This window comes from Apteryx mantelli, chromosome 3, assembly GCF_036417845.1.
Source record: "Apteryx mantelli isolate bAptMan1 chromosome 3, bAptMan1.hap1, whole genome shotgun sequence".
Lineage (NCBI taxonomy): Eukaryota > Metazoa > Chordata > Aves > Apterygiformes > Apterygidae > Apteryx > Apteryx mantelli.
The window spans coordinates 108,445,790-108,517,878 of NC_089980.1; positions in this window are offsets into that span (position 1 = coordinate 108,445,790).

Genomic DNA, 72,089 nt, shown 5'->3' on the forward strand with positions numbered 1-72,089 from the left:
CCCTGCTGCCCTGCATCTCTGAAAGTAAGTCTGACATAGATTATAGCAATATCTGTAACCACATGTGTTCTTTTAACTCAAAAGCAACTCAGGCACTACAGTTCTTTCCAGACAGCCTGTGGTCTCTAAATAAATAAGTATTTTCTAGTTTTCTTTACAGGTCAGAAAAAAGACTCGAGCTTCTCAAGATTCCTCAGTATTCCCCATGTTTTTTGTAGCTGATAGACAATTTTATACTACCAGCAGCACAAGATTAGCAGCTGCCAGATTTATAGTTACTTTAGTTAACACTATATTTTACAGCATATCAATTTTTGTAATTTCTTTAAATATGCCTTTTCCCTCAAGTGTCAGTGTGTTTTAGTGTTAGTACCATCTAGTGTTTTGGTAAAGATGGCATCCAGCTTTGGAAAGTACTGATTTAGACATTATTTATAAAACAAGATACAGTGTTGATATTTCTGCAGTCACCTGCCCAGCCTTAGTTTGAGGACACAGATATGAAAATGATTAACTCACACTAAATAAAGGTGCCAATTTACAATGTTTCAGCTACTCCACAGTAATTACCAATGTGCCTCTGTAAATAGGAAAAATTATAGAGGTTTGTTGATTGCTTTCACTGAAAGGATGAACAAACTTTTTTTACAATGAGTCAATGTTATGAGTCTTTCTTACCCTACAGCAATTTGTTTATACAGTCCATGCCTTCTGTATATGTTTTGCTCACACGTCCCAATAATTACAGTGTACCCACAACACTTTGTCTATTTTTAGAAGGACAGAGAGGGGGAGAATTGCCATTTCCTGGAATTAGTATTCTCCATGGAGAATTCTCTGTAGCATACAGAGACACTAGGTCTGTGACATTGGTTTAATCAAGCTTTAATTTTTTTGTATAAAACACAACACTTCTAGAGGGAGACAATGATAGCAAAACTACTTACGGAATAGCAGCTGCCTGGAAGCTGGGCCACTTTCTGGAAGCACACAAAATTGATGCTCAAATCCTTGACCACAAGCAGAAGGAACAAGAATTCTGAAGCTGGTCTTTTAACCCCAGGTGAGTTTTGTAAACACTTCACTGTTTCTTTTTGACCATAAATTCTTAGACTTAAGAGCCCAGTACTGTCAAGACTTGACTCACATTCATGTTAAAAATTTTATGTTTTGTTTAAAATGGAAAAAATATATTTTGTCAGAAAATGATCAGTGAACCTAACAGACAGACTGGAGACTGGGGAAAGTGAGATTGATGTGTGAAGCAGACATTTGGGCTTTCAGAAGAGCAAAAGAAGTAGGAGAGGGAGAGGCTGCTCAAGAAGTGTTGAGTATCATGCATATTGTAAAGTAAAAACCATTGTCCTATCGCTCGCTGTCTTTGACCGCAGCATGCTTTACTTACAGATGAAGGAACAATAGATAGATGATGTTGAAGATAGTCTGCAGACTGAAATATAGTAATCTTCAGTCTTTCCATTTATATATGAATGGGCGATTTTCAAACTAAAATCTGTTATATTTTGTGATTAATTATTCATGTATTAATTTGTACAGCCTTATTTTATGTTCAAAACTATCTATATGTCTTTGTTACTATCATCATTATTTGGTGACATCTGCTGTGTACCCCTGACTATCTGTCTCTACTAATGAACAAGCCATTGAAGATATTAGTTTTATACTATGAGAAAATATTTACTATCTCCATTGTGGAAGAACTAATGGAATAGAAGAATTAACATTCTATGAACAAACTGAAAGGAATAAAGAGAAAGGAAGAGATGCAGTAAAATAGAATTCTTTTTTTTCCCCCAAAATGCACTTTTAGTAATAGAAATAATTATGTGTAATTTTTTGTTCACTTAAATGAAGGCTTATATTATAGCCCGTATTAAGTCTTCTGAAATTCATCCTTATGTTTGGGCAACTGATAATGACTTTGTCATTAAACTGTGAATTCAGTTACTGGCTGTAGGCTGGGTTTTTTTTGATATTTTTGTTTCTTCAGTTTAAGAAACAGTACAAACAAATCACCATTTGCCTTGGTTCAAACTGCATGTTTAACTATATATATATTAATTCAAAGAATATCATATTATCCTACATATACATTACTTTTTTAGAGAGTCCACAATTTTCTTACTTTGTAACAATAAATAGTTAGCAAGAGCAATAATTAACTAGCAACACAGTAATGAAGTAGTAAATATATTTCACTCAGCTAGAATGCACAAATTTAACTTTTTTTAGCTGATTCTTATTAAATATAATCAGAAATAAGTACTAAAATTCACTAGCACAAGTTCTTTCCTATTGGTAGAAAAGACCCTTTTTCCTGTGATGATTTAGAATTGTATTTGCCTTTTTAAAATCTGGTCCTGGCATTCCAGTTTTATCTCTGTTCTAAGCAATAGATGTCACGTCCTAAAATAATATAGCAATATGAAGAAACTTGGATTCATCCGCTAAATGTAACTTCTTTTCCATAAATCTCAACCCTAACCCCATTGCTGTCATGCTATTTAAACAGCAGGGTAGAAGAATAGGTAGAGAATGAACTGGAGCTAGGCCACCATTTACTGCAGAAAAGCTATTATAATCTAACTCCTCTAGTAACTATATTCTGCCTTCATCTAAAGCTAGACCTTGGATGTACCCATTACATTAAGGTTCGTGACCTTTGAATTTCAAAATGTCTCAGGTAAAGTTATTTGATTCAAGATGAAACACTTCTTGTTGCAGTTCGAATCTTAAGGGAAAACAAGAAAATCCACATGTAAAATGGAGCAGAAAAAGAAAAAATGAAGAAAACCTATTTTCTTTTTTGTTTCTACAACTTATCTGCCACCTCACTTGATACTGAAAGATGTAATAAATATCATTATAAGCTGTTTTGAGATTAGACAGACTTGTAAACATTTAGGATATTTAAGGCCTTGTTTTTCTGCCTTTTAATAGTAGGATCACAGCTCTACTAAAGTAGAGAAAAAAACCTAAGAGAGGGGCTATGTATTTTAAGATAAGACACCAGCAAAATGTTGCTATGTGAATGTCATAGAGTTTAAAAAAATACTACATACAAGGTAAATTGGGAACCAGAAAAATCAAAGTCAGGGGCAATACATTTAAAAGTGATTAAAAAGTAATGATTTTATTTGACATATAATTGACCAGTCAAATTCATTGCCACAAGATAATAATGACATCAAGATGAATACAGATACATATAGGAATCCAATATGGAATGTAAGAAAATTCATAGTTGTGCAGTAGAGGATAAAATAATTTAAAATTAGTATGAACCCATAAGCTCTAAGATATAAATTAACCACAAACCGACAGCAGTTAGAAATAATTTTTTCCCCTGGACAGGTTATTCCTTGTGTGTTTCAGAATTTGGTGCATCTGTTTCTGATTAATCTAGTTGGGCCATCACCAGAGGCAGTATATTAGGTTAGATGGCCAATGCAGTATGGCAATTCTGTGCCTTTCTGTGCCCTTGTCTTTCAAAGATAGTTTTTTTAGTTATCTTCTAGTATACTGTTCTTGAGATTTAAAATGGTTACGATTTTAAAGTATTTGTATGATCTTTGTTTCCAGGAAAGCTCATCACAACAAGGCTTTAAAAATTATTCTTAGAAACGTTCTGTCAATATAAGATGTTTCTCAGCACAGTGTACAGGGCATTTATAGTTTTGCTTATATATTTCCAAGTGTATTTCTACTGCTACTTTTTTAAAAAACAGATAAGAAATTAGGAGGAAAAAAAAAGTCTGTGTCTCTGCTGGAGCAGAAAACTGTAACAAGAAATTTGAAGCTCCTGTGTCTGCTAGTCCTATGTGCAGAAGTTGGCAGTAATGAAGGCTGCTCCACATAGAACCTAACTTTTTAAGTTGTCAAGATAGTCCTTGACAAATCTGAATTTTCCCAACTGTTTACTGCACATAAGGGTCTTGAAGCATTACAGAGCATACAGCTATCTTTCTGTATTTGCTCATACTGCAGATAATGATGGTACAAGAAGACTGAAACCCTGGGAGCAGATGCTTCATGTCACACTTGGAAATACCAACCACTAGGACTCCCCTTAACTATTGTTTTTCAAGCTGCATAATTTTGTGGTTGAGGTAGCAACAAAATGCTAATATTTAACTTTTTAATTAGACTATAGAGATAAATACAATCTGTTGCACTACCAAAAATCTGGATTTTGACTGTTAAATGAAATTGCATGTTATTCTCCATTTAGTGTCATCAACTTAATCCTCCTATAAAGAAAACACATTCTTTAAACACACAAAAAGAAAGTGAGAATTAATGTTTTTCTGATCAGTTTTGCTCTGTCCCCTTCCTCGCCTTCAACCCCCTAGCGTGACTATTACCGGACTACAGAAAGATAACTTTGCTTTGAATTTTCAGAAGCAGAGTAGCTTACTTGCTCAAATGCTACCCTTCCACCTTTTGAATTTGATAGGCTATATACTGCGTAAGTCTCTAATTAAGTTTGATGATATCTGTTCAATGCTTAGCAGATAATTTGCATCATAGATACAACACATCTAACAGTTTGGCTCAGTTTGCTTCTTTTGATCAGGAAAGGCTCAGAGCTGAGATTTCATAAAGAGAGAATTATGTCTTACTCCTCAAGAGGGGGCTCTTATGTTTAGGAAGGGGTCATGGCAAGAATGATTCAAGCTGCTTCTGGTTTGATTGGGTGGGAATTAGTAACTTAGTGCTACTACTGTTGTAGTGTTTTGTAGAAATGTGTGGATCAGGCTGACTGAGACGTACCTCAAAACCTTTAAGTAAAGCTCTGTTTAATGACATTCAGGATATTTTAAGACCTGCTACTTTTTCAAAGTAATTAAATGTAAATTCAGGACAGCAGAACATTAAACTGAGGTATCTCCAAAGTCTTCTGCCAGAAATTCACACTCTATTGAACAAGCTTTCTTTCACATATCAATCCATTTACATATATTTAAAGGGGCTGTAGTCAAAGGGGGGAAACAGTCATGCAAAGCTATGACTTATCAACAGCAGTGATATTGTTTTCTTGTTTTTGAATCTCCCACTTCAAAACACGAAAATCAAATAGTTCTCCTGCACAAGTCCCCATATGCCCTTCATTCTGACCTGTGCTGGTGGTAGTAGTCAGATATTCAGTTTTATTTTTGGAAAGATGCCTTGTGGCACTCAGTGAAGTAGTAAAAAGACCTCCCACTCCCACTCCTGCACTCCCACCTTACAGAGAAGTTCAGTAAACCGGCTGGAAGATAGCTGGGATACACACTTGCTGCTGAAGTGAAGTTCCTCACAAAGTGACCCAGTATTTTTCAGTTGAGAAGAAGATTCTTTTGAGAGAATAGCAAATTAATTAACCTGAACAGAACCAAGACTGGAGGTAATTTTTAACCCTTTATAAAGTTACAAGTAGAAAGTTAATTTATCATCATTGTACTGAGTTATCAGTGTAACTCATTTATACTGATTTTTTTTTTCAAATTAAACAAAGCTTAATAAAAATGTATGTGGGTTTCTTGACTTCATGTTACAGCAGCAGCTAGTTTAGTGATATCCTTTATGAGTCAAGGGTATCAGTCTGTTGCTCAGACTGTGGGGCATTTAATATATCATCATTTGAAAAGAGCTTTGTCAGAATTCAGTGCAGAGCTCCATAGGCTTTTATGAACTATGTAACTTTGGCTTCTAAGGAAATTCAGGCATAGTTTTCTCTAGGAGGAGTCATTTTAAATCTTACCTGGTCCATTTGGTGGAACCACATAACTGAAGACAGGGATGGATAACATACACATGCAATCAAGGAGGTTAGTATAGAACTAAATTTTGAGCCATATTCAAGTGTTTGAATGTGTGAAGCATTTGGATCTTTTGGAAATAGGGTCTCCACAACTATATAAGAAAGCTTGGGAGTAGTATTACTTTTGCTCTTAAGTTCCATTTTTTCAAAGTCTGTCTGAAGAAACTGTACATGAAATAGAATAGATTGAATCAATAGCGTGTGTCTAGGTTTATTTATTCGGTGCTTCGGTACCCTAAAGTAAATGAAGTATTCCAGTGTCCAAGTTGCCACAAGATCCTATACTTGAGGGAAAGAAAAACTCTAGAAAATGTGCCAGAGATATATGATGCTACCTTTTGAGTATGAATGCTTTATTTCATTAAAAATATGAATAAAATAGTAACTACAAAGCTAAAAAATTCAGAAGTCTTTTTTTTTTCTTTTTTCCTTTTTTTTTAACTAAGAAAGTATTATTAAATGGCATTTTTTTTTTGAGGAGTATTTTTTTTTTCTTTTTTTTCTAATGACTGTCTTGGAATTGTATGCTACTCTTAGACAGTTTGTGAATAATTCAGTCTTCTTTTGATCAGACCATCATCCTTTCTGAGGAAATCCTGATATGCAGATTACTTTGAAATATAGAGATGTATCTCTTCTTATCTCAAAGGATCACATTTTTCTGTTATAGAGTTCATGAAACAGTGCATTAATAAATCTATATGTTAATGCATCAGGACCCATACTACAGAATTTATAACAGCAGCACCTAGATTTTTAGATTGATTTTTCACCCTTGCTTTGCTCAAATATTCTAATCAATATAATTTTGAGTGGCATATGTTTCTTGTTATGAATGCCAAAATATGCAAGTTATATGACTGTATGAATAAATACCATGTTTATATTTTTGTATTTGTTTAGCTGTCAAAGAAAAGAGAAAGACAGAGCTGGTAATAGCTGGGTGGAAGAGGCAGGCTGGGGAGAAGAAGGTAGAAAATGAAATAAAATCCTCAGAGACTCTTTAAAGATTTACCACTATTTCTACAGCTATGCAGAAAGGAAGTTTATGTAGGAAAGCCTGCTCTGCAGCTCCACATATCCATAGGTAGCATAACATAAAATGCCCACTAGTAGAATTTGCCCATGGGAATAAGATGAAAATTCACTAACATTAAAACAACTCAGGAAGTTTGCTAAGTTTTTTGTTTCTTTTTTTTAACTGAGTTTGTTGTATGTAATTTTGAAAACTACTGGAATGCTAACAATTAGACAACTTTGAAATACCTATTGTAATGTACCAGATTCATCCCTTAGGTACTACTAAAGCTAGGATTTCATGAGGAATGATTTGGCTAAATGTGTCCAGAAAGACAGGATTTATTTTAGACAACTGCACTGCAGAGAAACATCCAGTGCAGAATAGAGACAGAAAAAAAAACCACAAAAAAGTTTCAGATCAAGAAGATAATCTTACTTCCCCAAAGAAAATGGGATCTTTAAGTTCTTGGCTGCTGCAAATACCCAGGGGTTGATATATGGCAGTGCTTACTTCCACAGATTTGCCTGTACTCTGTGAGCAGGTGAAAATGGAATTGTTAAGAGGTGAGATGACAGTTCTGTATCTATAACACATTCATCTTGAAGTACGGTAATATATTATATTTCTTATCATTTTTTTCTACTAGCAACTCTAGACATATTTAGGCTTCTGAGTACCTCTGTCTAAATGGCCATAAAATAGGATGTGTTAGAAGGGAAATTTGAGAAAGCACAAAAACCTGATGAAGCATGGCTGTCACAAATGAGGCAGATGAATATTTTGAGTAGGTATGTATCACATCCACACAGTGGACAGATATAAGGTGATGCATAACACATGCATTATTTAATTGATATACATTATAAAATATACAGTTATAGGGCTTCCCAGACTCTGAATATTGTCTTACAAAGGAGATATATGCTGCCTGGAGGATGATTTCCTCCTATGAATTTTCTGCTCTGCAAGAAAAAGGAATAAAGTCATTTTTTATGACCACTTATAAAGGATTTGGTCCCTACTTCTGAAATTGGCAGCAGCTCTTATGGGTCATTTGGATAGGCTGAGGAGTGTAAGAACAGCAGGGCTAGATATATTCTTTATCTTCTGTTTTTTCCTCTGGACTCTATTCTCTGTAGATTTGGACCATTTTTCTAGATTTAGATATCAAAGACATAGAACAACCCAAAGAGGCAAGGGGAGAGAGATGAAGCCTAGATCCCTCAGAGGAATTAATTCCAGTTCTCAGTGGAAGAGTGGGAGGAGATTTCTTCATTTTCCATTAAAATCCGCTTGGCCATGTTCCATGGAGGTCATTCAGGTCCACAATGGGAATGTCTGGGTTGTTTGGGTATTCACATAATTTATTGCAAATGGAGTATGTTAAGGGTCATGTTCCATGATATTTATGGAAAAATAACAAACAGCAAAGCACAACATAGAGCCCTGTGAAAATCTTCTCCTCCTGTGTTCCTGACATACAAAAAAAATAAGCCTAAAGTAAAGGCTAAGCAGAGATAATTTTTAAAAATCTCTTAGATATTTTGATTCATTTACCAATATATTTATAATATTAGTGAAAATTATTCATCTCAGTTCTGCCCATCCACTCATTTCATCTTCATTTTATTCCTTTTGGCAAAAAAAAAAAATCTATCTCCAAAGTTGTAAGTGCTTCGGTACTAATGCTTTCATAATAACAATAACCCTATAAGAGCACAAACATGCTGATACTCATCTCATTTTCATTCCTTGATGATTTTAGGAATTTTGTGTTTTCATAAGGGACATGTAAATGTATTTATTACTTCAAAAAATCCCAATAGACCAATAAGAATCTTTCTAATAGAGTAAATTTCAGCTAAAGCTATGCCATATGTTTTCTATGCAGAACAGATTTTTTTCCTCTCCAAGTTTTGAAATTAAGCAGACTACCAAATTGATTTTTTCTTTTGGTTTCTGTGCAGTCATTCTAGAGCGCTACTCAAAATATTACAGAGAAAGCATTACAAGACTGAAGATACAGATTTAAATGTATGAATTTTCCGTGAAAAAGATACACTCCGCAACATGCTTTAAAATTTTTCCTTATAGAAGTTTGAATAATATATATATAGTATACATGAAACTCTACCATATAAAATATATGCATTAATTATTCAATGGGTTGCTAAACTGAAGTCTTAAAATAAATTCTCTTGATTATTAAGTTAACCATTCTCTCAATGATTATATTTACTCCTCTTTATGTCCCCTTTCAGTTTTCCCTTTTTGACATTTGAATGTATGCTCTTTGGAGCAGGAAGAGATTTTTTTTCTATTGTTTTTATAATAGCACTGGTCCTTGACAAGGGCATCAGATATTAGATTGTTGTAAATAACAGCAATATCATAGACACAACATTAACAAAAATAATATTAACGTAAGATTCTGGGTTACGATAAAATAAAGAATGGTGAATAAGAGATGACTCAACAATTGATGACTACCTCTATGCTAATAAGCCACATTATTTTGTGCACAAGATACTGCCAGGCAGAATAATATGTGACTTGTGACAAAAATCCCTAAAGCTATAATCATCGAGTTAGTCTATTCTTTATAGCATACAGCTCCTTTGGCTGACAATATTTTTTCTTTGGAAGTGAAAATTTTAGGCAAATCATCTGATGAAGATGGCACAGCTATTGTCATTTTGGCTGTGTCCCTAGGTATTCTGCACAGTGAAGAGCTTTGGAGGAAAGAAGAAATTGAACAACAAAAACGTATCCAAATAATTTTGTCCTGCCATTTTGTTGCTCACCTGCACAACATCAGGGAGGAAGATTGACAATTTCTTCTCAGAGATGCTGCAGAGGTCAGAGCCCAAAACTCAGAAGGAAAAAATGGCTAGAGGTTATGCTCAAATGGGCAGATGATGAAGACTCCCAGGATGGTGGATCCTGGAAGCTTAGGACTTCTGGCAACAGGAAGAAATGTCTTTCTTCCCCTACAGATGTGCACTTGCAGAATAAGCATAAAGCCTTGGCAGCACATGACTGAACAAGGTCCCTCAGAGGAGACATCGAGGCCAGATGAGACTGATCCATGCATCAAAACAAAGAGAAAGCAGTGGATGACCATGACTGGAGACTGTGGGGGATGGAGGCACCCATCTGCTGACCAGACATGCTGTTTTGTGAGGTTTATTGCTTTCCAGAGGCTTACATCCAAAATGTTGCAAAGAGAGTGCGGATGCTTATCCAGCCCTTGGACTGTTATCCCTGCCTGCCCATACACATGGGAACCCATGATATTGCCAGAGGAGACCTTGAATTTATCAAGAGTGACTACAAGGGGATGGGGGCCCTGAGGATGTTATTCTCAATGCTGCTAGTGGCGGAAGAGGCTCAGGTAGGGGTGGACGTATACACATGGCTGCACCTGGATCCCCAGTGGGTGTTACATGCAGAACTTCGGCCTTTGTGAGCACAGGCCCATCTCTGGGGAACTGCTTGGAAGAGGCAGGGTCCATAAGGCAAAGTAGGGCAAGAGTATCCTTCCCATCAGACTCACTAAACTCATAAGGAGAGCTCTAAGACAGGTTTATCAGGGCATAGTGACCAAAGCCCACTGAGAAGCGGAGATATGGGTGTGGAGCAAGGATGTGCTGGGAGGACAACATAATAGGGGAGGCTCTCACACTTTCTCCCTGAGAAGCAGTATGAATAGGGGCCCACTCACATACCTGTACATGAATGCACACAGCATGGAAACCAAACAGTTGGAGAGCTACAAACTCATTCAGGTCACAGAAACATGGTGGGATAGCTCACATAAGTAGTGTGCTTTCATGAATGAATACAGGCTCTTTAGGAAGGACAAACATGGGAGGCAAGGAGGAGAGGTTGTGCTCTTTGTAAAGGAGCAGCTTAGATCTACAGAGCTCTGCTGCAGAACGGATGATGCACTAGTCAGGAGCTTATGGGTTAGGATCAGAGGGGAGACAAGAAAGACTGGCACTGTGGTGGTCATTTACTACAGACTGCCCAGTCAAGAAGAAGCGGATGAAACCTTTCTTAAACAACTAGAAGCATCATGATAACAGGCCTTGGTAGTCATGGGAGGTTTTAACCACTCTGACATCTGCTGGAAGGGCAACATGGTGGGGCAAAAGCAATCCAGGAGAATTTTGAAGAACACCAAGAACAATTTCATAATACAAGTGGTCAACAAATTAAGTAAAGGGGAAGTGCTCTGATGAACCTGCTCTTCACAAAAAATGAAGAATTAATTGGTCAGCAATGTGAAAACAGATGGCAGTGTTGGCTGTAGTGAGCCCAAGATGGTATAGTTTAAGATCCCGAGAGAACAGAGCAAGAGAAATAGCAGAATTACAACCTTGGGTTTCAGGAGAGCAGATTTCTCCTTCTTCAAGAAAGTATGAGGGAGGTTTCCATAGGAGACTTCTCCGAAGTGCAAAGTGGCCCTTCAGAAAACCAAATTGCTTGGATTTCAGGGATGATATCTTCAAGCGTCTATTTGGGTGTGGAAGAGGTAGAGCAAGCATGGGCAGAAAGCTGGCTTAGCTGAGCAAGATAATGCTCACAGAGCTCAGACATAAAAGGGAATTGCAGAGAATGTAGGAAGAGGGACAAACTACCCAGAAGGAATATAGAAACATTGCCCAGGTGTACAGTGACGATATTAGGAAAGCCAAAGCTCACCTGAAGTTGAAATTGGCAATAGATGTGAAGGGTAACAAGAAGGGCTCCTACAGGAACATGGGCAGCAAAAAGGGTGCTAAGGAAAACAGGCCTGCAGGAGACCTAGTGGACACAAAAAAGGCTGAGGTACTCAATGTCATCTCTGTTTCAGTCTTTACTGCTCTCAGGCCTTACAGGTCCCTGACTTAGTGACAGAATCTGGAGAAGCAATGTATTATCCATAGTTAAGAAAGATTGAACTAGCAGTCATTTAAGAAAATTGGACTTACAGAAGTCTGTGGAACCAGATTGGATGTATCCAAGTGAGGGAGCGAGTTCAATGCTGGCATTGTATTGCTACTTTCTTTTGTCCTGCAAAGGTCATGGTGATCAGAGGAGACTCCTGAGAACTGGAAAAAGACAAATATCCTTGCCATCTTCAAGAACACCAAAAAGGAGGATTGTGGGAATGGCAGGCCAATGAGCAAATCCTCCTGGAAACCATGACCAAGTACATGAAGGTCAATGTCAGGGCTCTGAGGGCACTGCTATGCCTAATGGCCCTGGCTGGCCTCACCTGGGGCTTCCTCTTCCACCCCTGGCCCAGGAGCTCCATTTCAGCCGAGGCACCCAGTCTCTGCCTGAACTACACTGTACACGTTACCAGCCCTCTCTCTGAACCTGTCTCCAGTCTCATCTCCAGAAGGGTCTTCTGCTGTCCTGACTGGACTATGTGGATGGATTCCAGACATGACTTGTTACTGCACCTTGTCTGATAATCACGGGACTGTAGACAGAACCAGTTACTATCACCAACCCATAGTCAAGACGGAGTCTCTAAATTGCATTATTCAAATAACATGGTGTGACTAATTTTGTTATAAACTACTGTAATGTTAAATAGTTTTTAAAACACAGCGACCCAAAACTACAACCAAGAAGTACATTATTAATTACTAAGACTGTTTTGTCTTGTAGTATGTTGTGGTCTAAAACCTTGGAGACATAGTTCAGCAGACAGCTGACTAGCTGGCAAATGAGCCTTCAGTTAGAGAGGCTGCAATGCTTCTAGGACCTCTATTGCAGAAGACAAATGTAAATTTGGATGATTGATGAACTTGCAGAACACTTTTAAAGCTGTTATTTTGCAGATCCTGGAAACTGCCTTCTAAAGCGTATATTTTCCAATGATTTGAAACAATCAAGTCTCACTAAAAAAAAAAACTAGCTTAGTAACTGCAAGATCTTGATAAGTCTTATTTACTGTGACACTGCTTTCTGCTGAATTTGAGATTAGTTATGCTCTCCAACTCAATGGACTACAGTCCTAGAGTACAGTCGTGTATTCTAGGCCAGAGCATTTTCTCTGGCCTAGAGAATGGCCAGACAGTTTGTTAGAATGATAAATATCACATTGATTTTGTGGATATATCAATTTTAAATGAGCATACATGTGCTTTACCTAAAATCACTTTAAATCCCAGTGTAGCAAGAACATTTGAAGTATGAATAAGTTTTTATAATCCTTACTAAAGAAAGTTCCATCCTCATTTGTAAAGACAAGTTAATAAAGAAAATGACATTGATGTTCTAAAGTTTCTGAGCCTCCTGCAAAACTCTGAACAATTTTATTCCCCGCAGACTTCAGTGGGATCGCAACATGTGGATTCTGCAGGACCTTACAGAACCAGACAACTTGTAAACTCTGTAAAGTGATTAATTTTAATGGCTAAATTTTATGAAAGCACTTCAGCTGAAGTTATATATAAGCTGAATTTGAAGCCCAGATCAGTTGTAATTCTTTATCTGGCTATTAATAGTAATATAAGCTGCATGCAGATTCAGGATTAAAGATGTTAAGACTGCTAATTGATAACCAAATGTATCTTATATACATTTTGAGGTCATGACATCCAGAAACAATACCTGAGAATGAAGAAGAAAATGGAATGGAGCGAGTGCTGCTTTCTATTCAGTTTAGTGAACCTAATGTAGATGAAATGTCTCAGTCTTGTTATAATAGTAAGATTAAAGCCACGTGGTACAATCAAGTACTCTGTGTCGTGGCTCATTTAGCATATAACATGTATATGAAGAAAGTAGAAAATAAGATGAGAAAAATATGTTAGGTAACAAACTATACAGCTTAGTAGATACTTTGAATAGTCAAGGACAGAAAAGAATTTTGAAAAGGCTTGTAAGACACACATTAAAGGCTAATTTTCAAAGAGCTTACACCATTAATAGGGGCTTTTGTTTCCACAGTTGCAAAGCACAATTGTTGCTTAAGGTCATCTCCCATTTTCAGAGGAAGTTATAGACTGCGAACCTTGTGTACTCTGGGATGCTCAACACATGTGTTCTTCACTGTGCTTGTCTTTGCACTTGTAAGCAACTTAGGTCAGCAAGGTCCTTCATTTTTCATTTGTATAACACAGAATATTTTGAGGTTCATAGAGAATAATAAACAGGATTAACACATTAAAGTGCATCCAGAAAGCTATATTTGGCACTTTGTACCTCACAGATGAGGTTGCTTGAATGAGGAATGTCAGGCAAATAAAAATGTGGAAGAAAGTGCTTTTTGCTGTGTGCCCCATTCCAGCAAACATTTTTGCATAAGGTTAATTTTATCCAGGAAGGAAGTCAAGCCAGGTCTAGAGGACATGCTGACCACTGAACCTAGTGAGACTAACTATGTATGTCACAGTTTTAAACATCAAAACATTAGTTGATATGGGACTTATAGTGCTATTGGTAGCTACTATGCATTGGGTCAGGATACCTAAAAATCAAACCATGTGTGGCCAAGCTTATGAACATATTCATGTAAGCATGCATTATCAAGAAGTCATGTAATTCTTTTAGTACAGATTCATATGAGTGAAACAATGGGTTAACTTCACTGATGACTGAAATTATTTATGTGTGGTTAAAATTTAAATATTCATAATATTGCTGAGTCTAATTTGAACTATTAAAAGAACATGTCAGATTTAAATGGCTATTGCTCAACAGATTGCTTTCCTGACTGCAATTTTGCAGGAGCAGATCTCTAGTTCTCTTAATATTCTAGGTTTATCATATTTATCTCAAACTGTAGAGTGCCTGGTTTCCTGCAAAAATTGTTCTTCATCTGTTCATAATATTTCATACTATCCATACATTGCATCAGATTTCATTTGGTCTCCAGCAGTTCTAAATCACTTTGTTTATTCACACAAGTAAACAAAGCTTGCCTGCTACACGCTAATGCCTTCCTAGTAAATATGTGCAAAGAAACATCTGCAAATTTTTAGCACATTTGTTGAAAACGCTGTTTATCCTGTTAAGGTTAAGCAAAAAGCAAAAGTATGCTCTACTTCCTTAGTTCCAGAACAACTTCTCCATTGCTCAAAAGGCTGACTGGCATATATAGCTCACTTCAATGAGAAGTAGCTTCACTGCAACAGCACTTCGCTTACAGTTTACATACAGGGCTCCACCTTCCTTCTTTGGCTTCTTTCTTTTGCTTCTTTCATTTTCTCATAATTTGTTTGTGAAGAGATGTTCCAGGAGAGACAGAGCAAATCAAGCCAAAAGACAGGACAGATCTGAGGTGCATGGCAGGAACATGTTCTTTCTTACTGACCTGACTCCAAGAGAAAGACAAAGATACAAAATATAAGTACTTATGAGGATCTCAGATCCTTTTTTAAAATACTTTCTCTAAGTGTGATTTTTTTTTCAGTGACCAATATCTTAAGCCAAATTTTAACCAGCATTCAGAGGGGCACTAAACTGACATTATTAAGGCAGTATTCCCAGAACAAAACTTATTTGACACTAGGAAAGGGTGTTTTTTTCATTTTTGTATTCTGAATAAAATCCAACACAATTTCTTTTCACTGGATATAAATTTATTTGAATATTCCAACTGAAACTTGCTATGAATATTTAGAGATTATGTTCTCTAACCATTCAATATATTTAAAAGCTAACTGTAAGTTTTTAAGGGCAAGGATGGTCATTTACTATATGCTTGTATAGTGAACACCATTTCAATAAAAAGAGTAACCAGTGATAGTAAATATAACAGAACAAACTCATGGAGAGTATACATAAGACACATTACAATTTTTCAATCTAATTTTACTCCTCAGATCTGGAAAAATCCAGTTGTAAAATAATTAACTCTGAAATGAAAAAGAGAAATGAAAAGAGTAGACTGGAAATGATTATGCACGCCTAGGTAATATGAATACTCCTATCATAATCTTTGCAAGGTGCTTTAGGAGACTACAGCGAAAAGTCCTGATACCCTAATTCTGTAGGATATTTAAGTACATGCCTAAATTTAAGCACCTGAATGATGGCATTTTCTCAAATGGGATTACCTGTGAAACACAGTGTTGGACATGCTTTTAAACACTTTGCCTTGGGCTTTAAGTATGTACTTTAGGTATGCACACAGATATATTTTGGGAGGGGTTAGAATTTTAATATTTTATAAATGTTTACAGTGTTCCCTGTGTATGGGTGCAAATATCATATAGCAACATGTCTGTTAAACAGTTTTGTGGTTATAAAATATCTCCTCTGAAAAATAATGACCAAGGTTATAAGTGAACTCTACAAAGAGGTAATAATTGTACAGTATTACACAGCTTTGTCTATTGCAATCACATAAGTTCAGACTGCAATTACATAATTACAAGCTGTCAGAATATGATTGAAGGTATTCAGCTGGTAATTATGTAATTTGGCATAATTATAGTTGTAAAATGAGTTCACAGCAAGATTATTTTTCTCCAGTTTTGAAAAATAAAAATAAAAATAAAGTTTTGTAATTAAGATATGGAAATAAGCATTTGATCCTTCTACTATACCAGTGCCTGACTGTAAATCAAACAAAATTTTTATCTTGTGTGCATTTGCAACATATGAAGGGTTAATGTCTGAGGTGCTAGGCAAGTAAGACAAATGCAATGATTATTTAATAATTCAAGACAATTTTTTACCAAAATATGAACCTAGAATGTGCCTGACAAATCCATTTTTATTACTCATCAAAATGGGCTAGGCTATAATTTCCTGATGTAGAATTTAAATGAAACCCAGAGATGGGTAAATCTGAGAAGTCAAAGCACTTAACTGTTATGCTGCATTTTTTTTGTTCTTGATTAGACTTTTGCTGAAAACAGTAGCACCATATGCAGAGGGCAGAATTTCAAACATCTAAAACCAACTGCAGGAAAGGGAAACTGCAATACAACTTTTCCTGCAGTTTTTGTATCCGAACATGGCTGGAAAACACAAGAAGGGAAGTAGACCGAAGAATGAGTATACGGAAAACTAACTGCAAAGGTGGATGACATAAATAGCACTATTACTATTTGCTGGTGCCAAAATACGTTTAAGAACTCTACAGTACAGACAAACAAATTAACAAGCCCAAAATCCGAGTTTGTTTCCTCGTAAGCCTCATGATCTCAACTATCTTAAACAGTGAGGAAAATAACAAAACAATACACAGTTCTAGTTGAGTTCTGATGGCTAGAAATTTTAGAAAGATTTGGTTCAGGAGGGCATAGGAATATTGACATTTTTAGAAATATAAATCTTGGTTGCTTGTGAAGAACTGTGTTAGGCTAACACTGCAAAAATACAGTACAGAAAGACAGTCTTTCTTGCTTCAGTGAGTAAGTTTTAAACTTAGTAGTTTAAAATACAACTGTTTACCCACATTTACTGTTCTCTTTAGAAACATAGTCCCAGGTGGTGGTGCCATACAGAAGTAGATAAGATTACACCGAGCAGAAGAATAATATGGCATAGAAGTATCTCTCTCAACAATATTCCTGTAGATTGATTCATTCTGTCACAAGGAGGATTGCCAAACCTTTCTTCATTTCATTCACAATGTCCCATACTAGCACAATAAACAGGACCATGACAGGGCTCCAAGCACGGGCACATGATTATCCATATCACTAAACTACTAGGCCAGTAGCAGGGGTGATTTTGCTCAGGCAGGTAGCATTTTCCTAAATAATGCCTCAGCAGAGTTTGAAATTATTAAAGGTCTGGGACAATGTCCCATTGACACAATTTAGGTTGCTTTGGGGAAGAAAAGTGCCATATAAATGTGAGCTGTGCCGTGTCGATTGCCCTCAGGGACAGAAGACAGGCCTTAATCCTGGTTCTTTAACTAATAGAGATGAAATCTTTGATTTGCATGGAATTCAGGAGGAAACAGGGAGTGGTAAGTGGGATATATGGCAGCATAACTGCTCTTAGTACCGTTTTATTTATAATCGCACAAGCATGCTAGAAACACTAAAGAACTCAGAGGGGACCTGCCAAGAAGGGACTGGTTTGAACAGTCTAGTAATAAGGCTGCTCCAGAAAGCAGGGTAAGCCAGTACTTCTTCTGCACTCTAGAAAGAAAGAAGTAGCTTCCTACTCCTTTTCAGCTTAATTGCCAATATGTAAAACCGAGAAAAGAGCACTAGCCTGCCCTGTAGTACTGTTTTGAGGATACAAGCATTAAAGAACTGAAGCTGGCCATGTCAGTTGTTGCTAATGTGTTATATGAGCTCTGAGGAAAGATTCCAGCATCCTTATACTGTTAATCTTATTCACATTGCAGTGTAGTATGGCAATTAATCCTAATTACTTGTGTCCTGTGACCTAGGGCTAAAAAATCCTGATCGCCCAGTGCATGTCATTGTACATGGAATAAACAAGTGAAATGATAAGTAAACTGTATATTTCTCACAAAGTTTCCTACTACATTTTTCCTACTTTACAGTTTCCCAATTTTGGGGATAATGCTTTAACTTACATAAAAATACCCTGTGAGACGGAACAGAATCAACCTTCCAGAAAAGGAAGTCACCAGTATTCCGCAAAAAACAGGTTTTTTGTGTGTGTATCATATATTGCCTTTTTTTACTTGGAAGAAAATATGTCTCTCTGTATGATGTGAGAGTGATCAGAGAAACCTGGGAGTTTGCTCATACATCTCTCCATAATATCCTCTACAAATTTTCATATAAGCAGCAATTAAATGTCCTAATAGCATAGTACTCTGAGATTAAATGAGCTGTTCCGTAATAGCCATTCAGTTTTTGCAATAAATTATCCCCCAAAATTGAAAACTAATCAGTTTTGCTATTATACTTTTGTTTGATTTTTTTTTCTTCTCCAGAGTGCCAAAGTAATTATAGATATAAAGGATGATTGCATATGCCAACAATTTTTCTTCACATTTTAAAATGTATATAATGTATGCTTTCATCTCAGTCATAGAGCATACAGGAGCTAATTTTCTTTCACTAAAGCTAGTGGTAAAACATCTATTAACTTAAATGAAAGTAGGATCAGATCCACATCATGAGTTTATATGTTATATGAGTTTCATATTTTCTTTTATTAGTTATCCATTTTCTGACTATCCTGATAATCAGGTTGTTAATAATAGAGAAGAATATCTTCCTGAAGTTTCCTTTCGTATTTTTCCCCAGAGTTTGCTTCCCCTTGCAGGAACCTAGAACACAGCTGTCAAAAACTCAAGGTAAAACACAGTTCATAAGAATCCTGTATTTGTATTCTAGATCTGTATCTTACCTCCTAATTTCTTCCCAAAACAGTTCTGAGAGTGAATGTCCTCTGCATAGAGAAAGAGATAGGGGACAAAACTACTCCAGCTTGAGGTACCCCTTCTGATTTGTTACGCTGATTCAAAGTTGATCTGCATCTCATTACACTCACTGTAGGTGTTAATAATCCCCATTATTTGTGATTTGGAGACATTAGGCGAATTAATAGATACATATTATATAGTGACTTAAATTAGCAGGAAAAAGATAATTACTAAGCTGCAGACACTTTACTTCAGTGTTCTACAGTGACCATCCCTGATAGATATGCAGCAACAGGGCATTTAGTTCTTTTCCCCATGCTTTCTGGGGAGAGATGGACCCAGAAGGCAACAAATGATCTATTTATTCTAGACTCAGATGTGCTGCCGGTAGACATATCTGTTCCAGGGACTTTGGCTTTTTTTTTTCTTGCCAAGTGACACTCCCACCCACCCTTTTCTATGTCCTTTACCTATGTTTTTGGAGATGTAGTTTGGCTGGATAGAGAAAAGCCACAGATATGTTGAATACACATCTTTTCAGCAGGTATCCCTTTATGAACTGACATCTCTCCATGCCTCTTCCCCATGTGTAGCAGACAGGAATATAATTCTGGCTGAGAACAACTATTTCTGATCCAGTGTTTTCTATATACATGGTAAGATCTTTCTTTTTTTTTGGAATATTGTCACAAGTTTTAGTAAAGTGAAAAAAAAAAGACATTTTATTTATTACCTGCTGAATATTTATCTAAATCTTTCTGAGATGCTAGAATGTCATGTTTCTAATGTTCTCTCTAGTATCTGGAAGAAGAGTAAACATGTTCATATATTGGTATATAAAACCTGTAGAAGGTGGTATGTGTTTCCTTTGCACGTTAAAAATTTCCCAGCAGACAGTGGGTCTATGGAAAAAACATATATATCAAGACCTAGGCCAAATAACTATATTTTCACTTGAATTATATAATAATTATTACTGTATTACGTACATTTCAAAGGCATACATAATTAAAATATCCATGAGGGGCTGGCAATGCCCTTCATGTGAATAACATCTTCTTAAAACAACCCATAATTTCTTTTCAAGCAACCCATAATTTCATATCTTATGTAGTTTCTTTAAATAATTAACAGCAGAATTTTTCATAAGCTGATATTTTTAAATTAACATAGAAAATATTTAAATGTATATGAATGACGAGCAGAAAACTGAAAGCCAACAACTCCAAATGAGATTGTTTGGTTGCTGGAAGATGTTTTTAAAAATAGATTCAAAATGCTAATGTCTTCATGAAGGAAACTGTTGTAGGTCAAAACAAAATGGAAATGAGGTAATGCATTTCTTTTTTTTAAATAGAAATCATAAAAAATTCTGTGAATGGCGAAGCTGTCATCACCTTTAGGAAGCTTCATTATCAGTTCTTTTTTGCTATAGAAAGAGTTGTGACTTCTGACTTCCACCTCTGTTGCTTCTTTCAAGGGGGAAGGGCACAATTACGCAGTGTATAATTAATGAAGTTAAATTGAGCAGAACTATTTATTTTACAAATATTGGTTTTATAAAGTGCCAATTAGTAGAGACTAAATAAGACAAAGACAGTTTGATTTGAAATTGCTATCTGTAAAGTATGCTTATTTATAATCAAATTTGATGGTGGCTGTAAATGTTAATTTTGCTAATTCAGCTTGAATAAAGGATAGTAATCAACTCCTTATTAATTTACTAAGGATTAGCAAGAGGAGTGTTGAGCATACTTGAAAGGGATTTTCATGTGAAAGCAAGAATACAAATCAAAAGAAACCAGATATTCACATTTAATTCTAGTTTCAGATTATACTCCCTTACAGACTAGAAATCATCTGAATGATATAAGAGAATTTTTCTGCTTTTTTAAAATCAATGAGACTGAATGAATTTTTTTTAACTCCTTTTGAAAATCATTCCTAGAGATAGCTGTCAAAAGCCAAAATCTGGTGTAAGTGTATGGATGTGATTCTAGATGCATCTAAAGGAATGTGACTGTAGAATGTGATTCTCGATTAACTGTATGAACACTTTTCATGACAAGACAATAATAATATGATTGATAATATTGGGTTTAGCATTGTTGATATTTATTGTTGATTATGATTGATATTTTCACAACATCTAGATGTTTCACCTAAGGAAACAGCCATGCATCAAGACCCATCTTACATATATAAGAAAATGTCTATAAGAAAGCCATACTGATCTTTAGATTCAGAGATGAGTTAGTTTGTTTAATCTACGTTTAGAATTGCTATATCCTCATTGATGTGTTAAAGTTCATTGGAAGTCCTCCGGAACACCAGAAATGGGTAGACTTTGTTCTAGTCATGACAAGAAAAAGAGCTTGGTCCTTCCTTAGGCTCTAACTTTTTCTGTTCTTTCAGATAAACAGGTAACAGATCTCTTGACACTGAGGAGGGATGCTAGTGTTGGTGACTGGAGGAAAAGCGGATTGCAACATCGTATATTGGTTCCCACAAACCAAAGGGAAATGTTTACAAGTTCTGCCTTCTGAGTATGTTACTCAGCAGTTTGAGGAAAAGACAAGATCCCTGTCAGAGACCAGCGGAAGAGTGTCATAAACCAAGAACTAAACTTCCTAAATTGAGATGTAGACAGAATTTACAATCAGTCCTGAAACACAAGAAATTCCACTCAAATACACAAAAAAAACCCAACACTTTTTTACTGTGAGGGTGGTTGAACGTTAGAAAAAGTTGCCAGAGAGGCTGTGGAGTCTCCATCTTTGGAGATACTCAGATCCCAGCTGGACACAGCCCTCGGCAACCTGCTTTAACTGACCCTGCTTGGGCAGGATGGTTGGACCAGATGATCTCCAGAGGTGCCTTCAAACCCCAGCTATTCTGTAATTCTGTGATTGAATCCAAGCCATCAATGTACAAAGCCTTCCTTAGAGGGACCTAGGGACCTTAAATGTTGCTAATCTGATTAGCCCAATAGTTTCCCTAGTTCCTGACATTAGCTATTGTGCTTACAAAAAAGTACCATTTAGAAACCACAGACTGCCCTCAGTTCTGTTATACTACAGAGTTTGTATGTCTCATTATCAAAATCTCCTCCAAATTTTGCCTGATCCAGGCCAAAAACATGGAGTTGATTAAAAAATTCGGCTGGTAGGAGTGTCTACTTTCATCATAATAGGCTAATGATTAGTGAGATACTTAGGGAAGAGAAGATTCATAGTTTTTCATAAAACTACAACTTGAATCCATAACTCTCAGGTGAAGGATGATCATATAGATGCCTGACAATAGAGAATTTTAGAAGAGAACACCTACAACCTTTCCAGTCAAAACAGGTCTTTGGGGTAGCCAAGAAATGCAAACCACATGGCCATAAGGGTAGGAAACAAACTAGACCTTGACTCCATGACCTAATTAGGCAAGAGGGAAAAGACATAACTTTGTTTCAGGCCTTGCTCTCTGAAAATTTAGACATTTAATTTATAAGAAAGACAAGGAGATGAACACAATACTTCTTCCCAGGCTAACATCCTATGCACTAGGCAAAAATGTATCCCACCAATCCCTCTTTCTTCCTCACCTTTTACTATTAATTTTTACTAAAAGATGACATGAGGTTTTTTGCTCATGTATTATGAGCTGTTTTGCAATGAGATGACATCATAAAGCAAGAATGTGCTATCTGAAAGATAATCGCACAACATTCTGTATTACATACATTTAAATCCTTTACTTCAACTACCTTACCAGTACTGGTGAACCATTACACAAAGAAGCGGAAACTTACAAATGGGCTCATAATTTTCACTAGCTTTTGTAGAAAAACATACTTCTAAGTACATGGCTACTCAGTTTTTTGCACATAGACCCAAGTGCTTTAAAAATCTGAATCTGGGATGCTTGTGAAGAACTGTATTAGGCTAATGCTGCACAAATACATTAAAGAAAGGTGGTCTTTTTGCCTCAGTAAGTTTATGCCTATTTCCCATTGCAGGGTCAGCTCTCATAGAAAGCTATGTACAAATGGTGCTATATCTAAGCTAATAAGTACATGCTTCAGAGATTTATTAGCTCAGGCTTCATGTTTCAGTTGCATGGCTATAGAACTTTTGGGCTGATTCTAGATCACATGAGACTGACTCAGTATCCAGACAAACTGGATCTGCATCAAGAAAATACCATAAGCAAGTGGTCTTCTGCCATTGTCATCATGTGTCCTATTCTTCCAATCTTTAAAGGAATGGAAGAGGCATCAGCCCAAGTTTCTTTAATAAAAGTCTGTATGTTATGTTTTGCAATAGTATTGTCCCATATCTATTAAGGCCTTTACTGTCCCTACTGTGGCAGACATATGACCTTGATATGAAGTTTAAAAAATTAAGAAATAATTTCCATGCTAACATTTAATATAATTCTGAATACAGTTATTTGAGGTGATCTTTGTAAGCAAAATACTGCAAAATAAATTATTTAGCTTTACATTCAGGTTGCGATAGGATAGACCCAATTATTTATTATTTTTTTGTCTAATATTTCAATATGCCAAAAGAAAAAGGAAATTGGAATCAATGTAATAAAACTAATAGTAATGCTTTCTAAACATTAACAGCTGATAACTGACATTGGGGAAAATATTTATATACAGCCATTAGCAGAAAAAATGAATCACTTCAGCTGGACACTGTTACCTAAAATGGTTGTTGGTGTATGAGCAGTGAATATATGGTTTTGTTGTATTTTGCAAAAAAAATACAGGGAAACTTTATGAAGTACCACAGACATTACATGAGAATGAAAAATAAACAGTCATTTACTGAAGAAAACAAAATAATGTATCTATTTTATCTGCAAGCCTCTAAATTACATTTGGATTCAGTGGAATCCATTTTTAACCAAACTTTTTTTCAGTTGCTTCTTTGAATACTAAAATCAAAGGGCGGATAATTTTCATGGATTAGTAAGATTAGCCTGGTTTACAGCTCTCTTTCTTTGGCTCTGCTTTGGGAACTCACTATTTGCAATTTACAGAGGAAGGAAGATTTGAATCTTCCTTATTTTTTTGGTTCCTTACTATTTCCCAATTTAATCACATATTCTCCTAAAAATATATTTTTAGAAAGTATTCTCTTGTAAATAACGTATAACACCTCCGGTGTATTCCAAATGTAATCATCAATAAGTCTCACTCTCTCATGTGTCTGAATAACCAGGCTGGCCATTCAGAACCTTAGGAAGAGTCTGTAGGCAGACTTTTGCACTATGTTAGCCTTATTTCCTCATGGATATCTTTTCTTTCCTAATTCCATACCCAGAAGATAATACTGGAAAATTTTTGCTTCTTTCCTCTTTGCAGATGTTCACCCATCCAATTAGCAAAGTCTATGAAATTTCAAGATTTATTTTGTGAATATAAGCCTGTATAAAGCCTATCTAAAAGCTAGGTATCTAATCCAAACTGGTTGTCTCTACCTAGTCAGTGGAGAAACACAAGTTCCATTGGAGAAGGAGATCCATATTACTTATATGAATGTGAGAAAATCCCCCATATTAATACAGTAATGCTCTATTAGGTATGAAAGTTACATTATATTAGTCATGTAGTTTTTAGCATGATATAAAGGGTTTTATTCAGCCATCTGAACATAAGTGTGTAGTGCCTTCTGAGATACCCTAGGGTATGCAAGACATCTGCACGTGGCTGGCAGATATGACGCAGGAAGTACAGAAGACTGTGTTCTTCCGGTGGCAGCTAGAAATCAAGTAAGATATCCTACAGCATCTTAAATGGCACTACACATGTTCAGTTCACTGATTTGATGATGATAAAGAAGAGTTTAACAACGAAAAAGGAGAAAAACTTCATACATGTAGACAGGTTGCTCATAAAACACCTTAATAGCAACAGTGTTATTTTTAGGTTTCACCACAGGAGGAAGTCTAAGAAGAGAATGAAAGAGCAGAAGTATAGATAAAGATAAAAGAATTTCTAGCATGCATAAAGATGCTATAAGACAATATTCCAAAGCATGTCACATCCTGCAAATTGTTTCACAGATACTTGCAAATACGAATACTTTTACAGATGGAAATAAAGTTATGCTTCTTGTTAGACAGCCTAGGTTTAAAAAGGACATTTCATGACCATGCAATAATCATTTCTCTAACTGTATCCTCTGTTTACTTCAACAATTGCACTGTAATTATTTAACAACTTGCAAATTAATGGTAGAGTGATAAATAAGAGTTCATTAACATGCAGACAAGAAGAATAACAAAAGACAGAGATGAAAAGAATCTCTTAGGTTATCTCTATCTCCTTGCTAATGAAGAATCGTTTCTTATTTTTTGCAAATATTCACACATACACTGTCACGCTATCATGCTATGAAGGTTCGATAGCAACGACTGAGACAGTAATATAATAATAATAAAAAAGATGTTTATTTCCTCACACAAGTTCTTGGATTAGTAACATCCATTAAAATAATGTGATTACTAATTTAGAAAAGATAACACAAAACCATCAGTTACTAATTTAGAAAGGATAACCTGAAACCGTCGATTACTGCGTTATTAATTGGAAGGACTGCTTATCCCTACTTGAAAGCTTTCTTGTTCACTCTCCTAGTGAGAGGGCTCTCAACCTCGAGGAGTTACCTTAACCCAGCGTCCCAGGAAAAGGGGAGGGGGGGGATACTCACGGTCCAGCCGGAGAGGATGGTCAGGTCACGTTCCCGTCCCTGCTCAAACTCTCCTAGCTCCCAAGTCTCTTTTTATACGGCTGGGGCTCTGAGCAAACACTGCTTTTGCTGACTTTTTGCGAGTTTCACAATCGCAGGACTGTCTGTGTGTCTGCTTGGGAGGACCCTGCTAGCGAGGCAAGACCACAACACCTCCGTATCGTTTCTTCCCTCCCCGGGGGTCCGTGCAGATTCCAGGTGGCAGACCTCTTCAGTCTTGTTAGTGCTGCCATTCCGCAGCCTTATACATATCAATCCTTGCGCATATCGGTTGGTAGACGACTTTAGTCCTGTTAAGTCCTCTGTTCAGCAGCTTTGCGCACGTCAGCTCTTGTGTTATCAGTTCTTCTGCATATCAATTGACAAACTTCAGTCCTGTTAACTCTTCACTCGCCCGTCATACACAAACAAGCCCACACATTCATGCATCCTCATAGTCATTTGTGTATTTTATATTTAATATTATGATAGTACTTGCTCAAATTTTGTTCTGAATGCCTGAATCAGTGGGATTTCTACCTCTTCAAAAGCTTTTACTTCTTCAGCTCAGAAATTTGTTTCACTGAGAAGCTTTGCTAATATTTGCCTTTATCTTCCATTCATAATTTTATCCATTCTAACAATTTTCCAAAATTATATTTTTTCTTTAGTGTTTGCAAGTTTTCAATACCTGCAACCATTAAATACATCTTTTCATGATCTACTCTTTCCCTAGTAATAGACAGAGTTATCTACTGTAGCCCAGTAAATATTATTTTTTCCATTACTATGAAAACACCAAAGGCTCTGTGCTGCCGTGGCCGTGCCGGGGCTCAGGACTTGTCTGGCTGGTTTGAGCGCCTGCGCCGGGGCCCCGGGGCTGCTGCTGCCCTGCTCCAGCGCCAGCGCCAGCGCCGGGCCGGGCCGGGCCGGGCCCCTCTGGGGAGGGGGTGACACCCCCGGCAGTCACTGCCTGGCAAACAATAGCCCTTTGTGTGCGCGGGGCGGGGCGGGGCCGCTGTCACACTGCCGCTGGCAGCCCCGGCCAGGGAGGCGGCCTGGGGGGGGGAACATCATGAAATAACACCCAAGTGGACTAACCCAGGGGACTCCACATATATAGTGTCTTCCCTTTTGTCTGTTAAGGGATTCTGAACGTAATGGTGCCAACTGTGTATGTTAAGGTTTTTTTTTTTTTTTCTTTAATGTTGCTTAAGCACTATTTTTCTGTCTAGCATCTATATTATGTGTGCACTTGCTGGATTAACTGCAAAATATGTATTCTTTGTTGATGATACTTTTTTCTTCCATGTTTTGTCTGTCATATTTAGCTGGATTGCTAGCTCTTCTTGGTAGAATTTTGTCTGGTATTAAAAGTCCAAACATCATTTGATCTCTAAGGATTTGTTTTGCTACAAATAAGCTATCATTTAATTTGATTTACAACCTAGAAAATATACAAGACTAAAAGTCTTTTTTAATTATTTTTTATGGTTTTCCTGCTTGTTTGATATTTTAGCAGAAATAACAATTCATATAAAAAATCGTGCAGTTTTAAAAAATTTTTACACCAGTAATGATGATAGAGATAGTAAAGCTTCAATGCAGTCATTGCACTGTTCCTACTGAGATCTTAATAACTCCTGTGATGTCATTGACATGCCATGCCATGATGACTCCAGTGTCACTTTGTACTTACAGCATATTTATTTTCTCCATCTGAATGAGGAAAACTAAAGGCAATGTAACTGTTAAGAATTTCTAAAAATGGTCACTGCTGTGACACTGCAGCTTCTTCTTTAGATTAAAATTCTTCCTTTTAAGTCAACCAGTTGGAAAAATACAAGAAAACTCAGAAGACAAAAGGGTTTATTTTTAGACACATAATTTATTAATAGTGAAAGTATTGTTTACCAGAAGCTTTCAAATTAAAAGTTTCCACTCATTTTTCTTCCAGCAGAGAGAAGGTGCTTTAGAGTGTTTTCTATGTCTAAATTGCAGGACTTCTCAAAAGCAAGTAGTTAAATAGCTATTCTTATAGGCTAAGAAACTGAACTGCAGGTGGAACCCTACTTCCTCAGAAACAACTTACTTAACTCTTCTTAAATACCAATTTTACTTTTTTCCCCTAAAGTAATGTTTGCAGAAAAAAAAATATTGAAAACTACTCCTAAATTCAGTAACAGTTTCCTAGAAAGGACTCCAAACCAAATCATTTCTTGAAAGAAACCAAACCATACCAAAACCCAAGTGGAAATACACCTCTGTTTCGTTTGTCACTGAATATTTCTGTCAGTGAAAAACTAAGCATATCCTGAAAAACAAAACTGCGTATTTATCTTTTGCTTTTCATGGGAGAGATGGGAAAAGAGGAAAGGAGCATAAAGGAGGAATAAAGCAAATGGATGCTGGGAAGAAGTAATTACATTTTGCTTTGTCCTGAAATTTCTATAATATAAATCTGTAAGAAGCTCAAGGCAAGTGTGTGTTCTTTGATTTCACCATATTAATTTGAAAAAGAAGTCCATTTCCATCAAGTTTTGTAAGAAAGACTATGAGGGCAAAGCATGGCACTAATATAAAATCATAAGACGATCTCTGCTGGGTCAAGCTAAGATCCATCTACCCCAGCATTGCCCTGCAGCAGGGGCAACTAGGAAGAGGAGGGGAGGAGCAGAGGAGGAGAAGGAGGAGGATGGCTATTATTTCCCACTTTCCACTTCCCCTGGGTGCTCTACCCTGGCTGCTGCAGAGGCAGGAGCTCCCCCTCCTGCACCTATTTTCCTGCACACCCTGTCCTCTCCCTCACCCCTTCTCTCTGCATTGGGACAAGTGAGAAGAGGTCCATCACTGCACTGCAGCACTTCCCCACCACTGCAGGAATCTTTACCACTCTGCCAACTGCACTGCCACTTCTTACAGTGCCACTGACATATCTGCCCACTGACACTGACACCTACAGCAATGCCACCCCCTAAAAAAAGCAGATCGTAACCCTTTACCATCTCACACAGCAAGAGCTTCCCCTTGAAGGACAAGCCATCAGGCCCAAACCTTCCTCTGTGGGGTCCTCAGAGACCCCTGTTCTGTGGAGGAAGTCCAGTCTGAAGCAGGCTGGCATGCACCTTCCTTCACCACCTCTGAAGGCTTCAGGAACACTAGCAGCTCTTTACCATTAACTTGAGAGGTCCTTCCCACAATGTCTATGAGCTGCCCATCATTTACCAGGGCTTCCTCAAGACCTACAAGCTATTTGGAGAGGCCACAGGGGAAAATCTCTGTTGCTGAGATCTAGCTGAATCTCTGTTGCACAACCCTCTCCTTCATGTGTGGGTGGTGAATGCCCCATCAGTGTGCAGGAGGATGGTCCTCCTGGGCATCACAGAGACTGGAGACTTGATCTCACCCAGCTTGCTTACTGTACATCATGACCCACCCTATTTGTTCCACATCTCTCCCCAGTAGGAGGGCTGCCTTGAATCCCACAGTCTTCTATTTCAAGCAAGTCCTGTGGGTGGGTGCTCCCTCAAGGACATCCTGCACCAGAGATGATAGATAGATATTTCATAACCTCAAGTGGATTTGCATGGACTTTGGTAATCGCCCTTTAACCCAAGTAAGCAGTTAACATCCACTATACTCTGAGTTAAGCAGTATCACAGTTTAATTTCAAGCAATATGAAGAGCTGCCTTTTTTAACTTCTCCCACCTGCTTCCTTTGTTGCCTCCTACTGTTTATATTGGAAAAGACAGAAAACAATTTATCTCTATCTTCTCCCCATGCCACTCTGAATATTCTTTCATACTTCAAATCAACCATCTCTTTTCTAGACCAAACAGTCCTAGGATACTTAACTATTCCTTAATCAAAAGCCATTATATGCCTCTGATCATCCTCGTCACCTTTTCTGAACCTTTTGCAGTTCAGCTGTATCCTTTCTGAGATGGAGAAACTTCTGCTGTAAAAAGTATTTAGGGGTGGGAAAACTACATATTTATATAGTGTCGTAACTATACTTTCTATTTTGTTCTCTTTTACTCTTTATTGTGCACTATAATTGCCTTAATATTTGCCTTAACTTTGCTTTTTTGGTTGCTGCTGAGCAGTGAGTTAACATCTTTATGAATTATCTATCATTCCTCAACTTCTTATTCCTGGGTGATAATGTTTAGCACAGAATCCATCATTTTATATACGATGTTAGGATTATTTCTTTCCTATTGACATCACTGGACAGTAGTCACTTCTTTCCCAGGTTCTGAACACTTATCACCACACAGTTGTAAAAGGTAAATCCTGTCCTGTTATAATTGAATCCATTGTAATCCTGCTCTATTATAATTATAATCAGCTCTCCTTCATGATTGTCTGAATGTGCCTCAGTAGTCCAAATAAATCATTAATTCACTAATCATTAAATCTGTACATTTTTATGACCTATGCAATGAGTGAACGGCTCTTCTTGCACATCTTTGTTCTCTCATCCTCCCCACTAGGTGTCAGATTACTCGGAGCTAAAGATCCCCTGGACTCCTGAGGGTTTCATGTCTTTCTAGACAGAAAAAGTATATACTGAAATATTGGATGTAGGATTTACTAGTTCATTTAGCAACACTGATGCAGCTGTTAGCCAGCAGTTTTCTGTCTGCACCTCTGAGTGCCGAGGACGTGCCAGAGGCAGGGCAGCAGCGGAAGGAGCAACGCTGCAGTCTGGCAAACTCTCGGGGAGGGCAATAGCAGCCCCGAATAGAACGTTTTAGGCTGAAGGACAAAACCAGTTTTTCAGTCAGGAAAATGCAACTGGCTCCTTTGCAAACATTGGAAAGAAGAGGAAACCCGGCCTAAGATGGCTATAAAATTTTGAATTAAAGGGAAAAAAAAATCCAACCATTGCTAACAACAAAAATAAATAATGGAAAATATAAACCTGTCCTTTTGACCAGGGACTATGTGTAAAATAGTTACATTTGATGTTACGTATAATAAAATTTCCTGCAACCCTATGAAAGACTGATATTTCATATACTAAAAAACTCAGAAGAATGTTTACCAATACAGTAAACATATATTCTCTTTTGGTATTATAAGTATATATAATATGCAAGTCTTTAAATTCATTAATGCGTAAAATGTGGTCTCTGACTTATGGGTAAACCAAAAGTACTCTTGTGGATAGGCATGTCCTCATGGAGTGAAAATAGAACACCAATTAAGCTGAAGAGGCACCTTCAGACAACCAAGCTGAAACATAAGGCAGAATTATAATTATTCTTATAGACTCCTAATTTTTGCAAAACTTTGATGCAAACATATATGGAGATACTATATAAAAGGCACATCCAATCCCAAACATGCAAAATTCAGATTTGCTACGATAATAATTCTGCCTACCATGAGACTACATGACTGGTCTAATATTTACGCAAAGTGAAGGTCATTGCATGCCATAGGCTACATTTTAGCAAGTAACCAAAGAAGACACTATTTGGCATTATAACAGCAATTGTGTGCTTGTAGAATTATATTTCCCATTTTAATCACAGAACAAGTGAAAAGTTAATACCTCACTCCTCGTTCATGTTCCACTTAACAAACACTCCCAAAATGAAACATCTGAAATGCTCTAAGAAGTGAAAAGGACACATGCAACCATATTTCTTCAAAAGTGTAAAAAGAATACACACAGCCAATAGAAAATATAAATACTGCTTTACATATTATGACTGTATTTTCAGAACAGCCTTTTTTTTTGGAATATAATTTCCATAATTATCTTTTCTTAGTGTAATGACTAAATTTAACATTAACATGCCATACTTTCACAAACACCTTTATTACAGTAAAACAGAGAAAAACAAACAAAAATATTCATTTATTAAGCAGGAATTCTTTATAATTTGAGAGATGTTTTCTTCTAGACCTCATTTACTAAAATGGCCAATCAAGTGGATCAAGGCATCTCTGCTACAGGATAAAAATATTCTTTGATACAGCAATAAATAGGGTTCCATAAAAATTGTTATTGGCAACAAAATCTTAAAGCTTTGTTAAATTTAATAGAAAAGGGACAAAAATGTGATGTTTTGTGAGCAAAGCCAAATATTAATAAGATCAGCATCTTCTAATGATTAGTTTACAGAAAAGAGTGGTTGGTTTTATGGAGTTCTGGTGATTATTCCAAAGAAAAAAGCCCATAGGGGGTGGGGAACTTAATTAAAACTCCTGAAGCAAAAAGAGTGGACCGGTACATACATCTCAAGGCCAAAAAAGTGTCTGCCTTTTAAATAATATCATTTAACCATATAATTCTGTGAACTTCAGTTATCCGTTCATGAAGGTGCAGCATAGGAAAGAATGAGATGGAGTGCTTTTGCACAGATTTAATTGAAAATATGGGTTATTGAAGTGTCATTTGAGATACTGCTCTGGTAGATTATGAGTTACAAAATTAAAACAGAAGACAAACTTTGCATTTCTTTCTGATATCTCCTTTACTTTTTGGTTAAAGTAGGCAGATCTACCTGAAACAATGCCTTGCCCTCATTTTTGCCAGAAACACTTGGAAGGGTATCAGTTAGAATGGAGGCAATAATCAAGCTGATTAAAAAAAATAATTTCTTTTCTATGGAAAAATTCATATATTTTGAGACCTTTTTTCTTTTTCTGACTAGAGAGGAGAAGTTTAGTTTGTTTGTTTTGCTGGCTGGTTGGTTTTGTTTAATGTGTTTTTTGATTGTTAAGAATGAAAAGCTCAGAAAAAAAAATCCATTGGGAACTAAAGAAATATTCCTTTCTGGAGCTTGCCAACTGAAATATTTTGACATTTTAAATGGAGAAAAAAAAATCCTTTGGGGATAATGACTGCTTGAACAGCTGGGCTGTCTCATGTTCCTGCTTTCATCTATGGACCAGAATTCCCGTGATGCAGCGCAGCAGTTCAACCAGAAGGGCTATGCTGAGTGGAGACATAATCCAGCCATTTAGTGTTGAGCCACAAATGAAAGATCTCGTTGAAATAAACCTACCAACCCTAATTAGATGACAGAGGCCCAGGCTGAACTGGCCTCAAACCACTTACATCAAATCTTATACCAAAATGCTGTTGGAGGTGGTTCTAATCCAAAATGAAATAACATATTTGATAGTTTGAGTGGAAAAGTAAACAATTATTTTGAAGGTTTTAATCAGAAGGGTAAACATTTCCCTATCATGGGATATTTCAGTGTTGGTGAATCATCATTTTTTTTCTTAGTGAATCATCACTAAGGAAAACTCTTGGACAGCCGAACTACTCAAGCAGCTCCTGATGGGAGAAGGACCTATAGCTATGTCCAGTCTCTTGTCTTAAGTTTCATAGCTAAAAGTTGAGAAATCATGAAGGTCCAAGTTGAGGAAAGAGCATAATAGTTCCAACAATCCACAGTCCACCAAACATCAACAAATATCCACAGCATCTCTGTTTGCCACTGCTTTTAATGCAAAATGACAAAGAGGAAAGCCCTAATCATTAATGACCTTAAAACTCTAGAAAACTCAGCTATTAGATTTTGCTGGACTTAAAAGTAGCTCCACCTGTGCTTTTTCCTGTCTCCAAACAATGGCTCAAATCAGTCTTTATATCAAGGAATCTCAAACTGACAAACTACAATTTGGACATCTTTTATTGTCAGAGGCCTATGCAATTGTCAAATGCTCTGCTTTTAAACACTAACATCTAAAAAGTTCACTTTCTCTTGCCACTTCCTTTGTTTTACTCTTACAAGTAAATCAAAATGTTCTCCTTTAAGAGCTACAATTGTCTTCAGTGTCTGTAAATGATTCACTCAAAGCAAGCAAGTGGTCCCATGAGTGCTGTTCTTGCATCTGTCTGCTTCATTTACTTTCTTTCCTTTGTCTTCTTTTCCTGCTTCTGATGCTGTTGTTGTATATAAATAATATCTGTGTCTCTCCAGGGCAGGAGCACATTCAGAACAATTTCCTCATGGAGTTATGCTCTGGCACTGAACATTTGCATATTGAAATTGTCACGTTCTTCAGAGGCTATAGTTATCTCCCGTATCTTGGTGCACTCAGCAAAGTAACCATCACACTACAGAAAAAAAATGGTAGAAAAAATAATCCATGGAACAATTTTTCTTCAGTAAGGATAGTTTCATTTAATACAAAATCTCTGTCAAGCACTTATTGAACTGTGCTGGTTTCCTTATTTCATTTCAGTAGTCTTAAAATATAAAACTTTTACTTTCAGAATATTTATTTATTTTTACCTTTGACTTCTTCCAATATAATCACTTTGTAGCATTTAGTTTAATTCTAACATAATTAGAGTACTTTGACAGTATATTTTAAATACAGTCATCCTTCAATGTTATAAAAAATTTAATCACATTGCTGTTAAGCATTTTGGCATTATTTAGTTAAAACTTTCTTTTTCAATCTTGTTTCCTGTGAAATGCCTAATTTTCATTTAAAATTAGTCTAATTGCCTAGTGCTGCGATTTCTTTTGGGGATGGATACAATGTTTATGGTCCAATTTCAATTATATTTCAAGGCAAATGCTGCCATATCTGGAAATGCATGACCAGATGCTAAAAGGCATCTTTACATGGCTTTAACTTTCCTGGAACAGTGAGCCAGTTCATGTAATCACAGGCAGAATTGTCAGTTCTTGGCATAGTGTTTTGTGCATATGAATCTTGTCATATTTCTTTATATTCCTGCCATCACCATGCATATTCACTTAGCCAAAGAACTAGTCATCAATGAGAAAAGATGTAGAAAAATGTGTGATTATGTTGTTCTCAGCTGGGTTCATATGACAGGAAAGGAAGCAGAGTCATTGCTGTCCTTCAAGATGTGCCAAAGCTTTTTGGCATCCAAAGAAGCCCACGCTGTGCCCTTTTGTAACTGCTAAAGGTCAGCACATTATCTGTATCGCCACTGCCATACTTAACTGAGTGTGCTGATATGGAAGTATTCACTTATACATGAAGAAGACAGGAGAAGGAAGAAGAGGAAGGGCAAAGAGAAGAGGGCAAAAGGCCAAAATCAAAGTGCCATAGACTAAACACCGTTTTCCATTTCCCATATCCTTGCATCATGGCTGTTGGCAGACAGCTGGTTGCAACATATTTACAGAATTCATTGAAAGAACGTTAAGCACAAGAATTAAGAGCAGCACTTTCAGCAGAATCCCACTGCTGACTCTCATCTCTGCAGGTGAAACATAACCCACTGCAGCACTGGAAGACATGCGCACCTTAATACATTTCATGGAAGAATGCTTTGCATGAACCATCTGTAAAGCAGATGAAGCACTTTCTCTCTCTTAAAGTATATTTTTTTCCTGTTTAAGCTTTCACTGATATATGGCCTAAGTACAGCGCATATTAAATATATTTTAGTAAAGTATTATACATATCAGTTTGGAGCAATTGACCAAAAAGGCACTAGACATACATATACATATTTCTAAGTTTCCTTATTAGATCTACCCTTCCTTGCTGCAGGATTATAAGCAACACAATTTTATATGTATCATCTGAAATTTTTGTATTTTAGACTTACAAGTTCACCAAACAAAACTTGCTTGCAATGCATTGTTTTAATCCTTACAGTAGAAAAAATCTTTTTTTTTCTGTTAGAAATGTAAATTATTGCAGCAAAGGATCAGAATATTTAAAATGAGGAAAGATATTTCCATGTCTAATAAAACTTGTGGTTCAGTTGGCCCATATTTTCATCCTCTACTGATTGAGCTTTCTGTGTGGACTACACTATCCAGAATATATTAAATCTTCTGTCTTGCTATGGGAAAATATCCAGACTGCAAGAGATAATTGCTATGAAGATACAAAAAAATCAGCTTGTGATTTTAGCTTTCCTGAAACATGGCAAGAGCATGTGTATATTTTAGTTTGGGAGAAAAAATGTTATTACTTTTAAATAGAATTTGTTTTTTTTCCCCAGATATTTGCTCTTAAAAATAAAAGAATTTCTTGTGAAAGGCATGCATAATATGTGCATTTTTACATATAATTTCATACTATTTTCTACTGAAAACTATTTCCTAGAGAAAAATTTCAAGTCTGACTTAGTTATTAAATAAGAATCTACTAGTTTTTATATTCCACATTAAAGAGTTACTCAGACTCGAAACATGTAATCTTAAATGAAAGTAGACTAACAAAATTGAGTCAGCTAAGGTTTTTCTTAAACCATAAATAAGAAAATAATAGTAATAATGAAAAAAATAGCTTCAATCATCCTGAACCAATTAGGATCAAATTCAAGTGAAATTGTTGTACATTTTCATAGAAAAGAAACAGAAAACAAAACAAAATAAAATTTTTGCCCACATCTATAGAAATGTCAATGTTGTTTCCTACGTCAAAGCAAACTAAGCAAACTTTAGAGGCTTAAGAAAGAATATTTCTTTAAGCATTTTTCCTCTCCTCTCATCTCCTCTCCTCTCCGCTCTTCTCCTCTCCTCGCCTCTCTGCCCTGGCCCTGGCCCTGGGCCTGGCCCTCTTTACAAATTCTTTCTTTTGCATCAGTATCAACGTATTGATTGCTTGTTGTCAGTAAAAAATTCTAAATACTTTAAATTCAGTTTTGTATTTTTCTGATTCATTTTTATTTTTCCTGACAGCCCGACTAGATACTGGATTAATGCATGGATGGATTCAGCAGCTGAAGCAGGTTATTGACCAGGTTAGTTACAGACCACTGAATCGAACTAGAGAACAGGATACTATAATTCTCATTATCCCCTTTAAAATATTCAAAATGTAAAACAAAACATACAAAACTAAAACCAGAATAAAATACAATAAAGTACAAGTTGAATATGATTGATTTTCAGAACATTATTTCTTGATGTCTTTTACTGTCTTAATCCATTCAACAGCTCCTAAAGTTTTGTCCTCTCTTGGAGTTTAATAGCTGCTATGACAAAAAACTGTGCCTTGCAGAGATATAATATATTGAATGATGTGAATAATATCAGTCATAGAGTCTGGCATCACCATACATTCAGATCTCTTTCACAACCAAACCATGCTGAGATCTTTTCTCTTGAATTCAAGAAACCTCTGTCATGACACCTCTGGCAATGCTTCTCTTCAATATACTTTCAAAAAGTTGCTTCTGTTTGTTTTTCTATTCCCTCAGTTTGCATTTAATAGGCAGGTGTCTAGCAATTAAAAAGAAGAAGAAGAACCCATGGCCAATGGCACAGAGGAGCCGTGTTTCAGTTCTAACTGTTCATTCCAGACTGCATCTGCCTCAATAGTTCCTCACGGGGAACAGCAGTAGCTTATCCTGCCCTTGTCTTCCCCTGCCAAAAGTAAAAATGCTACAATAACAGATGACATAGAATTAAGTCAAAGATAGGGATGTGTGGCCTGGTGAGTATGCAAAATATGTCTTCATTTCATCCCTGACTGTCCACATTTTTCAAAAAAACCCTACATTCATAATTCATAAAGTGCTGAGCCTCCATTTCAAACAGAAAGGGGAGATCTAGCTACAGAAATGAATCTCAGAGGTATGGTCAGGCCTTGTTTGTGTGTTATGTCTTTGTAAGAGTAAGATGCTGAAAAGTCTGTAGCAGAGAATTATTTTTAAAACTTTGAAATGCTTTATAACATTAGAGCACCTTGATTTAACGCCACTGTTGGTGTTCACATAACTAATCGTCATTCTAATGAATCCTCCTCCTTTCTTTAAAGCCCAAATCCATTGCCAAACAAAGCCTTTGTTGCTAGAAATGTTGATTGTGCCACAATTGATTTTGGATTACAAACCTAAATTGAGTAACAGTGCCCGTGAAGCCTTATTTCAAAGGTAATAGAAAACATCTTCGTATTACTTGTTCTGAGAAATGACATTACTTAAAAGGTACATTCTGGCAAATGTCACCATCAAAGCATAAGAAAATTTATTAGAGAAAAAATGAAAATCCCTTCAAGAATTGCTAATGCAGTCTGGAGGACTCAGGGGTGTTAAAAGTAGAGGGGCTAAGGCCCTTCAACTCCCATTGATTTCAGTCTCAGATCCATACTTAAGTTTTTATCTTTCACCTTCTACAATGTAGCAGCAAGATCCTGTATTACTGAAATCAATTAGTTTTGCATTTATTTCTTATGGATGATTGTGATGAAGATGATTTGTGTCCCCTTGTGCACAGGAACTTATTTCTTATTCTCATGGCCACACAAATATCCAGCAGAAATGTGGTGGCCACCTTGTAGTGTTTGCAGTTTACAGTAATAAATAACAGATAGATGCAGATAACGGAGTACAAGGGAACAATGAGACATGTATGACAGGCTGTAGTCTCAGCACATCAGCAGCCAAATTGTTTCCCACTTCTTAGTTTTGGGGTGGACTGATCTGAATCAATAATGAGTTTTAAAGAGACATTTGAAGGAGAATAAACTGGCGTTACATTACTGATGCTTACTGGAAGTTTATGTCCTCTCAAGCATGTTAGGCAACATGAGAAACAACAAAACAGCTTGTATAAAAGCAAGTGGAAGGTAGCGTCTGGGATTGTTTGCGGATCAGATTTAATAGCTAAACTATTCCCACTAAATTAAAGATTATGGGTAGAGTGTGAATAGACTACTTATTTGAAAGGAAGTGGTCACATTTGATATGATGGGAAAAGGGAGCAAGTGAATGCTAAGAAAGCCATGACTGAGTCAAAGCAGGAAACTAGGACTATACAGTGTTTTGCATGGATTTGAGGGGCAAGGATTACCTTTATCATGATCAGAGAGAAGATTTTTCAGTAATCAAAATACAAAATTATGAGACTGTAGAGACTGGTTTAGCTGAATGTTTAAATAAGAAAGGCTGTCATTTAGAGACAATAGGCTGAATTACTTTGTAAGGCATATAGACTAGTTGGGAGACCCTGTACAGAGGTAAGGGTTAAATCTGATCTGCAGATTAGGAACTGGAGACATAGGAAGAACTGTAGTATTCTTCATATGGATATACCAGTGAGGAAGAGACAAGGAGGGTTAGAAAAATATTGGCCGTGTTGAGCTTATGGAACGACGTGAAGAAATGTTAGTGGTACAAGCTGAGAATTTCAGCTAGACAAAAAGGGTTAGTTTTGTCAAAACTTATTCATGGGATTTACCTCCCCTCATTTTTGCCATCTACAATGTCAGTAATCATATTTGAGCTAAGCGTCTTGGCTTCTAGCGCAGTCAATGAAGATCTAGTAAGCACAGAAATTAAAATCCAGAAAACAGCTAGTCTCACATTAAATAGGAGCCTATGCTAGTTCAGAGTTCTCACTAACCATTATTGACTGTATTGACTAAATTCCTGTAGAGTATAATGATACCTAAGAAATCTAGCTCTGATGAGGACATCTACTTCATAAACATTAAGTCTGGTAAGATACACCCATTCTAGATGCCTTCAGTTTAGATACAATATTATATCTGAGCTGATCACACTAGGACCTTTTCATGCTCAATAGAGAGAAACAGATATTTTTAAGGTGTGACTCTTTTAGATATTTACTTTAGGACAGGACAAATCTTACTCAAGAAGTGCCTGCTTTTTTTGCTGATTATAAAGGTAGGAATTTAAGTGACTAACTGAGCTGTAGAGATTTACAGTGAAGGTGTCTAAAACTAATCAGTTAAACCTCACCTGAGATGATAACTCTATTGTAGAGCATTAGAATTATAATGAGAAATGAACATTTATGCTTGGTAAGGATAATTTCTTCAGAAAAAGCATCCTGAAGGACTCCAAGCCATTTCAGTAGAAACTATTGCTCACTTTTGAGAATTATCAAAATATTATCTTCCCATAAAAGAAAAAGATAATGTCTAAGGTCTTGCTTGATAGGATCTCATAGAAAAGATTTCATGATATTCAGTTGCTATACTGTATTTTGGAAAGAAAAGAAGGTATTATTTTAGTCCTGCAATACTAACATTTAGTTTGGACTCTTAATTTATTTTAGAAGAGGTATACATAAATTTCCAAGGTTTATTCTGTATTTTTCAATTAATATTCAGGTTTTATATGGTATGGTCGAAGAGACATTTCATTTAAAATGGAAATGCACTTCTTGTCTCCAGAAATGAATTGCCATAACATCTCCAAATATAATTTGATTCTGCAAAATTAAATAAGAAAAGCAAATTAAACAACAAAACACACTTCAAGCACACTGAAACATAATAAAACAGTGGAAGGACCTCCAAATCCTGGACTCTCCTTGCCTCTAGAAATCACCGCAATAAAGTTTGGTAGGTTTCACTCTTCTATACCTATTTGAAGGTTGTTCCACAATCCTATTGCTTAAGTGATTACAACTTTCTTTAAATTTTCAGCATTAAGGTACGTAGCTGTTTATAGCCATTTATTTTCCTAATAATATTATCTTTTAGTTCAAAGAGCTCATCACCCTCCCTTCATCCAGTAGACCCATAAAAAGCGCATCTAATAGTCCATACTAATTAAGTTCAACTCCCATATTTGGTAGAGGCTCTTTACCAAGGCTGCAGGTGAGCTGAATACTGCCACTATCCAGCACTGAATCAGTAGGATTGATTACCAAATGGATAAATCTGTTAGTGTAAAAAAGGTTTATGATATCACTTTTGTGAACTATGAGCATAATTTTTTAAAAAAGAAGTAAGTTTTGTAGCAAAAACTGGTTAAATAAAAGTAGTATATCTATCAGTACATGCACAAGCAATATCCAAAGATGATTTTTTAGTGAACACCATAATCAGCAGCAGATCAGAACAGAGACCAATCTTTAATAAGCAAATTGAGGAAAGAACAGCAGCAAATTCAGTATTGTACACTTTTTCATTCACTGCCTAGGTACTGTCTAATCTTTCTAAGGCAGATACACAGTACACTGTAGTAAAATAAAATCAGCGTAAGTGACATTGCTGTGCTATTTCAGTTGTGAGTTGAAAAAAGATGCCATGAAATACATATCAGAAATTCCATTTTTAAATGTAATGCATCTATTAACAAAATGCTCAAGGTTAAATTCAGACCAGCTAAACTCCACTTAAATCCCAGTGTAAGTATGTATTACATGGTTAACTTTCAGGGAATGATTGATACTGGTTATTCTCCAGAAACATTGAATTATGGGGCATTTCCATTTTGGCCTCAGTTCCTCCATTTTTAAGCAGGGGTTCTTGTAAAAGTTCTAGAATCTAAGAAACTGGGTGCTACAAGATCCTGTCACAATTCAGAGAAGGAAAGAATGGCATCATGGTTGAGAAGAGGCCCGCAGATTAACAGTGTTCAGATTATGCCTAATTTATCTGGACTGACTCAGTCCAGGTGCTTTTCTTCCAGAGCACGTCTATGGAGATGGTTTGGCGATGCCCCTTTTCACGTATGTCTGAAGAAGGAGTCCTTATTCTGGGCACTCCTTGTCACATGGAGGTTTGAATCTGCTGCTCCTCCCTCAGGAGTGTTTTAAACTGCCTGGACAGAGGTAAGACTAAGGAAGGACACAATATAGCTTGTCAAGCTGATTCATTGCTCAGCTCAAACCCATAAAATGTATGTAGATGAAGCAAGCAAGCCTAATCCTGTTATTTGGTCTTCTTCAATGGAAGAGTAAAAAGATATTTAGGTTCTAGATCCTGCTCCCACAGTAGAAACAAATATATACAACACACACATATACATTTATATATTTTTTATATATATATATATTAAATGACTAATATATATTAGTCATATAAGAGACAATATGTTACTCTGATAATTGGCATGAGGTAAAATTCATAAGACTAATTATTGGTGAAGACAAGAATTCAAGGCTTTTTTGTCCTCTAACCTTACATGGGGGAGTGGACTCATCACTAAGCTATGTCTTCCATGAAAGCTTAAGCTAAGACATTTTACCTTACTCTTTTGGGAGCTAAGAGCACACACTGTTTACATGGCTTAACTGTCACCTCCTAAGTTTTAAAGCTATGGTATCTCAGCCATGTCTGAGCTTTCAGCATCTCCACATAAGCATCTAGAGGTTATTGCATTATGCACTTTTCCATCCTCATCTTCTGTAAATTTATCATGGCCAGTGAAGATAAATAGCTACATACCAGCTGATTATATAGCCCAGGGAAAACAAAGAAAAATCTGAAATGTTCTCAGAGTTACATTTGCTTTCCTTTAGTTGTTGCATTTGCCCCTGTCTCCACCTAACTCAAGAATATTGTCAGAGATTCAAAGTGGATTCCTAGAGCCACATTTCTGAACTTTAAATTAACCTTTGAAAATACACTTGAGATATTAATCATGCAGCAATATCTATCTGCCTATTACTATATAGTTAATCAGAATTATAAAAGCTATTTCTCAGAGCTGCTATTCCCTCAAATCCATTGATTCTTAGATTTTGGAATGCATAAGCTTTGTAAAAACAAAGAATACATATTATGAAACTGTGCGTAGAATTTTAAGTAAAGCTAGAAGAAATGGGATAATCAAAGTATAGTACTAACATCAATATCACATTTAAGTAGCCATTTGAAAACCTTTACAATCAATTCTCTGCTAGAGAAACATCTTGTTAAGCCTCTGTGAGTTCAGAAACCTTGCTCAGAAAAATTATCTCTTCAGCTGGCACATCAGAAGCTGGCAATGATATCCGTTAATATAATTAAAAATTTAATAGAAAATTGTACAGAAGTGAATTAGCTATAGAGAAAGACAGTTAAAAAGATTTAGGTAAACTGAAAGTATTTAAAAAGAATTATATTACTTTGTTTCAGAGAGCCTGAATAGAGCATATTTGCAATTTCTTAATCAGATTTCATTCACATACTCCATAGACTCTAGTTGCTGTGGTCTCATGCTCTTTAAAGCCCAGTAGACTTAGCCAGTATGGTTTTACTGAAATAATTATAATAACTTGTGGCGGATGAATGGCATGGACTCAGGAGGGTTTGCATCCTGAGACATTTATTGTTTATTTCTGAGCATATTTAAAAAGTTAGCTGCTTCAGTGGTTTCACAGACACACTTTGCTAGGCCAGTCATCATGCAGATTATGTCACAGGTAGCCAATCATTGCACCGATCACGCACGCAGCGGTCATGCCTTGTACCTTGCTACTTGTTTGGAAAGGCTGTCTTGCCCTTAACCTTGGTTCCCACTGGCTTCTGCTAGTTTATCTGTACTTTCTCTGGATGTATCATTCCCACCTGCACCGGTGTCCTTGAGTATGTTTGTCTGAGGCTCCTGTTGCTTGCTACTTGCAACTTTCCACCAGTTTAACCCTGTCATGACCCTCCACAATAACTGTTATAAAAAATACAGTTAAAAGAGCAATGCAATTTACCTTAGTTGATGAGATGTTACCAGAATGTATATATGCAGATGAAATAGAGGAAGGAAGCTGAATCTGGTGTGTATAATCCGGTGCATACTTTTTAAAATATGTTAATGAAAGTAATATCAAAACCATAAATTACTTCATAAAGAACGAACTATGGGAGAGGTTATGAAGGAAAAAAAACAAAAACATGAAGCAGTTTGAAAACATAAGATGTCTGCATAAAAAAATAGGAAAAAATTCTTAATATAAGGAAAGAAGGTTTGCTTAAATAGCTAAAAAAATCTGAACAAAGTATTCAGATTAAATTTTCATTACTCTTTGTACAAGGATAACATGTTTTGAAAGTTATTGAATGCATAGATAAATCTGGAAGCTTCAAAATGATAACACCTTAAGACTATGATGCATAATGTCAAAGAAGTCTGATGCTTTGTGGGAGGAATTGATGGCCCAGAATCTATTAATTTTTATCAAGATGCCTTCAGCTTATCTTTGATCTCCCTGATTATCAAAAATGGCGAGAACAGAAATCTGATCCAGTACTAATAAACAATAAAAAGAAGATTCTTTAGGACTTCACTTTGTGACTAGGTAGAGTGATGTAACGTAGAAAATCACAATCTGCTGTCTAAGGATCCTAGTCACAAAATTGTTTGTCCTTGGAAAAAACACCTGACAGAGAAGTAAGAAGAAAAAAATCTCCAAATATAACTCCAGAGAAAGAATTAAGATGAACATGAAGGTGAAAAGGTAAAGTAGTGCAGATTGTCATAGACACCTTCTGGACTCCTTCCAACACTGAAAAATCTTCACTGTTGATGCCTCAGGATCTCACCAAATCTTTTGTTTGATCTTTTAACTTCCCCTTGTCCCTCCTCCCAACACATGCACCAAAAGAATCCTCTTTGACACTGACATTTATTGTCTGATTGAAGCAAATGCTACTTACTGATTCATGTCACTGTTCATGCCATTTCAAATAAGGAGTTTCCAGACCTAGTGATTTCTGCCAGTCATCAGTAACAGTGATGCAAGAAAAATTAATCTATTATTGTTAAAATCAAGCTAGTGGACTGTTAGGGCTGGAATGCTATGGAGACATTAAGGATATACCAAAATAAATTTAAATTTATTTCAAGAATAAAATTTGGTGTAACTTTCCCAGAACTGAAGGAAAAATAAATCAATGGAAACAAATGATGTCTTCTTTGAACTACCACAAGTAACTCTGTGATATATGTATGACAACTCACAGACAATGACATTAGGCTTGCGTTACATACAGTTCAGACGTGTTTTGTTAATGGATGATTTATTATAGCTGTAGCAACTGTAATAGTAGTTGTTTATATTATAATAAGCATTCTTTGAATGTAAGAGGAAATTTATGTCCATTGGACACTAGTTATCAAATTAGTTTGATTTAATGTTTGACATATTTGATATGAATTCCAGCGTCATAGGCTGAATTACATTAGGCATAAGTCTGGTGCTTTATTTGAACCATCTCACCTCACAGGAGCCTCAACAGCTGTGAAAACTGAATTAAATAACACACTCTGGGAATTAAGACAGAGTAATTACCCTGAACATTGGTAGCAGGCATCCCAAAATACAGATTAAGGTTGTCATTTTCCCCTTTGTCTCCAAAACTGTTTACCAGCATCATCATTCATAGGTAATTAAATCTGCTAATCTGTGGAGGATACTTTGAAAGTAATCTAAATAAAAAAGATGTTTTTAATATATAAATTATTTACTTTTAGTTTCACACTGAGCTGCCTTTTAATGTATACCTTCTGTTTTGAGAATGTTATTTCCTGGTGAAGCAAAAGAAACCAAGAACATCTGGGTCATTATGGAGAAGAGCTTGAATGACTGCATGTCTACCAGTGGTCTGGTTAGTCTCTATTCACAGAACTCTCTCAGCTTTTTGTTAATAGTCTTTAAATAACAGAAAAATGAGGTGTTAATCAACCATGAAGGAAAATTCATAAGACACTAAGGGAAGTTTTTTCTTCTTTCTGACTAAATTTATGATTTGAAAGGATTTGACTGGCAATATCAAGTCTCTAGAAACATTATGTTCTCTCTGTTGCTCAGATGCAAAGGTGTTATGTAAAACCTTAGTGTTCTGTTGTGGTATCTTTTTCATTATGAAATATAAGGAACTGGACTGAACCTTATTGTGGTGAGGGAATTATTGCCTCTTGAAGGTTAAAGATTATAATTCAAAACAAGAAATGGAATAATATAGCATTATTCCCTAGTTATTTTAGTAACAGTGAAGTATTCTTGTGGGGTACTCATGAGTCTTGGAATCTCTTCCATCGCTGGACAGGTCTCACCATATGAATATTTACATCTGGGAGGGAGCCAAATTCAGAAGTCCCACCTGCTCCAAAACAAAGTCAGAATGGTAGATTTAGCATAAACAGAACTTTGGCATTGCTTTGATGCTGGGCATCAAAAATACTAAGTCCACTTGTGAACCATATTTTTCAATAGAAAATGAGAAAATGTCTAGGTTATTTACAAGCTCACTAAAAAACATGCTGGTAGTGGAAAATCTGAATATGTTTAATGAGGATTCACTAAGTGTTCCATTGAGACATCCTCTTGGGAAATTTCTGATATGAAGCATGCAGGTTTTGGCTTCTCCTCCTTCTCCTTCTCCTTCTCCTCTTCTTACTCTCCTTTTCCCTCCCTGATGTTTATTGTTATGAGTTACAAATTTAACAAAATTTACAATCTGTACAATAAGCCTGTTAATATTTGAAAGATAATTATACAACATTCTGTATTATATACAATTTGAATATTTTACTTCAGATTTTACTGGTATTGGTCAATTGTTACCTGAAGAATAAATGCAAAATTTCTATATTTTTTTCAGATCATGTTAGGAATGTTATCTTTATGGAACCTCTCCTCTTCCTTGAGACCAAAGTATATTTGATCTATAAATGTATCTCATTCCAACACTTCTGCTAGATTCCTCCAGTGATTTTCTCAGAAATATCATTTAAATCCTAAGTCTCTCAGTCAGTAACTACTTCTCTCTCAGAAGTTAATTTTTCCATTTTAAAAGATTGCATTTTGTCCATGGAAATCTGGTATTCTAGAGTTCTGTCATTTGTAATACAAAAAGACCCTGAATTCAGATTTTAATTCTCTCAAAATAAGCCTCTGGATCATTAAGTCCTAACTGTCAGAAAAAACTATCAGAAAAAAGGTCAGCTATTACTTTCTTTTGATACTTTCAAATATTACCTAGTAACTAAACTCTAAAGTCAGACCACGCTAAAAATCTGGGGTAATTCCAGAAATAAAAAACAGACTGATGACTCCAAATGCCATGCTGAAGTAACAATTATTTGATAATTGACATCATCCTGTAAGTCACTTGTTTCTTTGAGCTAGAAAAATATTTAATTGAGGAATTCTATGTTTTTACAGTCTCATATGTTTTAGGTTTGATACTGATCACAGTCATACTGTGCTGCACTGGGAGAATGGAGTTATGAAGTCCCCTGTGAAAATATTTAATAATGTAGTTGTATTTTTAAGGATAAAATGTAAGTTTTCCAGATCCTCCTGAATCATTCTTTTGAAATATGGTGTTTATCCTTAAAGCAGCTTATAAAGAAAAAAAAAATCTGTTAATACACTAAAGGATAAAAAATAGTTTCAATCAGATGATGGCTTTCATGGTCAGCATTTGAGATTCACTTCTGAATGATAATATGCTGAGGTTTGATATAGAATCTAAGGGTCAATGTAACACTTTCACTGCTGTATAATAAATCAGTTTTCGTTTCTTACTAAATGCACAACTGCAATTCTTTCAAATTTTTTCTTTGGTTTTTAACCCCTATTTGAATCATTACCATAAATGCCCCCTGAAAACCTGCATCAGGATTCTAGAATATCAGCGAAGTGGCAAAATCTTTCACCCAAAATTAGGAAAAAAGAATGCTTTACTCTTGTTTCTGTACTAAGTTTTTATAGCAGTGCGAACAGAACAATTAGATATAAAAGTTTCTGAAGTATTTGTTTTGCCTGGGTGTAAGACAGCATAGAGTTGTGTTAAGAGGAAGAATCATATATATAGGAATAGGAAAAGAAGTTTTCACCCAGAGTTTTCTAAACCAGTGTAGGAAAAATGAAAATAAAAAATCAGGTTTTCTCTGACAGGTACACTTCAAAGATAAACCACGAAATACATTGCAATGAAACTATAATTTCCATATAACATCACACTGACTATATAATCTCCACTCACGTCACTAAAGAGCATAGATCTGTAATCATCCAAGAGGGTAATTCCACCTCAGGAAACTGTGAAGAAATAAAGTATCATAATCTCTCACTCTAAGACAAATACTTTCAGAGAAAACTAGCTCTCCTGGAAATAGCAACAACTTCTGCTTTGCCAGATTATTCGTATACCTTTGCAAGTTTGTGAGGCAAGTTCCAATTTTGTTAATTGCATGGGCTTGTATCTTTATATACGAAGTATCTGCATTTGCAATATTGATTACTTTAGCTACATTCACAATCAAATTATTTAATGTTATACTGCTTCAGAAATGAGTCGCTGGGCCTTTTTATCCTCTTTATAAATTGTCTAATAAGCAGAATGAGCATACTGAAGTGACTATTGTGTTGCTATAAATGACAATCAGCATCTGGTGATAAATACTGATTGGTGAGCAACCCCATAGTCACTCGCACACTGGCATTGTTCACTGCTAACTATAGTTTTATAGTTATTTTTCTGTGCTTTCCTCTAGCTATTGTGTAAGCTTAACCTCATTTAGAAATATTGCATGTTTCTTGAAATAAGTGATTTTTAAGAATACACCTAGGCTTTCTCTAAGTGACTCAACTGGCTACTTAGAAATAAATGAATTTCAATGATGCAGAAAATAATTGCTGTGTATATAGGTCATTAATGCTTTGATATTTTCCAGTCTTAATGAAATTGCACATTCTAGTTATGTTATTGCTATAACTGAAAAGTCTATTGGTATTTTTATTTGCTGATGGATCAGTGCCATATGGCATGAAAATATCTGGAGATACAAAATTCTGTGAAAAAAATCACATAAGCATTAACTGACCAAATGCACTTTCCCTTCTCAGAAGCTGCAAGGCAGTGGGCTGCAGTTTACCACTGTGCTGAGGATAAAACTGACATAGCAGCAGATCTCAGTGTTAAGGGAATTTTTGAACAAGAGAAAATGGTAACAAGTACAGTTGACTTCAGCAACAGGCTTGAACTGGTATCAAGAGGAAATCCTGCGGGACTGTAGACTAGCGTAAAATGCCCGGGACTTCTGACAGAGGTGAATAGTAATAAGACACAGACTCAACAGTATTTTTCCTCTGTAAGAATAATTGTAATTGTATCTTTTTTGAGTTTTTTTCTGCTTTCTTCATGTTTTGTGATTTGTGATTTTACTGACCCTACAACTGAGAACTGATCTTATTTAATATAGTATCTACTGCTGATTATCAATTTGGCATTAAGCCTTTAAAGAAGGAGCAATGATAGAAGAAAAGAAGAAGGATAGACTGAAATTTTTTCATTTCATTTTGTCTTATAATTGTTGTCATTCCCACACCTAGCTCTCCTTTACTAAAATCTTCTTAGGTGCCTGATGCTGCAAAATATTCTTAGGTGCCAAATCTTCATATTTGTGTGGAACATATAGGCTTTCTATGGAGCAGGTTGCTTGTGTTTCCAAATAGTCGGCATGAATCCGGGTATAAAAAAATTTAGTTTTTGATATCAATACAGTCTTAATTTACCTTTAATTCCAAGAAAAAAAAAGTATTTTTGTAATTACAGACGTTCTTTTTTGATATTGTTCCATGCAGTTTTAAGATATGGAAGAAATATAATTATCATTCCTTTTTTCCTGGGAAGAGGCAAGGGGTTTTTAAAACATGAACCGATTAAATTTACGATTACTGTATTTACTTTTCAAGTATTTTACAGAACCTGGAACTGTTTAACACTGACACTGAGTACTGGCATCCGAGCCCCATCAGCTGTTTGCTACTTGCTGAAATTGACAAGTCATGCACACAGTACTCGCTTTTTGACATTACAGACGCTCCACGTAACACACTGCAAGGTCATAAAAAAAGAATTATGACCCCTTAATGTGATCAAACAGCAGGAGGAGAAAGTCTGTGAGAAAGCAAGCTTCTCAAATATAACATCTATAACAACTGGTGACTTTAAGAAACAGAAACAATCATAAAAATGAAAAGTAAATTAAGTAATGTTCATAATGCATTTTTAAAGAGTGACTAAGCTTCTATTTAAAATTATTTTAAATTAAACATTTCACATAACTTAGTCCCCCTTTTTTAGATCTCCTACACACTGCGTAGGACAAATTCACAGAAATAAAACCAAAGCAGACACTTAATTTTCTATGAAATAGAAAAGGAAGTCCTTCTGTTGCCCCAGCTGACACACAAATGCTACATTTATGTCACAAATGCATATAAATATGATGTTCAAACAACAGTTTTACTGTAACTTTTCTTTATCACAAGATATACTATTTCATATCCTTAAAAAAAAAAATAAGTTCATGAGAGGAAAGGGAAAAACAACAAAAAAATCAAACGTGATGCAATAGCTATCTACTTGCAATTACACCAGCTAACCCCTGTAAAGCACATCCACTGATATGTAGATCCAACTAATTTCTCTCATTACTGTTTTAGAAAAAAGTCAGGTATAACTAAACTAAGGGTTGCTGCTGTTGCATTCAAGAAAGAGAAGTGGAAGCTCTTGAAGTGATGGTAAAAAAGCAAGACAGAGGAACAATCATGGTATCATATCTTTTTATGACTGACTGCTGGGAAAAATGAACTCTGGCACAAGTTAATAATTCTTTATATCTATTCCCCTTATCTCACATGTTTTTCCACCTGGTCTCTATCTTCTTAAAAGAAGACAGAAATTTAAGAAAGGTATTCAGTTAGGACGAATAAAGCATCAATGCCATACTCTTCCCAGTGAAGACAGTAGGATGCTGGAAACTTGTCCTAACATTCCTCAGTCCCCATTCTGCTTTGGGGAGACTGCAATTGTTGACCTTGGGACCAAGAGGGACATTGGAAGGGGGAGAAAAACACCACATTAAAGGGGAATTGTATGAGTAAGTTTTCTTGTGTAAAAATTTCAAACATTTTCTTACTGAATCTTTCTTGTATTATTCAGATGGTCAACACTATTTGACTGTGAAAATATTAATCAGACTAAAAATAAATTATTCGCCCCAAGCGTATGGTGTGTTCTGTTGTGGTCATCTGTATATCTGAACACTGAAAGTGCCTTCCAGACACCTTGTACTTATACTATAACTCATTACCCTTATGAAAGAAGTAACAAGTGTTAATATTCCCATTTTATAAAGAGAACAATATAATATACAAAAGTTACATCAAGTAGGCATTGAGAGAAAAGTCTCAAACATCCTCTGCTGCTCCACTGTTGTTTATTACAAATTGTTTTCCTTCATATGTAGTCAGCTCACCTCACAAATTCCCTGAATATGCCTAAAAATAGAAAGATGCTAACACTTCCTTCACTTTTGGCAGATCCTAGAAATGTCTTCAAACTCAGTGCTATATACTGTCTTAAGAATGTATTTTCTCAAATTTATAAGGAATATCTCTTAAGCTGTCAGAAACTGTCAAGACAACAGAAACCTTATTAAATTCAATATTGCTTGTTTAGTTTTTCCTACAATTTCATGAGGTTGATAGATAGTTTCTAGTTTGCTAGATAGTTAGATGGATAGATGTTAATGCAAAGTGAGTCATTACAATTTAGGTATGACCTACTGCCTAACACATTAAAATAATTTCAAACAGCAATATAGACATGATATACAAATCATATTACGTCTCTAACTAGTTTGAATAGCGCACTCTATTTTCTCAATCATATTACGGCAAAGCATAGTCTGGCATCTTGCTGACCGTTCTCTTCTTTTGTATATCTGCCATATGAATTTTTTAGCTTGCAGAATTAAGTATATAATCAACACACATACATTTCTCCTATCCAGCAGTAAATATGAACCAGTGAAGAAAGTGTGAAATTATTCATTGGACTTGTTTAGACAAACGTTATCAATTAGCACCATTACATTTTTCTCATACTTCCAGAAATGTGATCCTATCCTGTGTGGGTAATCAGATGATATATAATAAATCAGGAGCACTGCACTACATCACCCTATTCATATCACAGTTGGAAAATTTATTGACTTGATCAAATCAAGAAAACATCTAAAAAAATACACTGCTGGCAGCCTAATGAAATATACACAGTAATATCAATATAAAACAGCAGGATTAGAACAGTATCGTGATTCTCAATCATACATTGCTATGCAAATTGCATTTCTTGCTGTGTAATGCCCTCTATAAATCTCTAAATTTTAAAAAAAAGAAAGTAAAATGGGAGAAAATGTCTCCTTACTACATTTCTTTTAAATCACAAGTTGTATTTGACTTTCCATGTCCCTCTTAATGGGATAGAAAAAAAGGAAAACTAATTTACAGTAGCATAGCTGATTACTTTAAAAGATTATTTAGTATACTTCCTGACTGCTATTTTCATAAACGTCTTGTGACTTCCTTTTACTGACATCTGCACAGTTATCTACTGATTATTAGAAGTCTCCCAGGAGAAATGTTGAATATCTGATGAAAGGTATGAGTCAACCTTTTATATTGATGGGAAGTTTTCTCCACAAAAAAATATATGAAGAAAAAAAAAACCCTAAACATAACGGGAAACTGAGCCATTATTAATTATGTATTATGATTCCTTTAAGGGCATAATAATTGAGAAAATAGTAAAATTTCTGTTCAGACAAAAATATTGTTTTCATTTTTTTATAATGCAGAGACTATGATTTGAAATAAGAATAGACATGAGCAATTTACAAAATGTTAACTTGCTCAGAAAGAGTTCATGCCACTTTGATGTACTGAGCATATAAATATTCATAAAATCAATAATTTCTTAGTGTGTCTAGAAATTAGCTTTGTATCGATTATGCCTACTTATCTGTTATGTTTGTGACAACCTGAAAATGGGCACAAGATTTTTCATTGATTTACTGTCCAATAAATAATTACTATTCATTATTTATTGATTATAAACTTCCATAATCATTTCACTTCCTTCCTCTTTATGTTATCAGTGTCAGCTCTAAAGCTAGAACAATCTAGTTGATCAAATTTTAAAATCAGTTATGCAGACAGAAGAAATGGCACTCAACGGGCTCTTCTGTATTCAGCAGGCTCTTCTAAATTCTTGCAGAAATGCTGTGCGTGTAGCCCTTAATTCACCTACACTGCTTAGCACTACATTTAGGAGGATAACTGAATAATACCCCAAAAGAAAGTGTCCATAGTTTACACTATAATAAATATATCAACACAATTCATATAGTCTTATTTTTGTGAAATATTGTGAAAAAAAGTTTTAAGGAAGCAATTTAGAAAGGATATACAGGGGAAATAGCCAAAAGACAGAAAGCACACACTATCAGAGACAAATCTGTCACTGTATCTTTCTTTAGATGGGGTGTCATGCATAACCAAAGACTTCTTGTTTGGCACGTGCTAGGACTGTGACACTCATATTCTTGCCTAGTGAAAGAGAAGCCATCCAATAAAGAGGTGCCTGCTCCTGAAATATCTGAGGAAATAGGAAGAAGATGAAGAATACTGATGTCTGCAGCATCAAGAAACACATATCCCCTTATCCCTTATCCCCTTATCTATGGGATAAGAGTATCCCATAGAAAACTCTTGGAACAAGGAAACAAGGCCAGAGACAACTATAGCAGTATCTGTTTCAGGAGATCAACGAGTTAATCCAGAGGGATGCAAATCGCACACAAAAAAGTTCTGAATCACAGATTTTTATATCCTTCTGGAGGAGAAGAGCAAGCTCAAGCTTTCTTCTTTCAAACATGGAATTTCAGATAAAGGGACATCCATATTTCCACCAGAAAGAGTGTGATAAAAGTAGAACACTCGTAACTGGAAAAGGATTCAGTCTACTCACGCAGAAATACATAATTGAACTCACTTTTTTTTTACTTTCTATATGAGTTTCCTAACCATAAGTGCAATGTACAAAAGCTGGCAGCACAATTACTGACCATATCTTCTACAGAGACTGATGTTGCTGTGCTTTGCACTTATCTCAGTTCTCCCTTGGTCCATTCAGCCTCAGGTGAAGTTTAGACATCTTTTATTTTCACATCTGGATTGCAGTGACGCTAAGGTGAAAACTAAGCACCCAGGTCTCCATATAGGAGTTGTTTTACATACAAGTAGGCGCTTATATTTCCATGCCAGAGAAATATAAGCACTTGCATCCAAATTTTCATGTTAGTTGAATAAGCACTAGAAAAAAGTCTTTGTGATTACCTTTGGACCTAAATGCATAATTTCTACTGAACTCCTGTTTTAGCTATCAAAATAGGATTCTGGATCATGCCTGAGATAACTCTGTTAAAGGCCCTTGAGATCTCTCTGTCAGAATAGGAATTGAGCTCAGATCTGCACTGAAGCTACAAGATCGTGCATTCTTTCCTGGTCCATAAGCTTTTACTCAACCACCAGATTATTTCTGATCTTATCAAATTATATTGGTTTTTTTTCATGTACAGAGATTTTTTGTGTGCATTTTCTAATTATGAAAATTTCATAATTAGAAAATGCACACATACTGAAAGATTACTTAATCTGAATGACAAAGTCTCTTCCTTCTGCTAGACATTCATAACCATGAAAACTGCTTTGAAATTTAGAATTCTTCCCCAACACTTATCTGAAAATTCATTCTTCCTTACAAAATGTGCACTGCAGGGCATATATGCAGACTCGGTTCCACTCTGGAATTCCTCAGAATAAATTAGTCCAGCTGGATTACAAAGAGTCAGCATGTCAGCAAATCAAAAACTTAATTTATGCTTGTAAGTAGATATTTCATGCCATACAGTCAGTAGAGGGCAGATTACATAATCTAGATTTTACCTCCTGTGCAAACCCATCTACCTCTGTGAGAGAGAACTATCTTTGCTATATATGCTAAAGAGTGAATCCTGTTCCTCAAGCCAAGAGGTACACCTCTACTACCTAGGCATGGACCCTGTTGAAGTAGCTACATATCTGAGTTACCTCAACTAGGCAACAAATTGGCTACTCAGCACTGGAACATAAGAGCAAGCTAAAGTGGGCAGAGCTAATGATTGGAGGCCTAAAGTCCTGGAATTAAGTGAGTCAACTTGACAGAGTTGATGCACCCAAGAGTGTTTAATTGTATTTTGTTTGCATATATAATTTTATCACCAATATCTGAGTCAGGTACATAATGCACATCAATGCTACATATAATTTTTCACAGAAAAAAAATGAACAGGCAAATTTTGATTCACAAAGCAATATTTTTTAAAAAAGCTTCTTTTTTGCACAGCTGGCTGTCATACACAAAAAATTTCACCACTGAGAGCACAAGAGTTTTCAAAAGGAATAAATGACTTACCTATTTGGAAAGAAAAATAATTCAATTCTGTTGTATTTACTGTAAAGTGCTTGAAATCTTAATGCTTGTGTAAGTACTGAGTAGAATTATGCAAGGTCCTAAAAAAGAACTTTCCCCTAGATCAATTCTAAGCCTTCAGTATGTTTTGTGTCTTTTGGGTAGCAGCTTGGATCACATTTGCCCCAGTCATCAAAGCTGATGGAAGCTATAGTGTTGTCATTTATCAGCACCATACTGTAGATGAATTTGGATATATTCCCTGTCTTTGTTATTTTAGTCCTGAACTCATATTGCACAAATAAAAGGTGAGTGAACAGAGAAGCAATCTGACACTACCCAGTGAATAGATCTTTTTTTTTTCTCCAAAGTACTTTTATGTTTTTGTTGTTATAGCACACATATTAAAAAAGTCTGATTAAATCTCAAAGAAAAAGAAGCACATGAATTAAGTCTGTTCCTGGAATTTGCTTTGAGTAATTACCCTACAGTTCAGTAACAATGAATAATTCCCATAGCAACCCCTACTGCCATATGGCACCAAAATCTACTCTCATACCTTAAGGACAAAATCTTACAAGACTCAAAACAATGTTTAAAAATAACACTTTTGTAATTCTAAATTTTATCCTAGGGACACTCTGGAAAAAGAAATGACCTTGCAAAGGAAAAGAGAAATTTTCATCTTACATTTTTCATAACTGCCCCTGTAGAGTTTGATTAAGAAAATAATCTCCAAATATACTACTGCATCTCTATACTACACCTCTTCAGGTGATGGTAAATTCTGATAGTCACATAACATTATTTATATTGTAATGTTAAAGAAAGAATGCTGAATTGTTAAATTTGTCCAACTCATGGGCTAAATCATAACATCCATTTTAAGCAAAATTCACCACTGAAAAAAAGGAAACATTGCTTAAAAAATGATAATAAGAAATGACCATATTTGTTCAAGACTATCTGCATGCTTTGAATGTATGCACAATGTGGCAGATTCAGTAACCCATTAAGTCTGCTTGACAGAATTGTAATGGCAAAAAGTAAATTTTAAGATGATTTAACCAGGTGTCCTCACACAATAATTCAAGTTGGAAGAGACTTAGAAGATGTGTAGTTAAACCTCTGGCTCAAAGCAGGGTCAGCTCTAAGATCCAGTCATGTAAGAGAATCTCCAACTAGTGTAAGGCTAGAGTAGCAGCTTGTACAGAATTATGTACTTCATCATATCCTCAAGATTAAGCCAAAGACGACTGTCCAAGAGGTATCTATACCTGCCTGGCAGCCTGGTGCTTAAACAAACCATTGAGGCCAGAGGCAGTCAGCAGAGAGTAAAATAGTTCCGGTCTAGCAACATCTGGCAATATTCTAATATTTTTCTATTCTTTTTATCAGTACTGTAAGAACATATGGATTTTCCTCAGGCTTTTCAGCTATCTGTAAACTCTGCAGAACATACTAGATTCAATGTTACATACATATGTACATCTACATGTGCATGTGCATGTGGTCATGCATAATTTTCCATCCTACATAACACTTAAAAACAGCTTATTTCCAGCCTTGTATAGCATTTCACATAATTCATAATCTAGCCCCTCTAAAGGCTCTTACACTGTGTGATACACAACTATGTATCTTCATCACTTCTTTCTTTGAGGACTCCAGAGAGATAAATTTTTATGAAATAATAAAAGAAAAATGGAAACAAACACTAAAAATAATACATACCCATATGTCAAAGCTATAAAATGTGGATTTAGTTGATCAAAGAAAAGACATGTGACAGTTTGTAGTACAAATTGTATATACTGTTGTTATCACTTGATTGAAGTGTCATTCAATTGCCTTTTCTTCACAAATTACATTCACAGGAGTAGTGATTGGAATTTTTGAATCAACCGTTTTTCATCTGAAAGACAATATCATAATGGTTAAAGAAAATACTTATTACTCCCACTTTTTTATTCTCAGTACAGTGTACAAGTCATTGGTCTTGTATGCTTTTAATCTTCTTTTAAATTGTGTGTTTCTTTCCTTGGCTACTTTACTGTATCCCCTGCACACACAGTGAAGAAATGAGACTTTGAACCCCAGATGCCCATGCTTCTATGGTAAAGATCCTTCAAACACTGTGCACAGTCTCTCCTTGAAATGCAGCTGCAAGGGTAGTCTGTGTTTATAATTTAGCTCTACAAAGTACACAGAAGGTGTGATATATAATACATACAGGCTTAACACAAGTCTCAGATAAGCTACTTCTTGCTTAGGAAAAGGAACAAACACAATCACGAAGTAATATACCTTGAGTTATTTTGCCTTCTCCATTTTTTTCATTAATCTGAAATGTTCTCCGTCCTGAGGTCATATCCCTCTGGCACATCCATGATTCTGAGCTCACTTCCTAAAGCTTTCTATCTCTGCTCTGTGTTGGCTTGCTTTGGCTATGACTTAGAGATAAACTGCTTCCACTTTCTTCTTTGCAAGTCAGTACATTTCCTGCAAATGCTTTCCTTCATTGCCTTCCAAATTTCAGGTATATTCACAGAGATTTGACAAAAAAAATCATTTTCCTAGGTTTCAGTGATTCTATCTTCTTTTTTAATCCTATATACCTTTAGAATTAAGGAATAAATATTGTGCCTCAACAAAGTTGCACAGCAAAAAGTCTATTTTATATACATTGAAAATTTCCAGAATATTGTCATAGTTCCAATTTTATAATGTCAGTTAGAATTGAGAAGTTTTATGCAGACAGATACTGCAAAATCAGCACAATCCACCTCACTGTTCTATTATCTGTAAAAGAAGGAATGATGACATACATTTGGAAAATTCTTTGCTTTCTTTTCATTTTTTTTCCTCTACATGGAAATGACAGTATATAGAGTTGAATTTACAGTAGTACTAATTGTTAGCTAGTGTCTAAGAAGATATAACACAGTATATTATTGGAGTCAAGGAAAATATCAAAAACACATCTAGGGAAGTGTTCAAAATTACAGAACACCAACGATAACAATGTAGTCCTGCATTTTCTACCTTTGGGATGAATATTTCTGTTCAAATAAAGGGCTTAATCAAAGCTAGTGTTCCATCCACTGGTTATTTTCAACGGACCATTTTCAATGATGAGAGCCTGGGAGGAAAGGCTCTTTCCCCAGTACAAGAGGGATGTGGCACTACTGGAGCAAGTCCAGCGGAGGGCCACAAAGATGATTACGGGACTGGAACATCTCTCTCATGAGGAAAGGCTGAGAGAGCTGGGCCTGTTTAGCTTGGAGAAGAGAAGGCTGAGAGGAGATCTTATCAACGTGTACAAGTATCTGAAGGGAGGGTGTCAAGAGGATGGGGCCAGACTCTTTTCAGTGGTGCCCAGTGACAGGACGCGAGGCAACGGGCACAAACTGAAACACAGGCAGTTCCATCTGAACATGAGGAAAAACTTTTTCACTGTGAGGGTGACAGAGCACTGGAACAGGCTGCCCAGAGAGGTTGTGGAGTCTCCTTCTCTGGAGATATTCAAAACACGCCTGGATGCAATCCTGTGCAATGTGCTCTAGGTGACCCTGCTTGAGCAGGGGGGTTGGACTAGATGATCTCCAGAGGTCCCTTCCAACCTCAGCGATTCTGTGATTCTGTGATTCTGTGAAATAAATGGTTAGCATTTTTGCACTCAGATAAGTGCAAAAGCTATAGCTGCGGTTGTCTTTGACAGAAAATAAAAGAATGACAATGGCAGGAACTTGTCACAATAGCTTTAACTTCTGGAAGACTGCAATTCTATTCAAGAACCTTTGCCTTGCCATGCATGGTAAATGAAAATGAAACTCCCCCTTGCCTAAAAGAAAGGCGGGAATTCTGTGCCATTTCATTCCTTAAAGTGAAATATATGAATGCCCCATGGAAGAAGGAATCATGTTGCTAATAGACTAATAGATACTTAAAAAACCTTAAGGTTAGTCTTTCCTAGGATAAAGCACTTAAGAAATCAGGGATTTGGGGAGTTATCTCTGTGACGCAAGATACCAGAAAAGCAGAGTTCTGAATATGTGAGCAAGATACACCATATCAGACCATCAGAAGACTGAAACTGAAATGATGGGAAATTTAGAAAGGAAACTACACCTAGGGAGATTTCTAAACCAGATGTTTAGGTCAAAGAAGTTATTCTTACAGTTCTAATAATTCTTGAGTAAATACTTGAAGTGAACTCACCCTCTGAGAAACAAAATAGTCAAGAAAATACTATATTACTTATGTCAGAACATACCTAAACCATGAGATTTAGAGCCAATTAGTATTTTAGACTTCAAATAATCTGGCATCAGTTTAATAATCTGTACCAGAAACTATCTATATTTAAATCATTATGGTTTTGTAAAACTATTCAGAGCCAACTGACTAGAATGACAAGTTTTGTGGGGGACTTGCAAATAATTCTAGTACCCGTAAGTGCCTTACATGATAGTGTCATTTAATCTTCTGCACACTTTTTAAGGATGGTATTTTTGCCCTGGTATAAGTTGACAGTAATAAGATCCTTTTGTGTTTATTTTTGCAATGTTATTTAAAAAGGAAATAAAAACATACAAGACTCTAATATAACAATTCTCTAAGCTGTCACTAGGTACAGAAGAAGAGGAAAAAGACTATAAATGATAGCTTTTTAATTTTCTCAGAACAAGGAATTGCTGTTGGATTTAGATGATAAAATCAACAATGTGGAATATGGGTAATTCACTATGGTGCCATAAAAATCATAAAGGAAAATAAGGTATTGGTCAGATCACTGTTTAAGAATAAAGATAAACTTGCCCAAATACTATTAAAATGTCACAACAATATTCTGCTAGCCAGTGCAAAAAGAGGACTAAAACAAGAAAGCGATTCACAATAGGGTTGGGAGGTAAATGGAGTCATACTACAGCAATTCACGGATAACCCCAAAAAATCATTAAACCGATCTATATTTTTTGTTAAGCAGACACATATATCTCTACATGACTTTACCAGCTGAAACAAGGCATGTGAGAACTGTTGATGCCTTTAAGACTGATGAGATGTCCCTAAATGTTGGACACCATGAATAAAGAAATACAAAACCCTTGTGAACCTAGCATTTAATCTTTGGAAAGAGTCTGAGTTGTCCGAAGATTCATAAGCAAACCAAATATTTTTAAATAAAACTAATAATAATAATTCCTAGAAAAAATAAGCACTCTGAGCCAAGCTATTATTTTTTGTCTCAAACAAGCTTAACATAGGACTGAAAGACATTTTATATTCCTATATCATAAAAAATAATAAAACAATCCATGTATAATAATAAACATTTGTGAATTTTTAATTATTGCTTGCTATTTTTATGAAGAATTATCATTTCCCTTCATCTTTACACGTATTTTTTTCTTTAGCAGTATTAACATGTGACTAACATACAGAGAATTCCTTCAAGAATACCCTTCTCAAAATGTCTACTGTTCTCAAAGCAGTGAGATTACAAGAGCTGCCAATAACTGTTATAAATGCCCTTTACCAAAATGACCAAAATCTTCCATCATTGCTAATGGGATTAAAAGAAACTGCCCTCACAGAAAAGAGGTGCTTCCTTAGTTATTAGGAACCTCTCTGACACATCATGAAGGAAGAAAAATGAAAAATGAGTAGAACTTAATTCTGAGACTTAAAAAGCAGACCATGTTAATGCTAACTGAAGATAATGATCTAAAGTTAGATATCTGGTTCAAAACTCATGAAGATCATGCCTATTCTTAGTATTCATATTCTCATAAATAAAGCCAAATTAATCTCTTTCCTTGAAATAATTCAATTCTGTTGTATTTTATTCTACATTAGTGTTTATACCAAGGTGTTTTTTTTTTCTACCAAGAGTTCATTAAGCAGTTATCATTAACATGTATCACTTTTTGTTTCTTATTTTATCTCTATCTAGGGGCCATGCTTCTAAAATAAAGTGGGTGGTACACTGGGATTTTTTTTAGTTTTGTTTAGTTTCAATTTTACCTTTGTTTTAAAACATTTGTTGTTATATACACACAGTCAGAGGCAGTTGGCTGAAAGCCTCAATTATCTGTCATTAGGCAGCTGTAGTCAGGACCTGTAAGATCTCCATTTGAGGACACTGTTGTTACAGCTGGTTTTGGTCGTTTTGTTCTGGCAGCTTTAGCAAGGCACAGAGACACTTTGCAAGCAGAATATGGATAACTTGTAAGTATAGAGCAATTATTGGCCAACACACATAGAAGACAGCTAGTACTTAGGGAGCTGTTGGGCTGAGCACTGGCATGCCCACATTGCAGTGCAGCAGCCAGGGAGTCTCTGCAGGCCGGGCAGGCGCTGGTGAGGAGTGAAGGGTCGACCACCGCGGCTGGTGGGAGCAGATCCTTAGCGGTGTGGAGCTGCTGCCCTCCTCCGGCTCTACCAACACCTACCACCCCAAAGGCTTGACCCAGGACCCCACAGTTCCTCTCTGGCCCTGACTAGCCCAACCAGCCTCCAGCAACTCGCCCTGTTTTTTTGTTTTTTTTTCCCCCTTTAAGATTTTGCCTTTCCATGTTGGTGTTTTCCCCTTTGAATCTTTGATCTGCTAACAATCACTTACCAACAGCCCTACTGCTCTCTGTAATTTTCACCTTTCTTATCCCTGAGCAGACTCTCTCACAGCTCTTTCTCAGCTGTCTGAGCCAAGGTTTCACAGCTGGGGCATATCAAAGCTGGATCCCCGTGCACAGACAGCTAAATCCTTGGGGGGTACCTACAGAGAGAGGGTTACATGTCTAGCTTTAGGCATTACAGCTTAAGAAAGAAGTGAACAAATTGTAAAGAGACAAGAAAAGAGCAAGAATGATCAGAAGTCTAGTAAACATGATCTACAAGTAAAGGATGAAAGAAGGAGGAAGAGAAGGGAAAGCAGATGGGAAGGAAAAAATGGAGAAGAGAAAAAAGAGGTAGCTTAAGAGACTTCTTATATGAAGACATACCTATAAAGATGGCCACAGTGGTATGACAAGAAGTAATGAGTAAAATCACAAATAAGGGAATTACAATAGAATTATGGAAATTTTTCCTACCAGTACAGATAGTTAAATACAGATAGGGAGGATATTAACTGTAATCTATAAAGTATTTCAGAATATGATAGCTGTGGTGTATAACTAATATTTCTGTGATAGTCCCCTGTCTCTAGGAGAATTTATTCCATAGTCTAGACTATTCAATAGTCCTAAGAAAATCCTGCATCTTAAAAGATGTTGATTATATGCTTGTTGCAAAGAGGTCTGCTCTGTTAGAAGAGCCAAGCTGTCAATCTTCAACTTGGAACTTCTGGAGGTCTTTTAGATATCTTGGAACCAAGCCACAAAATTTCATGAACATAATTTTATGGTAATAGTATAGAGAGCACAGAACAGCTTTGATATGGTTTTGGTGGTTTGTACTTTTGTATTTAGTTGGAGTTTCCTAAACACTCTAGGCTTCATGCCCAGGTATATCACTTTTCTGTAATCCATCCAAGAGATTGATCAAAATGTGAATAACCAAGGCCAGATCATCATATGCCAGAATCCTCTAGCCAGCTGGAAATACTAGAGAATACTTTTTTTACTGATGCTACTATGCAAACTTACTGTCAGTAAAGAACTTGGGAGTACACCTAAACTTTGACTAGAAATTATGTCTGCTATTCTTTGAGCATTGGAAACTACATTTGGACTGCAAACTCTTCAAATTGTTTATCATAGCCCACCATTTTCTTGTTAAGTACTGTTACTGTGGTTCTAGTAGCTGGCTTTCATCTGAGCACTGGACTATCTTTGTACTGTTGGCTCAGGCAGACACAGCTAAAAATAAATAGAGCTGCACGTCACCTGTGTAGTGGAGAATCCTTCTCAAGGAGTTTTACTAACAAGTAGCTTAGAGATGAAGGCACAGTTTTTGTTTTTGTTTTTCAGTTGTGTGGCCTTCAGGAGGACTCCAACAATTAGGTGTATTACACCCCTTAAGTAGGACAGATATTCCATGTTCAGTATTGCTGTATACTCACAATGAAGTTCTGGAAATGAAATGGATGCTTGACCTCATCTTTTGAAATTGCATCATCTCCATGTGCCACTGGTTCAATTTCAGTTTATACTGGTGTGAACTCAGATTAGGTGTGTGAATCACTAAAAGCACCACTGCAAGACATTATCTCATAAACTTCTTTGTTCATGATTTTACTGTAAAATTCAAGCACTTCTGCTTAAATGATGAAATTATTTTTATAGTCTTCTATATTAGCATTTAGAAATACATTTAAACACAAAATAGCCCTTTCAAAATTGATATATAATTGATACGCAATTTAGAATGTTATTTTTATATCACAGAGTTAACACTTATCAAATCAGACAATTCTAAGCCTAAATACAAGAGTGATATCCAATTTCTCTGCTCTCAGACAAAAGTTAAAGTTGAAAGAAAAGTAATAGCTGAAATATTAAAGTTTAAATTAAACAATACTCTTTAAATAGTCCAGTTATCCAAAAATATGTTAAATGAAAAAGTAATCCCATCTCAAACTTACATTTTCTTGGCAGAATTGAGTTTATGTCTTTCCTCATAATAATAGTTGCCTTGAGGAACACTACTGGGAAAAAGTGGAATGAGAAGCATTACTTACTAAGAAAAAGACACAATTGCTTTCAGTTTCAGTAACAATGTTTTCATCTGAGTAGTTGAAATTTTAAAGGTGTTAGGAAAAGACAGAATACTGCAGTTTAAAAAGGCATCTCATTGAACTATTTTCTTATAGGGAGAAGGCAAATAATTTAACAAAGGTTAAATCTAAGTCTTTCAAGCTAACCAGCTCAAATGCATAACATTACCAATGATATACCAAAATGGTGTAATAAAAAGATATTTTAAGTAATATATATGTTTGATATGTATATACTTGTATATTTGTTTCAATATAATTCTGCTCTATAGGTTTGAATGCTGAGCTATGTAGAGCACAAGATGATTCCTACTGCCCTTGTATTTCTTTTTCGTTTTGTCATAAAATTTGACGTCACTATTAATTTGGATAATCAAATCCAAATATACACACACAAGTCTACATGATTTATGTGGCTTTACTGCTGTCAGTGTATGCATCTGAATCAGACTTGCTTGTAATGTTCTAATTGCTGAGCATTTTAGAAGGTCTTTTTTAAACTTTTATTAAAGCAGTTCTAATCTGTACAGATGATCTGATAGGTATGAAACAGCAAGTCAGTCTGAATGGCTGAAAGATGTTAAGAGGAGAGAGTAGGAAAGAGGTTTCAAAACCCCTCTGAGTATAAGTATTCTAGTCATTAAGCTACTGCACAAAAGAAGACTACCCGTTATGTTTCCTCTGATATTATTGTGAGTTATGGCAGAAAAAATACATTTTTTTCCCAACTAAAAGTAGTAAAGACATTTGAACAAAATTCATAAAGCATTCCAGGATGACTAAAATCCTGGTTTTAGCCAATAATTATTAAAAATGCATTTGTTTTTATTTTTTTTCACAGCTCTAGCTGTAAAATATCTTCATATTTACATAAACATAAACCTTCCTGGAATCTTAATTGCTTAAATCTTTCTTTATTTGCAATATCACCATTTTTGGTGATCTTCTTTTCATTTACGTCTACATCAGTTCATTCACTCATTTCTGAATTAAGATCAACAAGTTGGCAATAGGACAGAAGCTGAGGTTATATAAGATGATTACTTCCCAGCTGTTAATATTTATTATAATATAATGTAATGTAATATAAATTATATAATGCTGTTACAATTGTTATTATTCATATGAGCTATTAAAAATTGTCAGTAACTATTTTATCTACAGCAATGGCGACCAGCTTTCCTGATACTCCAAACCTGATTCTAAAATCTCCAAATCACTAAAAGCCACTGAATACATTCCCCACACCTTGTACAGATAAAGTGTGGAGAAACCGTCAAAATAGTCCACTTGTACACAAGTATGACAGTTCCTCCCCTTTTCTTTGAGAAGTGGATCAGGCTGTCTTCTAAATTCGGAAGCTACCTGTTGATGCTGGCATTGCCAGCCCCTCATACTTTCTTCCTTACCCCAGGATGAAAGCTTCCACCTATGCGGGGTCCAGTGCCACGGCTGGCTGCAGGTTGTTTGCCAATATGGAGTTATGCCAAACTGTGTATGAGCTATATGTAGTTTAAGAGTCACAGACTGGGCAACTCTGGCGTACAGCGCAATGCAGTAAGGTTGAGGGGATCACTTCCTCAGATGGGGATACAAAAGAGAGAATATACCTGCATGAATCAGCTAAGGTGGCACAGGAGAGACAGACTGAGGAAATAACACAAATGTAAGATTCAAATTACCTGTTAAACCGTTTTTGAATTATTATTCAATATTTTATAGTTTGTCCAAACTTATTCTAAAAGTTCCAGAACAGACTGTTTCTTGAATTTTAAGCTTCAATTTCTGTTTTCTGAATCCAGTGTTGTTCTTCTTTTAAACTTTTTCTTTGTACTATCATAAACAATTCTCCTTTGCTCCTCATTGGGATAGTCTCTTGGGAAACACGAAAGCGAAACAAATAAATATTATATTTGGGATTTTGAAATGTGAAATAGTTTAAACATTCTGAAGTGTATATTTAGCAATACAGTGAATCAACAGTAGCAAAACTTTTCATTTTTATGTTTTTATTTTAAAATATTTGATTAGGTTTTTTTGTTTACATCTATTTCAGCATCGTTAATGCTGTGGGATAAAAACAAAGGCCAGTTTCATCCCATCTGACATTAGGTAATTAGCTGTGTAAGTTAGACACTTGTCATTCTGTCTTACTCTGTAGTTGATGGACCCTGACAGGCTTCTCCAGAAACTAATTCAGGTATAGCTGAGCTCCTACTTTAAGCATTTTAATTGAGTATCTTAAGTTAGCTCAAACAAATCAAAGCCAGAACACTGCATTTGAACTTGAAAGTAACTGTGACTGTTGTGTCTATATATATTTTTTTTCTGTAAACTATCTTGAAAGTTAACTCTGCTTGAATCATGTTAAGATTCGTTGGTCTTCATAACGTAGTCATGGTTTTCCTACATTTACTTTCTTCTTTGAGTTTCCATGCTCACAGGGCCACTGAAGTGTGATGTCTGGCATGGGGTGGAGGACCTGCTCATTCCAAACAGATCTTTGAGTCAGCCAAAGAAAAAATATCCAGTATCATGGCAGAATTCCTCTTATCAAAACCTGCTTATATGAATGCTAGAGGTATACTACAAATTCTGGTTAAAATAGAGAAAGTGAATCTCAAGGACACCCCAGTTTGCTGTGTCAGGCTGTTATTTCTTGCCAAAACTGCTTTTCGTATGTATCAGTGGTTCATTCTGAGAAAAACATACTTTGTATAAGGAAGCATTTCCCTAATAAGATTAAGGTTCATTTAACTAATTATTTCCAATGATCCTGGGTTTAGATTAGGCAGAAGGAATAATCTAGGAAACGTACTGAAGATCTATTTAGCCTGATTTTACTAACTTTTTTCTCATTTTGAGTATGCTGTTTAAGAGAGGTATTTTAATAATATATTTACATGATTGCTCATAAAAATTTAATTATATTCATTGTCTTCAAGCTCTACATTTTCCTGTCCCATTAGAGTAAGTCATGGTCATTATGTTTCTCTCCTCCCTTAAACCACTATATTGCCATAAGCAAAATAAGATAAGTAGGAAATTTATCTGACAAATGGATGGTGAAATTTCTGCCTACCAAATGGTTTTCAAATCAGAAGTAAAAGCAGCCTTGGGAGATAAATCTATAGAGTTTGAAACAGCCATACAGAAATTGCCAGAATAATCCCCTGCATGCCCCAAAGCAAGATGTAAATTAAGAAGCAATACACTATGAATGTAATGGAGCATGTACTTTTCATGCTTCCATTCATCTCATGTAAACAGCTCACACACTGCACCTCCTGGGAATAATTACAAAACACTAGAATGTCTGAAATTATAAATATTAAGATAGAAGAGAGAACTACAATATTTTATTTTAATAAGACTTTTTATTGTTAAAAAAGTTAATAATTGCTCTCTTGTTTTCTAATTGTCAACTTACACAGGTTGAAAGTCAGAAGAATGAAAAAGGCTTTGGGCAAAATCAGCAGGGGAGGTATGCATTCTGTCTGTTGAAAATAGATGCTTGCTGGCTGGTTGGCATGGCAGCAGTTTTCTGTGCTGGCATACGGGACATAAATATTTGAAAAGACCTCAGAACTTCTAGTCTTTAAAATCCTAGGGACAGGGTGAATTACAGAGTTGATGTTTGGTCCTCTCTGTGGTGGAGAAGACAAACTGGAGATGTATCGATGCTTAACGTATGTTAAAACAGGCATCAAGGAATTTTTCAAATTCTCCATCAGAAGATCATCTCAGCCAGTGCAGTCTGACTTACTCAGCAATCACATGAGCAACAAGCACCAAGAAGTACCAAGAATGCTGCTACAGATTCTGCTAATCTGTATACCCCCATAAAGTCATTCTTTACTGTACCAGCATTACTTTTATACCTAATATTTGGTACTTCCATTTAAGAAATAGATGGATAGGAGAATAAATAAAAATAAATAAATAGATGAGCCAGGTAAGCTATACATTCATGAATGAACTAAGAAGCAAATTTTAGGAATATCAGCTGCAAGCAGATAGGCAAATGAGCAGATGAAAGATGACAGTTACCTGAATAACAAATTCTGCCTGTTCAACTTAATCATGGCCTGAGCTTCTTAACGTAACACAGTATCATTGGGCTAAATTCTTAGGACAAAATTCACCAGGGGTAGTTTAGAGTGCATTGAAGAATTTATGTTTAAAATTTTCTAATGCTTACTAAAAGCAACTGGCTATCAAGTAATACATTCAGAAAATAAAGGGTTTAGCGACTGAGATTCTCAGAACCCAGCACACTTGAGCATCTAAGGACCATCTAACAAGCCAATAAGAAATGGTCACAAAGAAAGATAATGACTACCTTCTAGATGAATTAATTTTCAGTCCTCGGGTAGTTTGACTACAGCTCTCAATCAGGACACCCCTCACAGTCAGAATGCATGCTAAGTATGAGTTCCCTTCAAAGATGGCAGCAGTTCTAGGCAAATCTGAAAGCCAAACCTTTAAGCATTTACAAAACTTTCATGCTGAAAATATAGATGCATTAAAGTATCAGGCAAGAAAGGTGTGTCAATAGTGTTAAGGACTGTAGCCTTTGACATTGCTGCCAAGCTCTTCCAAATCCCACTGGAGGTACTCAGGGTCTTCTCTGGTTAAAAACACATGAATATAAGACTAGACCAGGCCAAATTCTCTATCAAGGATGTACATTAAAACTATTTTGAAAACAAACAGAAACAGAATTAATAAAACTGTGCATCTTGCTGGAGTTCCATGATATTAGAAAGAGACAAACATCAGTTACCTACTGATCTCTCAGAAGGGACACCAATTTCCTAAAAAGCCTGACAAAAGTCAGCCTGAAACATTATCTCCAAGATGATCGGGGTCTCTCCTCACTTTGCCTGTGAGGAGAGACTGAGGAAGCCTGGCTTGCGAAGCCTGGAGAACAGACAGCTTCGGGGGGACCTAACAGCAGCCCTGACTGGGGGGTAGCAAGAAGATGAAGCCAGGCTCTTCATGGCTGTGCATGGCAGGGAAGATGAGAGACAATGAGTAAATTGAAAAAAAGAGATGTTTAGACTGGATATAAGGAAAAACGTTTTCCCCATGAGGACAGCCAGGCAGTGGAGCAAGTTGCCCAGAGAGGCTCTGCAGTCTCTGTCCTTGGAGGTTTTCAAGACTCAACTGGACAATGCCCTGAGCAACTCGGTCTGACCTGCTACTAGATTTTTCAGAGCCCTCTATGAATATTGCATTCCCTTCTGCTCGGCGGCAGGTAAGCACCTCATTTACTATATATAAAACTACAGCCTCATGTTTAAAGTGGTCTCCCGGCATGCTTCAGTGAAAAGAGAAAAAATTTCTAACAGGTAGGGTAACTAGGCTATGGTAAGTGTTGCACAACCATCAGCTATCTGTAATGTGAAACTTCAGAAAGGAAAATCTCCCTCCCTTTTTGGAGCAGCAGGGTGCAGACTGCTCTCTTTAAGGTATTTCTACTGTGCGTATTTGAAGAAGGCACAGCTACTTCCAACTCAAACTTCTAGACTGATTAAATTCTTCAAACAGTGTTAAAGATTAATGATATTCACAACTTAGATTAGAAAATCTGGAAGAATTATTTGGTGATTTATGCTGTATTTATTTTGGTGCTGAATATTGTACTGGATCTTAAAAATTTATCAGGTCCTAGATCCTCCTGACTACACCTGTTACTATGTGAGAAAGTGTATTCATTCTCTTCTTGTGACTTTGGGCATCATATTTCTTAGAAGAGCTCCAAAAAAGCATTCTTACTTCCAGTAAAGAATTCCTTGTTACATCAATAAAAGTAATTTTAATGAATTTATTACTATTTAAGATTTCCCATTCATATAAAAACTGTTTTTACTGAATACCCTGAAAGTTCATTTACTTATTTACTCCAGCTTCTATATGCACCACAGGTTTATTTCCCACAGACTTTTAAAACATTTTTTTAATCTAAAATTACTTTTCTTCTGTTTGATTTCTTAATGAGGTATATAAATCATCCTTTTTTTTCAGATGTCTACATAGATATCCAGATAAAGTATTGTTTTAGGAAAACCAAAAAAAACCAACCTACCTAATATATAGCTTTTTTATTATTACTACTGTTCTTATTTCCAGTTTCTTATTCAGCATTCTAGGTGCACAGAATGGGAAAGAAACCTCCTACAACCTTGACTGGCTTCTGGAAGGTTGAGCAAAACTCTATGCCTGTTTTCAGATTAATAGTGTGATAATTTCTTCATGGAATGATTCTTCATTAACAGTAGCTGGTGGAGAGGTGCAAGATCCAATGCCACAATGTCAGGTGTGCTCCTTCCTCCTCCATGCACTGGTACACCCTTCAGCTAATGACACTAAACATTCTCATGACAGCAAAGGCGGATACAACATGTAACAGCAGGACTGTATCTGTAACTTGACTACTGACAGCTGGTTTGTATCCCAGTGCAACGAGCCTTCTCCCTCCTGATGGTATTATCCCATTCTTCTGATCCATGGACATATTTCCCACTCCTCTTTATATCTCAGTAGTTTCTTGATTTTTTTTTTCTATCAGTTCTTGTTGCCAAACCTCCAGGAATTGCCTTGGATACTACTCCTCTTGCCGACCCTACGCTATCAGCTGAAAATCACATAGGTGGGTATAGAGTCTGGGACACTCCCAGTGAAGCACTGCACTGCTCAGAACATGATGTAGTACAAGCAAATGTATCATCAAGCTCCACATCAGTAACATCGGGCATTTTACTGAGGTCCCTGCTTGTAAAATTCTGTGTTACTGTGGACATGGAAGTGAATACCTGACAGTGTGAGAAAGATGGCCATTTTATTGGAGCAGTCCTTAGTAGTATATTAATGTTCAGTTCAGTATAAGGCATGATTCTCTTACCCTTGTTCACACTGATGAGTATGCAAGTTGTCCTTCTGAGCCAAAGCCAACTATTCAATGTGAAGAAAGTAGAAAAAATCAGGACTGCATCTCACTATCAGCATCATAGCTGTTCTCACTTCATGTCCTACTTTGTAGCTGGGCTACTGAGGAAAGCAAATACTTCTTTGTCTTATTTCTCCACTAAGTAAATGTCATAGCAACCCATTAGCACTGACAAGGTTCTTGTTTCTGAATATTAACTGCTTTAACTCTTCTCTTACACTGACTGTTTTCTCAGGTCTTAAATCATAGAAAGCATTGTCTTTTGTTTAAGCCTACATGTAATCACAGTGTTTGATTTTTCCAAAATAATATAATAGGATACGAATGACTCATTTTGTTCTTATTATACAGTTCTATTGGCTACTGTGCTATGAAGAAGTTGTGCATTGCTTAGAATATTCCCTTTGTATTCTCAGTAGTTAGCTTTCTTAAGCAGCTTCTGAACAGAAAGTGTTTACTTCTGCACAGGACTGGGCAAACTATAATATCTGAGTTAAATTAAAACAGTGTGGGTATCTCTGTGGAGTTGCTTCTTATATAACATGATAATCTGACCCTCTGAAATGTGTACAAAATATTATGATCCAGAGCACACTGAAATCAGTAGGAAAATCTTTACTCTTTGTTACTTTGGTTGATTGGGATCAGATTCATGTAGTAAAATTGCCTTAGATTTTTTATTTCTGTACATATTAGTGTAGCAATGGAAATTGATACTGTCTTTATTCACCAACCTCTCATAAATATCTGGAAGATCCTTGGTGCTTTTTTAGAATCCCAAACATGTCTGTACGGCTATGTTAGAACTCATTAGATGTCTTTTGTTATCTTCCTTCTCTGCATTAATTTGAAGTTCTACAACCTGAATTTGTCAGAGTATAGATGGATCATCAAGCTGAGGATACAAGGCACTAATTGTCAAAGCTGTCATGCCCAATACCCATCAAAAAATCCTGAAGCTATCTTGCTTCAGAGGCTAGTAATGCCTCCACTGATTGCTGTGGAATAGTTACACAGAGTATGAAGACTGTCCCTGAATCTCTACGCTTTTCTACAAAATTGGTTCCAAAACAAGGGAAGCAGAGATAAAGCACCATCTGCCTTTGATTGCAGAGAACCTGAGTACATTTATTTTCGTCTACTTGTTTCTCCAACTAATTAATAAATGATTACAGAGAAAGATGACAACTTAACTTGCTAGTCACACAGGACACATATATGCTGTTCTGCAATTTCTTACAGATTGAATCATTGCATATAATTAAGCTGATGAAGGAAAAGCAAAGGGACAAATTGGACGTTCAGGATTCCTGATGGCTGCGCTACCTTGTTATGAAATCTTGCTAAAAGCTGATTTCAGGAACAAACACTAAATTCTTTTTCTGCCAAACACGAAAAACAGAACCAACAAAACATATAATAGGAGATAGTATAAAATATCTTAGCTTCTTTGACCTCAAGAGAACTGTGATAGAGGAAACTGTGCACAGTGCTACACTATGCTGATAAACAGAACACCTCCAGATTATTCATACCTACATCAGTGTTTACCATACGTGAGCT